Source organism: Narcine bancroftii, chromosome 8 (genome assembly GCF_036971445.1).
Source record: "Narcine bancroftii isolate sNarBan1 chromosome 8, sNarBan1.hap1, whole genome shotgun sequence".
NCBI lineage: Eukaryota > Metazoa > Chordata > Chondrichthyes > Torpediniformes > Narcinidae > Narcine > Narcine bancroftii.
This window is the reverse complement of record NC_091476.1, coordinates 55,756,294-55,828,382: the sequence shown is the minus strand read 5'-3', so window position 1 is coordinate 55,828,382 and position 72,089 is coordinate 55,756,294. Positions and strand designations below refer to the sequence as shown.

Here is a 72,089-nt window from a genome sequence, read left to right as displayed (position 1 = left end):
GCTCCTTTGGGCCAATTACACTCAATTAGCCTACCAACCCCATACATTTTGGAGAGTGGGAGGAAACCGGAGCACCCAGGGAAAAGCCTCGTAAATCACAGAGAGAAAATGTACAAAGTCCTTACAGACAGTGTTGGATTTGGACCTGGGTCGCTGGCTCTGAAACTAATTGCAATGCTAACTCTACTGCCTCTTGTTCCTTTACTGTCCAATATCTTTCATCGGTGGGATGTCCCTGCTAGTCCAGGGCTTTACTCTTGTATATTCCAGCATTGAGAACCAGTGTATCCCAGTATGGGCAAGGTCCTTACACGACAGGCTTACTCCAGCGTAGGTAACCATCTTGCACAATCCCTGTGTGCCTTTAGAGTTGGGATGGGCTGGGACCTCTGGAGGTAATCCCAGAACAGGAGGACAGATAGAGATTTCCTTTTCCCTCAGTTCCTACTTAAAAAAGTCCATGTCTTGTTTTCCACATCTGTCAAAGCAATGGAGTTCCCCCTCCCCTGCCTCTGCCTCCACTTGCAGCATTCTTCAACTTATTCCTGCTTGTGGTTCCTGCTTGACAAAGTTTTCTTACAGACTCAAGGTTTCTTACAGAAGACTACTTTTAGAAACAATTCATTAAGTCCGTCCCTGGACAGGTGGCTGGAAAGGGACTTTGAGTCACAGTCTAAATTTTACCTTAAGCTAGGAAATCCTTTACTGTTGGAGATAATTATCCTTTTCTCTTCTAATGCCAAGAAGGCTTTTATGAAGAACTCGTCTTACCGATATTCCCACTTTCTGGGATAACTATGATTTGTCCATAAACATTGAGAACGTTTAGCCTAAAATAACTTGAAAGATGACAAAAGCCAAATAAATGGAAAACAGGCAATAACCGCAAAAAATATATACATATCCTAGAAGTGTAAATGTAAAAGGACCTTGTTTACTGATTTGATTCCACTGCCCAAATTCAAGTTGTTATTCCTTCTCACAGGCACCTTGAAATATAACTATTTATCAGCCTATTAGAATTTTATAATTAATATAGGAAATTTCATCAACTTTGTCATAAACTACTTTCTAAAATGGGCTCTAACATTAAAACTCATCGCTTTCGATTACGTTGTACCCCATATTTTGTAAGTGGAGTATAATCATTTTTTTTCTCTTTACCAAGAAAGCTGTGCGTGTCCTGAATCAGGCACAAAAGATTTGAGCAAGAAAACATAATCATTATGCAGATAAATAAGACTTTCATAAGTTTATCCAGCTCGGGGGTCTCTCTTTGTAGTAATGGAGGACGATACGTGACTTCATGAAGGTGTATAAAATTATGAGTTGCATAGGGTAGACTTTTTCCCAGGGTGACAATAGGAAATACTAGAGGATATCCATTTAAGGTGAGGGGAGGAAAGTTCAGGAGAGATTTCGGGGCAAGTGTTTTTTACACAGAGGCTGCCTGGAGTGATGCCTGGAATGCATTACGAAGAGTGGTGGTGGAGGCTGGTACAATACATTTAAAAGAGTCTTAGACAGGCACATGGATACAAGAAAAGTAGAGGGTTATACAGGTTGGCACAACATTGTGTGCTGAAGGGCCGTTACTGTGCTGTTCCATGTAACCTTCCTTCAATTCTCAATAGCTGACCATGATTAATCATGAGTTCATTCACAGTCCTTTATTTGTTTACATGTATACACTGTGTACAGCTTTTTTTTATATTACCAATTCTGCCTCACTCACAGGAAGAACATTCTCAGGGTTGGATGAGATGTAATGTATATACTCTGACAATAAATCTGAATCTGAACCATTTGATGTTTCTGAGACTCATTTTCATCTTTTACATCAAGGCATTGTGGACAAGTCGATCAGGTATTTTGCATGAAAGATCAGTTCAAGAATGTATATGAAGGTTAACAGCATGTTCAGCATTCAAATAAGGTTGACACCATCTAAATGAATGGTTAAACCAATGAATGGTTAAAGCCCATCTTTACCACATCTTTTCTGAAGCTTTTATGAACCCTAAAGGGCTCGCTGTGGTTGGAGGTTCTCTTGTAACAAAGGGAATACTTGCTAGGAGATTTGGAAAGATGGCCAGAAAAGCTGCAAGGAAAACGATATCTTACCGCAAATTGATCTAAACAATTTTAAACTCAGAAAGAATCCTAAATAATTCTTGAGCACGTGGCAAACAAATACCATTACTGCCCCCCACAGGTGAATTGGCTTAGTTCCATGGAAAATAGCCCAGCTTAGAAAAAACATTAAGTCATTCAATGTAGTAATTCGTAAAAGAAAATCATACCTTTAAATGTAAGAGTGAGCCGGATGGAGCGGGCAGACTTTGTAAGATCACTGTTAAAAGTAACACTTAGCTCAATGCTACTACAACGCCACACTCCTGTTCGGCTCCGAATCATGGGTCCTCTACCGGCATCACCTACGGCTCCTAGAACGCTTCCACCAGCGTTGTCTCCGTTCCATCCTCAAAATTCATTGGAGCGACTTCATCCCTAACATCGAAGTACTCGAGATGGCAGAGGCCGACAGCATCGAGTCCACGCTGCTGAAGATCCAGCTGCGCTGGGTGGGTCACGTCTCCAGAATGGAGGACCATCGCCTTCCCAAGATCGTGTTATATGGCGAGCTCTCCACTGGCCACCGTGACAGAGGTGCACCAAAGAAGAGGTACAAGGACTGCCTAAAGAAATCTCTTGGTGCCTGCCACATTGACCACCGCCAGTGGGCTGATATCGCCTCAAACCGTGCATCTTGGCGCCTCACAGTTCGGCGGGCAGCAACATCCTTTGAAGAAGACCGCAGAGCCCACCTCACTGACAAAAGGCAAAGGAGGAAAAACCCAACACCCAACCCCAACCAACCAATTTTCCCCTGCAACCGCTGCAACCGTGTCTGCCTGTCCCGCATCGGACTTGTCAGCCACAATCGAGCCTGCAGCTGACGAGGACTTTTACCCCCTCCATAAATCTTCGTCCGCGAAGCCAAGCCAAAAGGAAAAGGACTACAACGCCAGTGAATCTGTTGGTGATCTCATGGTCATAGAGCTTGACAGCACCAGGGGTTACAGATGGGAAGCAGTGAGAGAGAATCCCAGAGAAACGGGTTTGAATCCGCCACTGCTCTTCCATGCAGGGGATTTCTCCAGGTGCCCCGGATTCCTCCCAACATCCGAAAGGAGTGGGGATTGGTAGGTTAATTGAGTGTTAATGGCCAGAAAAAATGAGACAGCACGGCCTTTAATAAGGCAGTAAAGGTACAATAATTAAAATCTAAATTTAAAATAAACATTAGAGTTTTACGAGGAAATTTACACTTCGATTTTGATGTAGTTTTGAAGCTTTGAAAGATTAAGTAAATATATTTCAGAAACAGTGGAGAAGCTGCTTCTTCCAGTCATCTGGTGAACATATTCTCAGGGAGTATAGGAAAAAGATTAGAGCTGCCATTTAATCGTCAGCCTCAGGATGTGGATTATGTCTTGCATAGAAATGAAAGGCTTTATTTATTGCTGGCCTATCATCTCCTAATGCTCACACAAACAGGAACCTCCAATGCAGCACTAGGGACTGCTGCATTGATGTTGATGAGCAATTGTCTCAAGATGTTAGAAACTATCAAATGTGGCAGGGTGGTGGAGAAAGGGGAAGCCTTGAGCCCAAAATAACGTGGCAATTTAGTGTGTGTGTGTGTGTGTGTGTGTGTGTGTGTGTGTGTGTGTGTGTGTGTGTTCAATTTTGTAAAGTGGTCTAATTATTCAAATGAGTCTTTTCAATTTGCAAAAGAAATAGGGACTTTCTTGCATTCAGTGTGGTCTTGTGAAAAAGTGCAAAGTTTTTGGAAAGAACTGAGTTTATTTATTATTAGGGCAAATTATGAAGATAAAGATACCAAAGGATCCAAGAATATTTTTACTTGGAGATATTTATGAAAAGGATATCAAATTGAAATTGGACAAATACCAAGAAAAATTTTAACTATTGCAATAGCAACTGCAAAAGGATGTATAGGGATATCATGGAAAGATGAGAGAGAAGAGTTATTAAGTAGATGGTATAGTGAGATGCGAAATTGTGTAACTTTGGAAAAATTTACATATAGTTTAAGGAATGGAGTTGAAGATTTTTATAGTATTTGGAACCATAAATGGATTTTATGGATAATTTTCCGTCCACCTCTTCTTCCTTATTCACTCCTCTTAATTAGTCATTTTTAATAACAATTAATGATTGTCTATGATAATATTATTGTATATTATATGGTAGGTGTTTCTTTCTTTTCTTTCCTTTTCTTATTTTTGGGTGGGGGGGAAGAGAGAAAAATATAAAAGTTTTTTTTGTATCATTGGTTATGGATATTTGATTAAAGTTTTATTCATTTTTTTCCTGCAGTGATGCAAACAATTAAATAACATTATAAAAAATTGTAAAGTGGTTTTCTTCCTTCATTGAAAACTTTGCTAACGAAGACCAGCTTCTAAAAGACGTCAGCTCAATGTGCAGGTCTACGGTTGAGAAGTACCTGAAGGATTTCCTGCTTTACATCACTATTTGAAGATGGGATTTATCTTGGGACATTTTTTCAAATCCTCCTGTTTAGCACATCATCTGCAAAACTAAAGTCATCACTCTGTTACGATAGGTGTAAACTTCAATGGAATATTATGGGCTAAATGAGATAGCTGAAAAGCAACACAAAAAAACTTAATTTGGCAATAATACCTGTTGTAACTTTTAAACCTTAAATCAGAGATTCAGAAGTGTAATTGATGAATAGTATAGTAAGAGCAGACATGAGGTTGCAATTCTCCAAGTGATAGTAAACAAGGGTTTTAGTTAGACCACATACAAAGATTAAAATGAGAGTGCATTTTGCATTATGTCTAAGCTTTTACACGCCCACATAAATAAAATCAGCTAATCTATTTCAGGGCAGTAAATTAATCCCAAAACTCAGATGACTTAAATCCTTTGCTCTTTATTATTCTGGTTCCTGAATTTGTTAGATGTCTTGGTTGAGATACTGATTTACAGTCTCTTAAAATCCATCCCTGCAAATATTTCCCAAACAATATCCCATTCCACAGCAAAAGTGGAATATACATTATTTCACAGGTAACCCAGATTAATGAGGGGCAGCTCTCATGGCAGTATTCTTTGTGGGCATTGGCCGAAAATGTCAATCTTGCACACATAATCCGAGGCGGTTTGAGATGGAGGAAATCTGGACCGCTCTGGGATTGGGATGGCCTGGGTATTTGGATTTTCCAGATTTAAGTTCAAATTTAAAGAGGAATAAAGAAGAGATGATCAGGTAATTGTTGATATTTATTCATCAGCAAATACAGCTTGTTTCATTCATCAAAATGAGCAGTTGTAAAGAAAAACTTCATGGTCGCTTGTTGCCACTGTGCATCTGTGGCACTTAAGCATGCACAAGAAAGTCCACTAAATTAAAAAAAAGTTTGTGAATTTTCAATGTTCAGATTCTCGGGTGGTCCAGATATCTGGACTTCTACGGTAAATTCGTAAGGAGTTGCTAATCTTCTCAGGCATGCGGGTGTCAAGAAGGTGATGGGGTTGAGTCAGTTGTAAGTGAAGGTGGATAAATCCCCAGAGCCTGACGGAGGCAAGGGGAGATTGCTGGAGAACATTGAATCCTTGATAGCCACAGGTGAGGGCCCAGAGGAATGAAGAGCTACCAATTTGTTTCTTTAAAAATGATGATAACGAAAAGCCAACACCTTATAGGCTGGTGAGAATCAGAATCAGGATTTATTGTCACAGACAAGTCATGAAATTCGGTGTTTTGCAGCTGCGTCAAAGTGCAAACATTCATATTATAACCATCTTACAACATTATCATAAAAATTAAAATAACAATAACAGTCCATGAAAAGTAAGGCAGGGTCTTTGGTTCGTTGATCATTCAGGAATCTGACGGCAGCGGGGAAGAAGTTGACCTTGTGCCGCTGTGTGCTCATCTTTAGGCCTTATCCCTGATGGTAGCAGAGCAAAGAGACCCTGACCATGGTGGTTGGGGTCTTTGAGGATAGAGGCTGCTTTTTTAAGACACTGCTTCATGTACATGTCCTCGATGGAGTGCCTGTGATGTCACAGGCTGAGTTAACAACCCTCTGGAGTTTATTCTTGTCCTGAGACTTGGCACCTCCATACGAGGCAGTGATGCAACCAGCCAAAATGCTCCCCATGGTTCACCTGTAGAAGTTTACAAGAGTCTTCGGTGACATACTGAATCTCCTCAGGCACCTCACAAAATTTAGCCACTAGCGACCCTTCTTTGTGATTGCATCAAGGTGGAGACTCCACGACAGATCCTCGGAGATGTTGACACCCAGGAATTTGAAATTCTTGACCCTCTCCACTACTGAGCCCTCGATGAGGACAGGGTCACATTCCCCTGACTTCCTCCTGAAGTCCCCAATCATCTCCTTGGTTTTGCTGATGTTGAGCGCAAGGTTGTTGTCATTACACCATTCAACATGCTGATCTATCTCCGTCCTGTGTGCTTCCTCATTGCTGTTTGCGATTTGCCAATAACTGTGGTGTCATTGGCAAACTTGTAGATAGCATTGGAATTGTGCCTGTCCACATAGACATGGGTGTATAATGAGTAGAGCAGTGGGCTAAGCACACTTAAGCAACATTGAGGTACACCTGTGTTAATGATCAGTGAGGAGAAGACATTTCCAATTCATGCTGACTGTGGTTTTCCGATGAGAAAGTCGAAGATCCAGTTGCAGAAGGCTGTACAGAGGCATAGACCAGCATTGAGGGAATAATGGTATTGAAGGCCAAGCTGTAGTATATATGAATTCCTGTTTTCAAGATGATCCAGAACTGAGTAGAGAACCAGCGATATTGCATCTGTCGTGGAGTGATTGTAACGATAAGTGAATTGCAGTGGGTCCAGATCTTTGCTTAGGTGCGTGTTAACTCTGGCCATGACCAGCCTCTCAGAGCATTACATCACAGCAGATGTTAGTGCTACTGGGTGATAGTCATTGAGGCAGCTCACGCTACTCTTTTTGGGCACCAGGATGATTGATGCCCTTTTGAAACAGGTGGGAACCTTTGAATGCAGCAGTAGGGGTTGAAAATATTTATGAACACTCCGGCTAGTTGGTTGCACAGATTTTCAGTATCCTGCCAGATATGCCATCAGGGCCTGATGCCTTGTGAGGGTTCACCCTCTTGAATAATGTTCTGACGTCGTCAGAGACAGATATCACAGGGTCCTCCACTTTATCAGGGATTCTGTTTGGTTCTTCTTCTTGAAGTGGGCATAGAAGGTGTTCAGTTCATCAGCCAATGAAGCATCCCAGCCATCTAGTGTTCATCCTCGCTTTGTAGGTTGTAATGGCCTGCACTCTCTGTCATAGCTGGTGTGTACCTGTCTCTAGTTTCCTCTGGAATTGCCACTTTGCTTCAGAGATGACCTTCCACAGGACATACCTAGATTTCTTGCAATGATCTCAATCCCAGGCCTTAAACACTTTTGTTCTTGCCCTCAGCAGATTGTGGATCCAGGGCTTCTGCTTGGGGAACACCCAGTATGTGCGTGTGGACACACACTCATCCATGTAGGTCTTAATGAAGCTGGTGACACCTGTTGAATATTCATTCACGTCTATGGATCAGTTCTTGAATATGTTCCAGTCCACTGATTCAAAGCAGTCCTGCAGATGCTTCTCCACCTCCCTCGACCACACCTTTATCATCTTCAGCACTGGTCCTCAGTCTCTGCTTGTACACCAAGAGAAGAAGTTCGGCCAGGGATCTGTTTTGGGAACCTGACTCTTGGTGACTTTTTTTTAAAATCACCTGGAAGAAGTAGAGGGATGGGTCAGTCAGTGTGCAGATGGTAAGGAAGGTTGGAGCTGTTGTGGATATTTTGAAGGCTGTTGTAGATTACAGCAGGATGGACAGAAAAGTGGTGGATAGAGTTCAATCCAGATAAGTGTGAGGTGATGCCTTCTGGTAGGTCAAACCTGAAGGCAGAATACATGGTTAATGGTAGGCTATTTAACAGTGTTGAAGAACTGGGGGATCTTGTGACCAAATCCATAGATCTCTCAAGGTTGCTGCACAGGTTGGACAGTTAAGAAGGCCTGTGTATGCTAGGGGGATTGGGTTCAGTAGTTGTGAGGTAATGTTGCAGACCTATAAATTTCTGGAAAACACTCCTAAAATATCGTGTTCAGTTCTGGTCGCCTCAAAACAGGAAAGATGTGGAAGCTATGAAAAGGGTTCAGAGATGTACCAGAATGTTGCATGAATTGGAAAATGTCTTATGAGACAAGGTTACCAGAACTGGAGCCTTTCTCTTTGGAGTGAAAAAGAATGAGGGGTGACGTAGATGACGTACAGCCAGCACCTCTTTCCCAGGATGTAAGTAGCAACTACCAGATGACATCTGTACAAACTGAGGAAGGAAAGTTTAGGGGAGACATTAGGGGCAAGTTTCTTTTTTTGAACACAGAGGGGTGTGGTGCCTGGAATGCATTCCAAGTAGTGGTAGTGGAGGCTGGAATAATAAGGGGATTTTAGAGACTCTTAGACAGGCACATGGATTAACTGAAAACATGGTTACGAGGTAGGGAGGTCTTGTTTATTTTTTGGTAGGTGTGGGTTGGTAGAACTTTGTGGACTGAAGAGTCTGTGCTGTAATGTTCCATGATGATTTGATATTGGTCTCTGAGGCCAACGTCAGAACATCATTCAAGAGTGATCCTTGCATTTGGCCCTTACAGAGCATTGAAAATCTGCCAACTAGCCAGGGTGTTCACGGATATTTTCAAACTCTCATTGCTGCAGTCAGATGTTCCCACCTGCTTCAATAAGGTAATCATCCTGGTGTCCAAGAAGAGCAGGTGAGCTGCCTCATTGACTATCATCCAGGACCACTCACATCCTCTATGATGAATGGAATCAGACATTTTGGTGAAAAAAATTTAATTTTAAATTGCATTTAATTTATTATAATTTGAATTTATCATAATGGAATAACAGCACCGTTATCCCCTCTCCCTGCGATGAAATCCAGCTAACTTAGCACCAAAATGTCCAGCACCAAATTGTGGACACCAAACTGTGGAGGCCAAAATGACCTGAGGCTATGATGAAATGCTTTGAGAGGCTGGTCATGGCCAGAATTAACTCACTCCTAATTAAAGATCTGGACCCACTGCAGTGCGTCTACCATCACAACTGCTCCACGGCAGATGCAATATCTCTGGCTCTGGATCACCAAGACAACAGCAACATGTACATCAGGCTACTCTTCATCGACTACAGCTCTGCTTTCAACACCACTTAGTGCTGGTCAACAAGCTCCAAACCCTAGGTCCTTGAGTTCCTCATCGGAAGACCACAGTTTGTAGGAATCTGAAACCACTGACTGACGATCGGCACAAGCGCACCTCAAGGATGCATGCTTAGCTCTCTGCTCGACTCACAATACACCCATGACTGAGTCTCAGGACAATTCAAATGCCATCTACAAATTTTCCAATTACACCTTGGTCATCAGCAGAATCACAAATAGCAATGAGGAAGTGTACAGGAGGGTGATGGATCAGCCAGTTGAATGGTGCAACAACATCAATCTTTCACTCAATGTTAGCAAAACCAAGGAGCTGATTGTGGACTTCAGGAGAACACAATCCAGTCTTCATTGAGGGGTCAGCAGTGGAAAGGGTTAAGAATGTCAAGTTCCTCAGTCAACGCCTCTGGGGATCTGTCCTTGGGGCCTCTACGTCGATGTAATCAAGAAAGCTTGCCCGCAGCTCTACTCTGTGCAAAATTTGGGACTTGGTATGTCACCAAAGACTCTTGCAAATTTCTGCAGGTGTATTGTAGAGAACATTCTGATTGGTTGCATTAATGACTGGTATGGAGCTGGCAATGCACGGGACAAGAAAAAACTAGAAAGCTGTGAACTTGGCCAGCACCATCATGGGCATCAGTCTACAAGAGGCAGTGTCTTAAGAAAGCAGTCCCTATTCTCAAGGACCCACCACCACCCAGACCATGCTCTCTTCATATGGCTACCATCCGGAAGGAGGAACAGGAGCCTTTAGATGAACATCTACAAAGACAATTTCTTCCACACTGCCATCAGATTTCTGAATGGACAATGAAGCACAGACAATACCTCACTTTCTCTTCACACTAATTTATCTATTTATCTATTTTTAAATGTAATTTTGTCATAATATTTGCACTGTAATGCTGCCACAAAGCAACAAATTTCGGTTCAACTCCATCAGAATCTTGAAGTTTGTGGTATCATTGAAAACAATGATGGAATTGGTTGACAGAGGAGGTTGATGGACTCTTGAACAGTGGAGCCAGAGCAACAACCTGAGCCTCAACGTAGATAAGACACAGGAGTTGATTGTGGCTTCCAGGAAGATACAGGACCACTCCCTATTACATATCATAGAGGGTGTTGATCATGAAGTTCCTTGCATCCATTTAAAACATAAACCTATCCTTCACCCACACACCTCCTCATTCGTCAGGAAGGTGCAGCAGTGCCTACACTACCCGAGGAGGGCAAGGCTGCAGTCCTAACATTCTGCCGGAGCATAATGGCATGTCCCGCCTGCAACATAGCATGGTTATAGCAGCTGCAAAGCATCAGATGGGAGCTCAATATAGTAGCTGCAAAGCATCAGATGGGAGCTCAATAGAGCATAGTAGCTGTAAAGCATCAGATGGGAGCTCAATATAGTAGCTGCAAAGCATCAGATGGGAGCTCAATATAGTAGCTGCAAAGCACCAGATGGGAGCTCAATAGAGGGTAGTTAAAACTGCTGAGAAGTTCACTGGGGCCTCCCTTCCCTCTATTGACAGCAAATTTGCTGACAATACCATGGTGGTTAGTTGTATAAAAACTCCCCAGGAGTTGTTCCACTTCATAATGGCAGTCTGAGTAAAAGTTGTTCAGTAAAATCTGGTATCTGGGATATTTTAAATTATTAATTTATGGTGATAAACTTCATATTTCAGGCCTGCTTAAAGGAATGAAGCAGAAAAGTGGGGTTTAAATTACAGCAGATAAATCTCTCCGGAAAATACAGCGGGTTTGATTACAATGGTATTACTCAGAGATTCATCTCAATCAAAGAATCACTTCAGTGAATTTACATTGATCTGTACGTTGTTTAAAAGTGAGAATTGGGAAGAGTTGGTTCCTTGTGCAAATCATAATTGGTAACACATGCTGTGGAAACTGCATAGAAGTGATGACATAAGTGCATGCCCAATAACCAGGAAATAATCCCAGACGTTCAGAAACAGATCCACATCTCAAATAGAGGATATGATCCCCCTTCAATGGCTTTGAATAGACATCCTGTATGGAAGAGGTTGCTGTAGCATGATCAGAGTCAAATTGGATTCCTTATTTGAAGTCATTCATCCTCCCTGAGCCTAAAAGTATTGGTCGTAGCCCAGGACATCACAGGCAAACCCCTTCTCACCATCAAGAACATCTATGTGGAATGCAGGCATCAGACAGCAGCAGCAGTCAAGGAGCCACACCACCCAGCTCATGCTCTGTTCTTGATGATGCCATCAGGGAAGAGGTGCTCATAAGACTTATATCACCTGGTTCGGTAACAGCTGCTCCCCTTCCTCCATAAGACTCCCCCAGAACAAACTCAATCAGGGACTCATTTAAGGACCATGACTTGTGCACTTTATTGACTTTTTACCCCTCTCTGTATTGCAGGTGTTTATATTTGTTTATGTATACATTGAAGTTTTTTATTCCCACTACCAATAAGTAGAAATTCTGCCTGGCCCGCAGAACAAAGAATCCAGGATTGTATGTGATGTCATGTTGTACACTGACAATAAATCGGAGGCGAGGTAGTGAATGGTCTGAAGTAATTGGTTTCATTCCACTAGACTGCGAGGATGTAAAAAAAATAGGAATACTGCAATACACACAGGACATAGATATCCGTCAAGGACAGTGCTTCCATTCACTCTTGCCTGTCAAGGCAGTTTGCTTGCACATCTATTTTTTTTTCCAGTTAAAAACAATAGAAAATGATTCAGTGGGTCAAGATTTGCAAAGGAAAATGTATTATAAAATAGGCAAGTGTACTCAGAAAACCACTCTTAAACCCTCCAGTTAAATAAGAGACCCTGCAGAGACTAAGGGTGTGCAATGCACAAATGTGCTGGAGCAACTCAGCAGGTCACTCAGCATCCAGGAGTAAAGGGGAACCAACGTTTCGGGCCTGAGCCCCTCAGTCAGGTATTGGCCTTGTACCCTTCAAGTTGGTGAAGAAAGAGAAGGCTGGGCAAATTACTGTATTCAGAACTACCAAGCCTGCCACTGAAGATTTAAAGAATCTTTAAATCACTGACACCAAGAATCAGACCCCCCCCCACCCGACCCGAGTCTGACACCACAAAAAGCAAGATAAATTCAACTTCAGTTTGCTATAAAAGTTTGTGGACTCACAATGTAGAAAGGAACTAAAAGAAAATTATGTGGATAACAGTCAAGTTGTTATTTCCATTCATTCTTTTGATCTTTAAGTTTACTGCACTGCTTTTTTTTTAAAGAAAGTAGGCCAGTGGCCCTTGGGTTAAGAAAATTAGGCCTGTAATTTGAATGAATGACTTTTGTCAATGGAGGATTCAGAACGGGCAGGACTGTTTTAATTCAGAGTAACGCACGCATTTTAGTTTAATGGACCTTTAATTGTAAGGTCACAATACAGCGGAAGAAATACAAAATAAAAATCATACTAACATGAAAATCTAATACAGACACACCAGCCCTGCAATCATCAGGAGATTTAGTACAATAGCCTTATTTTATACTCTTTTGTCTCTCAAAAAAAATGCTTTGTTCAAACTCCTTCAATAGATGAAATTTTATGAGGACATTTTCAACAGAGTAATTATCTGTCCCTAAAATTAAATTAAAAGGAGATTAAAATAAGACTTTTCGGAGTGTGATGAAAATAGGATATCATAGAACAAAAAAAATTCAATGTTCTTTTAATCTGAACATTTTTCCATGTAATGCAATCTGAATAATTAAGGTATAATTTTTTATAGCAAAATTGTGATACAAGGGGACACTGTCTCACCACAGAGATTGTAAATTACCGTCCACGTAGAAAAGTGCATCTGAAATTCCCCCCTCCCCCACCTAGTTTATACCAGGTAGAGAGACCACTGTAGCAAAGATAAATGGAATGGGGGGGGGGGGTGCGTGGAAAGCTGTGTGGATTACTTAATTATCTATTTGCTTCTCATCTGAACACGGATTTTCCTGGTGACAGAATAATATGATTTAACTCCAAAAGAATATCAATATATTATAGCCAAACCACCCCCCCCCTTCCAAATAGATGATTATGCACGATTCCCAAAGTATTAAGGCCAAAAATGTTCTCATCTTCACACTTGATCTCGAAGCCTCGACAGCCTTTGAGAAAGCTCATCCTGTAAAAACAGCAAGCACAATAAATTAGTTAATAATGTTAGAACATAATTTATTAAAATACTTTAAGCCATCATGATGGCGCAAATTTCAGTGGATGAAAAAGAGGAAACTAGTTAAATTTAGAGATTCAGCTCAGGAACAGGGCCTTTTAGCCCAGGAGCTGGCACTGTTCAAATACACCCATGTGACTAATTAACCTTTGGTGGTGGAAACCCACATGGTCATGGGGAAAACGTACAAACACCTTTCAGACAGCAGCAGATTCGAGCCTGGGTCACTGGCACTGTAATCGTAATGTGCTAACCACTACACTAACTGTACCACCCTATGGTGGAGTTTATTTATGGTGGAGTTTATTTATGGTGGAGTAATTTGGAGGTTTGACTATTGATCCAGAGAACATCCATCCAGTCATACCAAGTGTCTGAAGTTACATTTTCTAAAATGTCAGAAGGTGTGTTTGAACTATTGCCAAAATGACCCCAGGAAGGACCCCATGTGGTTGGGCCTTCGTGTTACTCCACTTGCACACTAATCTGGTAGGGCTCACTGCAGTTCTGATATAGATCAGGCAGCCCATTATATTCCCAGCTAACAATTATTCCCTGCTCAACAATGCCTCCCCACCCCCCCCCCCCCACACATACCACTGACCCACTATGACCTTTGCAATCATTTAAATCCACTCCCCTCTGAACTCTCCACCTTGTATCGTTCAATCACATTTTCTCGCCATCTTTCCTACAAGAAGAACATGCCCACCTTGTAGTCTAAATGCTTTCTCCCTGAAATCATTCAGTAAATTTTGTTGCAACCTTTCCAAGACCTTCGATCAACAATGCAGCCAGAATTAGAAGCAGTGAGTATAAAGTTACAACATAACCTAAATGCTTATATTCTCAGATAATAATTTTTTTTAGTTTTAGATGTACAGGCCATTTCAGCCCACAAGCCCATGCTGCCCAATTTACACTCCATTAACCTACACCACCCCCAAGTGTGTGTTTTAAACAGTGGAAGGAAACCGGGACTCCTGGAGAAAACACACGCAGACAAGGGGAGAACGTACAAACTTCTTACAGGCAGGGCGGGATTCGAACCCGATTGCTGGCGCTGTGAAGGTGTTGTGCTAACCACGACGCCAACCGTGTCACCATTTGTTTGTCAGCATTCCTTGCTGATCTACCCTTGTGTTCCAATGCTGATCATTTCCAAAATGCAACCTTATCAATTCCTGGGTTTGAATTTCAATCACAGCATTTCCACTCTGACTTGCCACCTGGTGGCTTTTCACAGCAAAACAATACTTTTCACTCTCACAGATGAGGCCGAGAAATATTGCACATTTTTACAACCACAATAGACCGCAAAATTTAAAAAAAAAGAATTTTTGCATTAAACAAAACACCATTCTACTTGTGCATAATTACTGAGGTGCAGGAAATGGGAGAGCAGAAGATAATGCCTTCAGCAGTTTAAAGTGAAAATGACTGAGGAGTAAATGATATTGCAATGGTGGAGGTGATGGAGCAAAGGGGTTTTACAACTGAGATCACTGACCCAGGAGTTGCATCGTCCAGCCTGCTTCGCCATTCCTCAACATCGTGGCTGACCTGGCTGTGAACTCAGCACCACTTACCCATATATTCCCATTATTCTTCAAAAAACCCATTTGTAATGCAAGTACATTTTCCTTTGGCAGCGAATTCCACAGATTCACCCACACTCTGGGAGAAGCAGTTCCTCCTCAGAGCCATCCTAAATCTAGAAACAAGACTCTGTGTTCCCAATTTCCAGTCTCACCTGCCAGTGGAAACAACCTCTCTGCTTCTATCTTATCTATTCCTTTCAGAATGTCATGATTTTATAAGATTCACCACATTCCAGTGAGTATAGTTCCAGGTGACTCACTCTCTCCTCCTTAGCTAACTCTCTAACCTCCAGAACCAACTGGCTCTGCCTCCAAAGCCACTACATCCTCTCTTAAGTATGGAGATCAGAACTGCACACAGTTCTCCAGGCACGGCCTCACCAGTACCCTGTACAGTTACAGCCACAGGCAATATTATCAGTACAATTCAAATACCAACCCTGGTACATTCGAACTGTACTAGGGGTTGTAGGTCAATTGGGCAGCATGAGCTCTTGGGCCAAAAAGGACTGTAACAGTGTTGTACATCTAAATTTAAAAAAAAATGATGCAATGAAACATGACTGTAGGATTCTGTTACACATGGCACAGTTACGTCACCGCTGATACTCAGCATTCTAGGATGGATCACTGGTCTGTAGTGCAGGTGAATAAACACCACTCAGTTTTTACCCCGTTTCCTACTAATTCTGTACCATGGCCACAATAATCGGGTACACTGCTCTCCAATTTTAAAATAGAAAACAAATGCTAAGAAGTACTCCAAAGAGGTCAATATTCCACATCAATTTTGTTCTGTTAATTATGCAAGTAGTTGGGATTTACTTGCGCACTTACATACTAAATGTAAAGCCATAATAAGGTGAATCACGAAGAGGTACAGGCATCCAACACAGACTGCGGCAGGGAACAGATTGGAAGGTTGTAGGACACAGGAACAATTTTCAGACCTGGAACGTTGACTGCTCTTTTTTTTTTAGACATAGCTGCCTACGAGCCTGTGCCTGCTCAAATCCACGTGACAAATTAAGCTACCAACCCTGCACGACTTTGGAGGGTGGGAGAAAACTGGATCACCCAAAGGAAACCCACATGGAAACAGGGAGAACGTACAAACTCTTTACAAACAGTGGTGGATTTGAACCTGTTTCACTGGCCCTGTAATAGAGTTGCACTAACTGCTCCATTATCTAACCAGGGATGCTCTCCGACCTGCTGAGTTCCTCCAGCAGTGCTTTGTCTGCTCTGGATTGTCTCTCTTCATCCTATGCTGCACTGATTGCACAAACATTGCCTGAATTTACCCATACCTTCAGCTTGATGCCAGGGTCTTTCTGATACAGATCGCTCAATGCAGATAAAGTTTTCACAGTGCTGTGATGATCTACCATGCAAGAAACAGCTGACATTTGGAAAAAGCACCATGTACTGCTTGGACCATAAGTGCTCACTTATTCTGCAAAGCAGCACTTACACTTCCCAAGGAGGCTGAGGAGGGCAAGGCTTGTTGACAACATTTTACAGGAACACAATTAAGAGTGCCCTGTCTGGCTGTCATTGCGTGGTATGGTAGCTGCAAAACACTGAACTGAAAGTCAACACAGAGAATCCTCAAAATGGCCGAGAACTGGGGTCTCCCTTTCCTCTACAGACAATTCACCAGGAACAGTGCTCAACTAGAGCCCAAAGAATTATTGAGGACCCTTTCTATCTTTCACACAGTGTCTTTGATCCACTACCATCAGAAAGAAGGTACAGGAGCATCAAAATCAGGACAGCCAAGCTGGGAAACAGCTTCTTCCCACAGGCTGTGAGATCAATGAATTGTACCTGTAACTGAGTAAATCATCCCAAAATATATACAGATATTTATTTTAAATGATATCTTTCTTTATGGTCATTATGTGTGTGTGTGTGTGTGTGTGTGTGTGTGTGTGTGTGTGTGTGTGTGTGTGTGTGTGTGTGTGTGTGTGTGTGTGTGTGTGTGTGTGTGTGGTACACATACTGTGATCCACAGAAACATTGTTTTGTCTGGTGTCCATCTACAGTCACTTTGATGACAGACTTGCACTTGGATCAGCTTGTTTTTAGACTGTGATGAAATCAAGAAATGAAACCAAAAAACCTCAGCATTTGCTCCAAGGATTTTCCACTGTCTTAAAGAGAGGCCAGATTGAAACCGCACAGAAAGAGGCTCTTTTGCCCAAATCATCCATGTATCAACATCACCTATCAGCTGTAATCCTCTATTGGTTTCACACCTGACCTGCCCAAAGCCCTTTAATATATTACAAACATATCTGTCTCTACCACTGTCACTAGCTGCTCCTTCCAATAACCGAGATGCGAGGAAGTGCTGAGGGTGCTGGAGGTTCGGATCTGGAGCTCATGTCGCCAATGATTTGGACTGGACTCTGTCTGGCTGTGAGGGCTGCGGAAGTGAATCTACGGACACTCTGTGACCCTGGGGAGGGGAACTCTCTTTTGCTTCTCTCAATGTCTGTGAGAGGCGCTGAGGCAATTCCTGCCGGTGCCGAATCTGTCTGCCTTGCAGCAGGCAAAAAGGGATTTCGTGTATTATGACACTGTTTTATTATTATGACAATAAATTGAATCTTGATCTTCTGTGTTGGGAAACCTGTCTCTCAGCTGTCATTTTATCCCCACTGCATTGAATTTCAGCTCAAAAGCCAAAATATCAACTCTCTGCATCACTTTTTCGCGAGATGCTGTTCACACCTGATTTAACACCAAGGTTCAATATTTATTGGCCTGTACCCAAAGAACATAATCCCTTATTTTCACTGTGAAGGAACTTAAATTACAAGAGTACCTCCTACAGCGTATTCACAAACCCACCAACACTGCAGAGGATGATATATAAAAAGATTCCAACTCAAAAGGCATGATATCAACTCCAAATCGGAAATAGCTCGTCACAGTCACATAACTACCTGGGCCTGGCGCTGTGAGTTGTTCATTCAGAATGTCATGCGGGAGGTGGTTCACATGTGCAAGCTGGCTGCCGTTGGTCACGTGCAGCCGGCTGCTGTTGATAACACGATCAGAGTGAGGAGTTGCAATGACGCATGGGCTGGTGGGGGGGGGGGTGAAGCGAGGGACGTGCTGGGACGTGCGGGATACCGCTGAGAACGATTGGAGAGCAGACGCCCATTTTCTGGATGTTAAAACCTGTGAATGTTTGCTTTAGTTTTGGATTTAATATTTAAATTACACTCCTACAAGCTCTTTGGCTCCAACTTTTTTGCTACAAAATTAAAGATTTTACCTGTTCTGCAGACGCCACACTGCTACTAACAGTACCCATTTGGCCTTCAGGAAGTTGCATATTCAAATCAAGACTGAAAAAAAGAACACAACTCACATGAGGACTGTCCCTTCCTTATCTTCCCAGCACGCAAAGATACTACACATTTGAATAAGAATCAGAATTTATTGTCATGAACAAATCATGAAATTCGGCATTTGAGAATATTTAGACAACATTTTGCAGAAGGATATTTCAACAGTTTCAGGTTAACTGCATCTCCTTCTGTAGATGCTGCCCAATCTGCTGAGTATTTTCAGTCAGATTTATAGCATCTGCAGAATTTTGATGGAGGTTATTGCATATTTATTTTAAAAATACACTTCAAGCTTGGACTTTTCAAATTACATCAAAAGTATTTTTGATGACAGGAAGGATATAGATGGTTTGGAGAGGATGCAGGAGGTTGCCCAGATTGGAATACATGTCTGATGAAGGAAGGCTGACAGAGCTTTTCTCTTTGGAATGATGGAGGAAGAGAGGTGACTTAAAAGAGGTATACAAGATTATGAGAGGCTTTGATAGGGTGGACAGCCAGCATCTTATTCCCCCGGAAAATGCAGCAAATACTGGAGAATAGGTGAGTGGAGGAAAGTTTAGGGGAGATGAGGTTAAAAAAAAATTAAACTTAGAGACTGGTGGGTGCCTGGAAAGCATTGCTGGGAATGGTGGTGGAGGCTGATACAAATAGAGACATTCAAAAGAGTCTTAGATTGGGCCATGGATGGAAGAAAAATAGAGGATTATCAGTGTGAGGTAGGAAATAATTAGATTGCCGTGGTGTAGGTTTACATAGGTCAGCAAACATCATGTGCTGTAATGTTTGATGTTCCATGTAACCAACACCGGTGAACTTGGAATCATTATCAGATGTGGCTTTGTTGCAGCTGTGATTCCAGTAACCTTTTCCATAACATTTGCATAAAATACTATGGCACTTTGAAACTGCCCCAACACATGATCTACTCCACATATTTGAAAAATGTTTCCAACATTAATCAATTCATTAAAAAATGGACAATTGCAATTATTTTACAGTATATGGGAAATGCATTGGTTTACAGAAGTTAAACACTATTCCACACAGTAACAGGACATGATGCTCTTAATGGAAGGTGGAAAGGCAGCCCAGTCCATCGATGTTTCATGACAGTCAATGCTAGGTGCAGAATACAAGCTCATACAGTACAGTCCAAACCATTTATAATCAACCATTTGTTTGTATATACAAAGAACAAAATGGTTGAAAAAACTGCTCAAGAAACTAACTAAATTCTTAGATCTTTCCTGCCTCAAACAGCAATAAGTTATTTTTCAAACCACAAGTTGCTTCCACAATTAAATGATCATCCACAGAGCTAAACCAACAATGACAAAAAGCAGTTTGCCCAATAATAAACACAGTTTCTGGTACCTACATAAAAGCAGAAGTTAGAAATATTACCAATGGTACACCCAAATTAATACATTGTCTACCATAACAACATCCTTGAAAACAGAATAGACTTGAAATGCTTTTAAATAATTTTCAATTACCAGAACAAGTCAGTGATAATAAATCAGTCACTAAGCCACAACTGTACTAAAACAACCATTGGTCGTCTCTAGACAAGTGTCTTGATATTTGATTACTACACATCAACCATGGCTGCAGTGATTGATTTTCTCTGCCTCACTAGAACATTCAGTGATTAATCTTAAGCAGAAGACTGATATATTGCACTGATCTTGAAACGTTACCCCACTGAACAGGAGCTGGAAGCATTGGGACCCAAAAACATCCCAATTATATTAGTTCAGGAACAAGCAGTTGTCAGGCTGTGACCAAATTCTCTGGATAAACAATGGATTGAAGAAGATTTGTATTCCAGCCAAGGACATTAATGAGCTCACCCAGAAGTAACAAGAATGCTTTGCACAATTTACAAAATATGCTCCAAGTTGAAAAGAATTTTACTGACATCAAGTGTTAGTCCAAGCCCAACTCATCTGCCTCTCGCTCCACTTTTACTTCTTACGATGTTTACAATTTCAAGCACCAAACCAAGATATTCCTCCAGTCTTCAACAGTTTGCTCCAGAACATAGAATGTTACACAGGCCCTTCAGCCCACAATGTTGTGTTGACCCGATATAAAGTGACAACAACAATCCAATTTTTCCCTCTCTTCCCCCTAATTTTCTTACACCCATGGGCCTATCTAAGAGGTTTTTTTTTCTAAGTATCCCAATTGTATCAGCCTCCAAACTCACTCCTAGCAGTGCATTCATTCCAGGCACCCAACACTCTCTGCATTAAAAAAAACTTACTTCTAGTATCTCCCTCAAACCTTCTTCCACTCACTTCAAACAGATGTCCTCTGGTATTTGCTATGGTCACCCTGGAAAAGGGGCTGGCTGTCCACCCAATCTAAGCCCCTCATAATCTTATATACTTCTATTAAGTCATCTCTCATTCTGCCGCTCCAAAGAGAAAAGCGCAAGCTCTGTTAACCTTGATAGGGTGTTCCCCAATCCAGGCAATTTCCTGATAAATTGCACTACCTTCAAAGCATCTACATCCTTCCTGTAATGAGGCAAGCAGAATTGTACACAATATTCCAAGGGTGGTCAAACCATCGTTTATTGAGATTGTAACATTAGCTCATAGCTCTTGAACTGAATGCCCTTACTAAGGAATGCTAATATAGCAAACACCTTCTTAATCACCCTTTAAACGTGTGTGGCAATCTGTGGACCTGGATCCCAAGATTTGGGATCACACTATTGGACCACACTATTAAGAATACAGGTAGACACTGACTTATGATGGGGTTCTGTTCTGGGACTCGCAATGTAAGCTGAAATTATCCTCAGTTAAGATTTACCTGTTCAGGCAGTATTCTGCCTTGACCACACTGGGACCATGACGTCCCCGCTCCTGTCAGGAGCCTGAAGTGATGCTTGGTAACAAGGGGGAGCGGTGTCACCTCGCAACCTATGTTGTGATTTGGAACGCACATACAGAGTGCTGTCGCACTCTCTCCCTCTCCCTCTTCAATCACTCTCTCCCTTCCCAGCAATGGCAATCTTCGCATGTGTTCCAAATCACCTTTTTATAAAAAAAACAGCACTGGGTCGTCAAAGCATGATTCCTCGACGTCATACAAGAGGAGCACCTAAATGATGACGTTTGGGGAGTGGTGGCGGTGGAAAGTGATCTGGACAGAAGCATTTCCTTCAGAGAAGGAAAAGCAACCGCATTGATACAGGTTGACCCCAACTTACCTTTATTCAAAACAGATTCTGATCATCGTAACTTCGAAATAACATGTCGGAACATTATAAGTTTTGGGGTCTATCTGTACTGTCATTAACTGCATACTCTGCCTTCAAGTTCGACTTTCCAAAGTTCATCACTTCACAATGTTCAGATTGAACTTCATCTGCTACTTCTCCACCCAACTCTGCATCTATATCCTATTGTAACCTCCGACAACCTTCTATGCTATCCACAACACCTCCAACCGCTATCGTGAGGTGAAAGATATTGCAATTGCATGTGTAATTAAACAAGGCATCAGTTTGTGTGTTAATGACATTCTGCTCAAAAAAATCAAGACTACTTCCAAACGTGAAGAATATCCATGGACAGACCTTTTGTCAAATTATAGCAGCAACCTATGCAATCTGCAGTAATTATCATTTATTTGATGCATTAATTAAAAAAGGTTCCAATTAAATTCTTGCAACAATAAAAATGGCCATAGAATGCAGGAAATGAGAAACAAATCAAATCTGTTCTTTGCCAAAATTCATCTTGATTAAGCTGGACTGTACTCTGAATGAACTGAGCTAGAGGCAGGTCTGATCAAACAATGCTTAACTGTTGCATACATTACATAAAACCATCAAAGTGACCCAGAGCTCATGCAGGACATGATAGAATGGACAGAGAAGGTTTCAAGTGAAAAACACAAAAACTGCAGGAAGTTACGTGAATGTGGCTTAGTCCATCTTCCCTTCCTTCAATCTGTAACTCTTGCTACCTTTAAAAGGCTCATCCCACCCTGGCCACACTCTCTTCACCCTCCCTCCCATCAAGAAGATTCAGAAGTGCAAGATCACACACCACCATATTCAGGGACTATTTAATTCCTTCATGATCAGACTCCTGAATGAACAATGCGACAGCCTTTCCTCAATCCCAATATCTTCCTCGGTAATTTGTCACTTTAGTACTCTGGTACCACGTCTTACTTGTTCCACTATTCATGGTTTGCTCAAACAACTTCTCATTTGATAAATCAGACCATAAGCTTGAATTGGAGCTGCGAGAAGGACTTGAGTGGCTCAGGCAGCATCCATGTGTGGAAATGGTCAATCAACATTTTAGATCCCCCTTTATCGAGTTCCTCCAGCAGCTCGATGTTAGGTTTCAGTTTGATTCAGATCTGACTCCTCAACAGAAGTACAGAGTGGCACCAGATAAAATGTAGTGTCTGGGGCGACTCTTAGAGTCTAGACCCTCGAGGACCAAAACAGTCTGAGAGAGGATTGAAGAGCAAAGAGCAAAGTCACCATGATGGCAGTACTGTACAACAAAACTCTGGAACAAAAATATTTTTTCATACTAACCCTGCTTCATCAGCCATTTCCTGCAGCAATGAATCCACTTGATGCTGAGGAGAAATAGACATGTTGTTTGATGAACAACACAATCAATATTGGTTCAATCTGTACTTAATATCCTCAGGCGATCCCAAAATATCATGTTGCTTCTGGAAAAATTTCTAATGTTTCACCACTTGTGTAATTATAGATACAACAACGTCTGATGAGCAGGAAAAAAAATTGAGAGACGCGTCTCAGAGTTACCCAAGAGTGAGATTTCTGTTAGAGGAAAGCATTTTATTAATGGATTTGACCTGAAAAGAGCCACTGGATCCTGTATCCACTTTAATGAGGTGATTGTATTTGTTCTTATAGACTATTTTATGAAATAGGGAACGACTTTCATGACCTGCTGCAGCACACCCAATTAAAAATATCGCTTTAGTGTGGATATGCACAAGTTTCCAGGATTTTGTCCCAACAATGAAGGAACGATGATCAAAAAGTCAAGTCAGGATGGTGTGCACCTGTGAGAGAAACTTCCATGCGACTAGAATCCTTGCTCTACCTGCCCCTGTCCAAAGTGACCACGATTGTAGATCAAAGGAGCTGGGTTCTATGAAACCAGGTGAGTGGCTCCAGCACCTGATATGGATGGACAAACTGTCAAAACACTTCAGGGCGGCAGTCTAGGCTTAAAGATCTCTGGCTGAGTCATGAATATTCTCTCCAATACATACCAGAAGGGGTACATTTACTAACTGAATAATAATCAACACTTATTAATTTGTATTGATCATTGCATAGTCGTCTTCATGCGGCAAGACCCAGAAGAAGATCAGGCTTGCGTGACAACTTCATCTCCATTGGATTGGAGGCCTGTGACCATTGATTAGTGTGCTGCAGGGATCTGAGGTGCGTTCACTGGTACTTGCCGTCTACAGTAATGATTTGGATTATAATGTCGTTAACGTAGTTAGTGAATTTCCAGATGATACCATAGTTGGTGGTGGACTGAACAGCGAAGAAGGAGTGCCCAAATTTACAACAGGAGGTAGATCAATTCAGGCAAAGAATTGGCAGAAAGAATTTTACTCTGATATGTCTGAGGTCGTATATTTTGACAAATTAAATCAGGACTTGCACAGTAAATCATAAAGCCATGGTGAGCACTGTGGAAAAGAGCACTGGGGTATAGGTACATAATTCCCTGAAAGTTTATTTGTCATGTTATGCCCAGTATAATGAGAAGGATCATCTGCGAGCAGTCTCACAAGTTATCTCTAACATTCATAATGTAGCTGTGTAAAGAACACAATTTACAAATTTACAGAGAATAGTTACAATGAAAAGAAAAATCAATTGGCTCCAGTTAAAGGCAGCACTGTAGCACTGTTATCGGGGGTCATTCAGGAGCCTGATGGCTGCAGGGAAGAAACAAGTCTTCAAGCCTGTTGCGGCTCAATATTACACTCTTTAACCTTCTCCCTAATGGAAGCAGGGAGAAGTGAGTGTGTCCAGTATATGCTGGGCAGCAGGACAGTCTGGACTTTGAGCACAGTAGTTGGGATATTGCTGAGACTACCTTTGAAGTATTGTGTGCAGTTCTGGTTGCCCAATAATAACAAAAGGTATCATTAAACTGGAAAAGGTATTGAAAAGATTCATGAGGATTTTGTCAGGACGGGAGGAGTTCAGTTATAAGGAGAGGTTGCTTTCGCTGGGAATTCTCTCCCTGAAATGAAGAAAACTGAGGGCATCTCATAGATGGATACAAAAATCATGTGGAGCAGAGATGAGGTGGAGAGTCAGTCATTTCCCACGGTAGGCATCTAAAACTAGGGGCATTGATTTAAGGTGAGAGGGGAAAGATTTAAAAGGGACCTGTGGTGTAACTTTTTCCACAGACGGTGGTGGCTAGGTGGAATGAGCTGACAGAGGAGATGGTAGAGGTAGGTACAATATTCTAAACCATTTAGGGCATGTACATAGACAAGTAAGGTTTAGAGAGAGGGGGGTCAAATGTAGACAAATAAGATGAGCTTAGGCAGACAACTTGGCTGCATGGACCAGTTAAGCTGAAGAGCCTGGGTGTTTAGTGCTGTAAATCTCAACACCCTCAGCATTAATGATGCAGTCTTGAGTGGAGACAAGTGTTGAAATTACAGTGACTTTCCTGGACACGAGGAACTAACTCAAAATGCCCCTTTCACCAAGGGTTCTAGTAATCCTGAAGCACCCATCACCCCCTGGACACTCCCTTACTCATCAGGGACAAGCCTTAAAAGTGCGAGGGTACACATCAACAAACTTACAGATGGTTTCTTTCTCCTCAGCCATCAGTCTCCTGAATTATCCCATTTACAGTGCCACCCTTGCTTGGTAGTAACTGATCTTACTTTCATCGTAAACTATGCTCTTTACACAGCAGTATGAAATTTAGAGATAACTCGTAAGACTGCTCACAGAAGACCCTTCTCATTGTCCAATAGGACAATAAGTTAGTTTGAAACAGACATGATAAAAAAATTTACATGACGACAAGCAACATTGGTGTGTGTGTGTGTGTGTGTGTGTGTGTATGTGTGTGTGTGTGTGAGAGAAAGAGAGAGAGAGAGAGTCTGTGTAAGAATGTGAGTGCGAGTGAGAAAGAGTGTGAGAGAAAGTAAGTGAGTGGAATGTGAATGTGTGTGAGAGAGAGAAACAGCAATGTAGAAAAAAGATGCTTCCACTAGATGGCAGATAGCCCCCACTTTCCAAGCCATTCTCAGCAAGATTTTTCAACACTGATTTTATCAATTATTGGTGATTTCAATGAAATTATTTTCAGAAGCATGGAAGGAGACAGCATTTGTATTGCATGAATACCAAGGTTCCAGTGGAAATATTACAATCTAAATAATGCATCCATTTAGTCAAATGACTCCCTTAAATTCACATAAACAAAAGTACAGAATATTCCTGCAGATACAGTACAATGCTTGCAGAGTTTGCAAAAAGAACATTTTGATCAAATTTGTAAATGGATAATCAAATACAACAAGGATACTGGTCACAAATTGAACATCCTCTAAATGTTGGAGTGTGTGTGTGTGTGTGTGTGTGTGTGTGTGTGTGTGTGTGTGTGTGTGTGTGTGTGTGTGAGACATGATAAAATGCATGTGTGATGGTAGCACATGCTATAGCATATGTGATGATAGCGTGTGTGTGATGATAGCGTGTGTGTGATGATAGCGTGTGTGTGATGATAGCGTGTGTGTGATGATAGCGTGTGTGTGATGATAGTGTGTGTGTGATGATAGCGTGTGTGTGATGATAGCGTGTGTGTGATGATAGCGTGTGTGTGATGATAGCGTGTGTGTGATGATAGCGTGTGTGTGATGATAGCGTGTGTGATGATAGCGTGTGTGATAGCGTGTGTGATGATAGCATGTGTGATAGCGTGTGTGGGTGATGATAGCGTGTGTGGGTGATGATAGCGTGTGGGTGATGATAGCGTGTGGGTGATGATAGCGTGTGGGTGATGATAGCGTGTGGGTGATGATAGCGTGTGGGTGATGATAGCGTGTGGGTGACGATAGCGTGTGGGTGACGATAGCGTGTGGGTGACGATAGCGTGTGGGTGACGATAGCGTGTGGGTGACGATAGCGTGTGGGTGACGATAGCGTGTGGGTGACGATAGCGTGTGGGTGACGATAGCGTGTGGGTGACGATAGCGTGTGGGTGACGATAGCGTGTGGGTGACGATAGCGTGTGGGTGACGATAGCGTGTGGGTGACGATAGCGTGTGGGTGACGATAGCGTGTGGGTGACGATAGCGTGTGGGTGACGATAGCGTGTGGGTGACGATAGCGTGTGGGTGACGATAGCGTGTGGGTGACGATAGCGTGTGGGTGACGATAGCGTGTGGGTGACGATAGCGTGTGGGTGACGATAGCGTGTGGGTGACGATAGCGTGTGGGTGACGATAGCGTGTGGGTGACGATAGCGTGTGGGTGACGATAGCGTGTGGGTGATGATAGCGTGTGGGTGATGATAGCGTGTGGGTGATGATAGCGTGTGTGTGATGATAGCGTGTGTGTGATGATAGCGTGTGTGTGATGATAGCGTGTGTGTGATGATAGCGTGTGTGTGATGATAGCGTGTGTGTGATGATAGCGTGTGTGATGATAGCGCGTGTGTGATGATAGCGCGTGTGTGATGATAGCGCGTGTGTGATGATAGCGCGTGTGTGATGAAAGCGCGTGTGTGATGATAGCACGTGTGTGATGATAGCACATGTGTGATGATAGCGTGTGTGTGTGATGATAGCGTGTGTTGTGATGATAGGGTGTGTTGTGATGATAGCGTGTGTTGTGATGATAGCGTGTGTTGTGACGATAGCGTGTGTTGTGACGATAGCGTGTGTTGTGACGTTAGCGTGTTTGTGATGATAGCGTGTGTTTGTGACGATAGCGTGTGTGTGATGATAGCATGTGTGTGATGATAGCGCGTGTGTGATGATAACGCGTGTGTGATGATAGCGTGTGTGTGATGATAGCGTGTGTGTGATGATAGCGTGTGTGATGATAGCGTGTGTGTGATGATAGCGTGTGTGTGATGATAGCGTGTGTGTGATAGCGTGTGTGTGATGATAGCGTGTGTGATAGCATGTGTGTGTGTGATGATAGCATGTGTGTGATGATAGCGTGTATGATGATAGCGTGTGTGTGATGATAGCATGTGTGTGATGATAGCGTGTGTGTGATGATAGCGTGCGTGTGATGATAGCGTGCGTGTGATGATAGCGTGCGTGTGATGATAGCGTGCGTGTGATGATAGCGTGCGTGTGATGATAGCGTGCGTGTGTGTGTAAAAATAACCATTTGGTGTAAATAGTACTTCCATAATCTCATTTTCTTTGATAATTCCATCACTGTAATGCAATTGGTATCAGAGTCACTCACCTGTGGTGTGGTTAGAGTGGTGGTGCTGCTCATTGTGTCCTCCATTTGTTGTGTCTGTACATCTAATGTCTCAAATTGATGTTCAAACTTGTCCATTAGAGCAGAAATCTGAAAATAAGAGTAATGACATTGCTATACACGTGGTCTGGGCCTCCAATAATGGACTCTGTTAAGGCTGCACACAAATTACTGTCCATGCACTTGCATCTTGTTTTCTGGAATTGTGCAGATGCTTTCGCAACAATGTTCTGCTTTGTTGATCGGTCAATGGAGGATCATCAAAATGGCCGAGAAGATCACTGGGGTCTCCCTTCCCTCTACACAATTCTCTTCAAAAGTAATGATTAAAACAAAACTGCAAGATTATATCTGAAGCTCATCATTGTCAAGACCTATTTCAGGAAGACTAAATCCATAATTTTGAACTAGATCCCTTCTTTGTACTCTGTACCGGTTATGAAAGAACAGAGCTGTCAGTTTTAGTAGAAAATTTCCCGTTTTTCTCAATCTCCCATTGCAACACAACTAACCAACTGTGGAACATCATGGACAAGTTCATCATCTGACTGTACATATACAACTAGACAAAACAATATTTCTCTGGACCATGAACACACAATGCACAGCATATACAAAATAAAATTTCTAAAAAAAAATATAAAATAAAATAAAGGTTAGCAAAGTAGTTCATGCAATGATAAGGACAGCAGCAGAAAACCAAGTTAGAATCCAGCGCTGCCTTTAAGGAGTTTGTATGTTCTTTCATGTCTGTGTGGGTTTCCCATGTGCTCTGGTTTCCTTCACCCTTCAAAAATGTACAGGGTTTGTAGATTAATCGGCGCATTTGGGTCCCTTGGGCTTGTTGGCCAGAAGGGCCTGTTATCATGCTGCAACTCTAAATTAAAATAAATTAAAATATAATTATATATTTTTGAATAATTTAATCGGTTGCAGGATTCCATTCATCAATCTCAGTCTGCCAGAAGAAGCTATTTCCCAGCATGGCAGTTCAGATTCTAATGCTCCTGTACCTCCATCTTGACGATAATAGGTCAAAGCACACAGAGCATATAATATTACCCGAATTTGTCTCGCCTTTAAGATTTAAACAGCCTTCCACTCCAGGTCAGAGTACAAAAATGTTCCATCAGCTACTTCAATTCGTGTTCCCCTGGAATGAACTGGAAGGTCACTGGAAGGTCACTGTCACCAAATTGTCCTCCCCAAAGTCTACGTAATGTACATTCGGGAATTGGTAACGCAAGGCGAGCTGATGCATCTCACCCCGTTGCATGAAGCAAATCTGTGTGTTCACCAATAAAAACAGTAAAAATGAAACATGCTGGAAATATTCAAATTTACATTTATTTTTCTAAAGAATGCAACACAAATATTGTTTTACTTTATACCTTTTCACTGAGTCATTAATGATCATTAAAAATTTTGAAAATTCTATTTGTGATTGCCTTCCATACAAGTAATATTGAACAACTGCTCTTTTGACCAAATCCATTGGGCTGATGGATCCACACTGGGACTGAATGGATAGAAACATAGAAGATAGGAGCATTCGGCCCTTCAAGCCTGCTCCGCCATTCAATGAGATCATGGCTGATCTTAAAGTTCAGTACCCCGTCCCCGCCTTCTCTCCGTAACCCCTAATTCCCTTATACTGAAGAAATATATCTAATTCCCTCTTAAATGAACCTACCTCTACTGCTCTCTGTGACAGTGGATTGACATCCTCCGCTCTCCTAATCAGTTACACAGAGCTATGAAGATTATGTAAATACAGAAGCAACAAAAGTTATAAACTTCTTTTTCTTGGAATACTATCTTACTAAATTAATTATCATCATCATGGCCCATCCCTTCACGAGCGTAGCTCTTCTGTCCTCACAGAACTTTTGTTCTGTTTTCCATGGAGCTTTAGGCACCGTGTGCCAGGGCAACGACTTGGAGACGAGTGTTTGCCCAGGACAAACGCCTCCCTCTGGGTTCCACGCCACTGAGCCTGGCGAAGTGCGAGGCATGACAGCCAGAGTGACGCGGGATTGCCCCGCAGTGGTCTGTTCCAAGACTGTGCTCGCTGGCCATTGTCCTTACAGATCCTTCGCCTACCGAGTTTGCTGCTGCAGACCGCTAGGGAAACTGTTTCCTGCGCTCTGTCACAGCTGCCAGCCCCTGCTGCCAGACTGATATGTGCATTTTGCCCATAGCTGAGGCCCTTTTCAAGTACTGACGGCTGGGCTAGCCAAGCCCGGGGATTTGAAGTCAGAGTTACCTTCTCCTAGCCTTTGCCTGAAGAGGCAAACCCTGCAAGGCAGGTTTTTGCTAAATTAATAGCAACACACAAATTGCTGGAGTAGTTCAGCAGGGTCAAGCAGTATACATGAAAGGAATACATAGCCAACACTTGAGGGAAGGAAGATAGGCTGACAAGTGATAGGTGAATACAGGAGGAAAGGAGATGGGGGAGAAAAAAATCTAAAAAAGCTTGGAAATGAATGGAGAAAGAGGTCGAGGGAGATGTACTCTGTTAGGAGGAAGAAAGGTAAGAGGGTGGGAATTATTTGGGGGAAGGGCAGAAGACAAGAATGAGAAGGAAAAGAGAAAGAAGAATGGGGGCAGAGAGATAACAATGGCAAAATAATAGCTTAATTTGAAACACTCAACTACAATGTCCAAATAATTCTGATCTAAGGTAATTTATATTCAGGGATACCTTTTCAAGGTTCATACTTTTTAAGGTGATGTCCATGGATTTGACAACTCCTGCCATAGATTTGGTTACCTAAAATAAAAGATCATAATGTGTTAAATGCAGAAAGTAACTCATTGTTAAGATCAAAAAAAATAATTCCTTGTCACTGTCACATACTCTTCAAATCAAGACAACATTACTCAGAGTTCGAAGTTAAGGAGAGATGTACTGCAAGAGAAGCCTAGGTTCTTATTCTAGCTATCTTACTACCGACAAGCATGTTCTACCAGCCAATTTGTTTGGTTAAATAGAATTAAAGAACATGTGGACACAACTAATTTTGTAAAACAGCAAAGTGTGCAGATGCTGGGATTGCAGTGCAATAAACAAAAGTGCTGGAGAAATTCAGCACGTACAGGAAGCTTGTTGAAGGGTTCAGGTGCAAAATGTTGGTCATCCTTTGTGACTTTTTTTTAAAACCTTATTATTTATAAGATATAAACTACAAATAAAAAATAAAACTAATACTTTACATGATAGATAATATTTCCCCTACTACCCCCTCCCCACTATATCCCACCCAAACTATCTCTACAAAAAGAGCCAAAAACATGTATCGGTTAAACCTCTAACATCTTCAAAAAAAAGACCTTTAAGATATATCCAAGCCCATATATTTCAAATATGGAGTCCACATTTTAACAAAAAAGGAAAAGTTATTACGTCAATTATATGTTATCTTTTCCAAATAAATACAAGATCTCAATTCATTATGCCATCTATGTATATTCAATTCAATATCGTTCTTCCATGTAATTGCAATACCTTTGCTTCTTACAGATGCTGTGTGACCTGGTCAGTTTCTCCAGCACTTTTGTGTATTGCACTAATAATCTTGATTCTACTTGAGGACAGTGCAGCTTCTATTCTCCATGCTCAACACTGAACATTACAGCACAGAAACAAGCCTCCTCAGCCCTTCTAGTCTGTGCCGAACTTCTTTTTTCACCTAGTCCCACAGACCTGCACCGCACCCGGCACCTCTCCCATCCATGGACCTGTTCAAATTCTTAAAGGTTAAAACTGAGCCCACTTTAAGGTGAGAGGAGGAAAGATTACAGGAGTTTTATGAAGCAAGAGTTATTTTTCCTACACAAAGTGCAATGGGTGCCTGGAGCACATCGCCAGAACAGATGGTGGACGCAGATATGACGGCAATCTTTAAATGATATTTAGACAGGCTCATGACAGACAGGGAATGGAGGGAAGGAGACATGTGCAGGCAGGTGGGATTGGTTGAACTTGGGCTCATGAGGAGGGCAGACCTTGTCGGCTGCTGTACCTTTGTGCATTGCTATAATGCACTGTGTTCCAATTTTGCTTGGGTAGTCCAGAATAAAATGCAAAAACCTTTAGGTTGAAGTATGATTATAATGGAAAGAAGAAAAGTGCATGAAGAGATGAGATCCAGGGTAGCAGAACAGATGACAAGAGTAGATAAGATGAATTTGCAGTCTAGGTGAGAGAACGAAGAGCTTAAGTAATGCAGTTGGACTGCAAGCAGTTTCGAAAATAAGGATGCTGAAGGATCAAATATAAAGATGGAAAATTAAATCGGAAAAATTAAAATGGGACAAGAGGAAAAGATGAGAAGTGATGGGTGAGCAAATCCAGATAGAGCATTGAGGTGTTTTACATGATTCAGAAGGTGATGAGCAGAACCTGATAGGACATATTATAATAGAAAAATCTGGAAGGCAGGAGAGTAGACAATGCTCTAAAGCAGCCATTCTCAAACTTTTTTTTTAAGGCTATGGCCCCCTGCTCAAGTTTATGGGTCTCCTTCCCTGTGAATCGGTTTCTTCTGTGTGATAGAATATGAGATAGATGTATTTGGGAGATAAATTGGTAAAATTAGAGTAGGTTACATACATTCACACACTTTAAAACAGATTTCATTTGAAATACTGAAGAATTCAATGACTTTACAGAAACTATGGAGAATGCAGTGCACATTTCACAAGGAGGTGCTAATTGAAATGACATCATTAAAGAACAAGCAGGAGACACTCTGGCTGTTGAAAGCTCTATGCAAGGGTTTTGACAGTGCACAGGAAAGTCACTTCTGGGTTTTAATTTACCTAAAAACAGATGGGAGCAGGAGATTAACTCCTATTGTTTGCTGGAGAAGGTGGGGGTTTTGCAAGTGTGAGAGAGAAAGAAGGACATGTGGCTAGCAGTTGGTATCTCAGATGAGAGAGAGAGAGAGAGAGAGAGATAGAGAGAGAGAGACAGACAGACAGACAGAAAGAGAGAGAGAGAGAGAGAGAAAGAGAGAAAGAGAGAGAGAGAGAAAGAGAGAGAGAAAGAGAGAGAGAAAGAGAGAGAGAGAAGAGAGAGAGAAAGAGAGAGAGAAAGAGAGAGAGAAAGAGAGAGAGAAAGACGAGAGAGAAAGAGAGAGAGAGAAAGAGAGAGAAAGAGAGAGAGAAAAAGAGAGAGAGAAAGAGAGAGAGAAAGAAGAGAGAGAGAGAGAGAGAGAGAAAGTGAGAGAGAGAGAGAGAGAGAGAAAGTGAGAGAGAGAGAGAGAGAGAGAGAGAGAGAGAGAGAGAGAGAGAGAGAGAGATGAACAGGAAGCTTGTTGGAACTGAAACAGAAAACTCCAGAGTTACGGATGGCTGGAAGTGCTATCTGTCTGATGTTTCTCTTGGAATAAGAGGAACTGAAAGGAACTCTGTGGGTTAGCCTGAAAGAAAGAGGTTATTATCTGGAGAACCCTGATGGGGCAAGTTTCGTTAGCAAGACATATGAGCTCACTAATGGTGGTACGTCAGCTGTGGAAATTCCTGGAACCACAAATCTCTTTCTGCAAACCCTACGAGAACCTTCCTGAGCAGTAAACATCTACCTTTCGAGCAACAAAGCCTAGTGAACTTCATACATGTTAAATTCTATGCACAGTATAAGAATTGCCTGCAACCAGAGAACTTGGAGGAATGATAAGTGAGATTGACTGTGAACCAAAGAACTTTCTTAAATGGACACACACCTCACATACACGTGCTTAGAATTAGAAGGTGATTAAGTTGGGTTAGTTAAGTTACTAGAGATGTTAAAGTTTGATTCTGTTTTCATGTTTAAAGATCAATAAAAACAACTTTTGTTTAAGTAACCCTATGTCGCAGTGAATATCTATTGCTGCTGGGTTTTGGGGTCCTTTGGGCTCATAACATCTGTACTTCTCTCCTATCGACTACATTTTAAAAAACTATAATTCTATAATTTCAGTCTGTGGCCCCATGAAATGTGCTGTGGACCTCAAAGGTAGGGGGAGGTGGCCCTTTGGAGAATGGCTGCTCATGAGGAAGGCAGTGAAAGTGATGGGGAGGAAATTCAGACAAAAGAATCATTCTGGCAAAGTATAAAGGGGGACAGGATGAGGAAAAGAAGCCAACCAAGGCAGCATGGTTAACGTAGCAGTCAGTACAACACTATTACAGCGCTGGCGGCCCAGGTTCAAATCCCGCGCTGTCTGTAAGGAGTTTGTACGTTCTCTGAGTGCTCGGATTTCCTCCCACCCTTCAAAATACATACTGGGGTTGTGGGCTATTTGGGAGACATGAGCTTGTGGTCTGGAAGGGCCTGTTACCCTGCTGTATGATTAAATTAAAAAAATTTTTTTTTAAAAGTTGCAGATACTGTAAATCTGAAATAAAAGTGAAAATATATACTTAGTATAGCAGTTCAGGTATCTGGAAAGAAAGAGTTAACTTTTTATATTTAACTACCTTTAAGATTTTTAAATTTAAATTTAAGACATACAGTATGGTAATAGACCATTTTGGCCCAAGAGTCCGTGCTGCCCAATGATATCCAATTGACCTAACATCCCGGTAACTTGCTGGAAAAGAGAGCAGTAGAGAATGAACAAAAGCAAAGAAATTGGCATGTAAGCTCGGACAATGCAGGTGTCACATATGGTAGGTAATCAGAATTTATCCTAAGGGATAGTATAAATCTATATTTTAAAAGTCAAAGATTAATCAAGGACAATTAATGTGGATTTGACCAATTTGAGTGAATTCCTTGAGGTGGTATTGAGGAGAATCAATGAGAGCAGTATGCTCATGGAATTTAGAAATCTTTCGACAAAGCCGTAGGCTTCCTTTACTTTTTTGACAATCCTCGTATACTGCTGGCAGGTGCTTATGTGACTGAAAATAGTTTCAAAGCCTCAGTACTTGGCCATTTCTATGACGTACTTAAGACATGGATCCCAATAACAAAGATTGGGAATGATACCAAAATTGGCTGTTTGATTTACAGTGAGGAGAAAAGCTGTAGGATCTTTCTGAGTAATTAGGTAGGAAAGGCAAATGGAATTTAATTCAGAGAAATAAGAAATGTTCTTAAGGGAATGCCATAATGGAATGGAATGTACAAAACATGGGAGGAATACAGTATCAAGATCTGAGTTACAGGAAAAGCTAAACAGGTTAGGACTTTATTGCCTGGAGCATAGTAGAAGAATGAGGGAAGATTTGATATTTAAAATTATGAGGGGTGTAGATGGAGTAAATGCAAGCAGGGTTTTTTTCCACTGAGGTTGGGAGAGATAAAAACTAGTGGACATGGGTTAAGGGTGAAAGGCGAAAACTTAAACTTAACATTAGGAGGAACTTCTTCAGAGAGCAAAGGGAGTGTGGAACGAGCTGCCAGCTAAGGTGCTGAATGCAGGGTCAATTTTGGCATCTAAAAAAAAATTGGCTAGGTACATGTGAAGGGTATGGAGGCCTATGGTCTGGGTGCAGGTCAACGTGACTATGCAGAATAACAGTTCACACAGACCAGGTGAGCCGAAGGGCATTTTTTTGTGCTGTGGTGCTCTATGGAGATTAGAGCAGGCCAATAATGCAGTAAGCTTTCCATTATTAGCCAAGCCAAAGAATACAAAGATTAATCAAGGACAATTAATGTGGATTTTGCTGGAAATGTTCACAACACAAGTTAGGCTACAACTCGAGTGTGTTCTGGTCATTACAGTACATGATGAATGTTTGGACTGGAGAGAGTGCAGACAAGATTTAGAAAGGTTCCACCAGGTCTTTTGGAACAGAGAGATGGCAGATGTAATTGCTGAAATAATTGAAGTGACGAGAAAACACAAATAAAATGGATTTATTTCAACAATATGGAGGCATTAATTAAAGGCAACCTTGAAGAAAGGTGAAAAATGGTAGACATCTGGAAATTTCTGCCTAGGGACAAATTCATTGTTAATAAATTTTTGTTTGTAATATATACAAGGGAATTGGAAGGCAGTGCAAGTGGTCTAATTTGCAATTTTGCAGATGACATGACAATCATGGAGTTATGGATAACAAAGTTGTGGTTGTGACTGGATGCAGATGTCATCTATCAGCTGGAAAGTTGGATATAATCTTAATCCAGACAGTGTGAGGTGATGCACTGTGATTAGTCAAATTCTGTTGGGGCATGTAATTGCTAGTTCCTTAGGAGTACTAATTTACACACAGACATTGGGTTGGAAGTCCATAGCTCACTGACAGTTAGTGAGCAGTGACAAAGGGAGTTGGTTTGCTTGACTTCACACCGCTGAATCATTGACTGTTAAGATGCACATTGCAGGCATATAAACATTGGTTCGACTGCTTATGGGGTCTTGTGTACAATTGTGGTTGTCACACAAATAGAAGAATAGAGAGGATGCACAAGAGATGCACCAGGAAGTTGCCTGGATCAAAGGGGCTACTGTTATATGGAGACACTGGATAGCCTGAAGTGTGACTTTCATAAAATTATCTGTGGCATAGATAGGTCAGAATATTTTTTTCCAAACCAAGGGAGTCTTGAACTAGAGCAGTGGTTCTCAACCTTTTTCTTTCCACTCACATACCACTTTAAGTCATCCCTATGCCATGGGTGCTCTGTGATTAGTAAGGGATTGCTTAAGGTGGTATGTGAGTGGAAAGAAAAAGTTTGAAACCTACTGTTTTAATGGACTCGTTATGTGCATGGTTTCATAACTCCAAAGGAAATGGGCCAGTGACAATTTTTCTCAAACAAAATATTTCAGTAACAATTGGGTCTAGAGCAGTGGTTCTCAACCTTCCCTTCCCATCCACATCCCACCTTAAGCAATCCCTTACTCATCACAGAGCACCGACGGCATGGGGATTACTTAAGGTGATGAGTGGAAAGAAAAAGTTTGAAAATCGCTGCATAGACGAGGTTATCTGTCACTAATCAGTCTGACCAAAAGTACTGTCAGCCACAAAAAAAAACCTCTCGTACTGAGGTTCAGAAATGTAACTTTGGTCAAGTTAAATGCAGCACTTCTAACACTATGACTTTTATTTCTGCTGACTCAGATCTAGACGCAACTTGGATGTAAATACCTTGCCCATCGTTACTGCACTCTGAACTCGTGCTGCCACTGCATCCACTCTGGCACTCATTCGCAAGAAGTTGATGGACTGATTCTTTTGCCGGATTGCATTTTCTGCATGTATTCTTGCTACCTCTGTGTTACCTTTTTGAATTGCCTGTAAACACAATGAAAGAGATGCATGAAAGCAGATCAATTCAGCTTTGACCTTTGGAGTAAGAAAGGGATAAATACAACCATTAGTTTCATTGCAGTTTATATCGACAGAGCATTCTTTCGAAGTCATCGATGTATTGGTTTTGTTTCTATTGCAGGACATTTGGAAGCCTCTCTGATGGGAAAAGTATTGATTATTTTCCCTGCAAAATACAATAAATGACTACATTTACTGTTCTGTTGTCTTGAAAATACAAATATAACCAATGTATAATTCTGGTCTATAAAAACTATTGCTTCACGCATCAACTTTGCTGAAAGATTTGGCCTTTTTTAAACAAACTACAGCCGCATCACAAATTTGTACATTGTACAATAAACTCATTATCAATTTTCTCCTTTTCCTGCATTCATCAGTTGCAACTATGGAACAATTTAAAAAAAAATGAAGCACGTACAACAAAATATATTGAAAAATATACGACCAAATTTAAATGGGTTCACTTTGTACAAAGATGCCACCAACCATTGCCACGTTGATGACTTTAGTGAAATAATGCTGTAATTTTTAGTTTGCCTTGGAGGAAGGTAGTGTAACTAAACCAAACTGAAAGATATCAAAGACAAATTCCTGTCATAAATATGAGCAAAGGTTTACCTCAACTACTTCCACAGGAAGTTGTTGCACTCTTTAAGTTTATTCTTATTAATATTAGTTATTATAAATTGATATTAATTATCAATTACAGGTGCTTAATCTCTGATCTGAAACCCTTGGGAGCAGACACTTCTGGAATTCAGAATTTTTCGGATAATAGAATAATAATAGTAACAGTGGAACTTTTAAGTAATTACACTGTTTCAAGACTCGCGCAAAACAATGTTACACTCAAACCTGCAACCAACAAAGAAATGCTCCAGAGCTGGGAGCAAGGCAAGGTACATGCTGAACCTCACCCCTTCATCATCACTAGATTTAACAATCACACACACAAAAAAAGTTCCTTTTCATTTAACAATCAAGCAGCGTGTGATTGAAAGTCATCATGGGAGAGGGATTTCACAAATCAGTTCTAGTTAAAATGTCCTGCTATAAAGTCGACTGATTCTTTTGTTCGGTGTTTATTGAACTGGAATCACGTGCCCGGGGGTGGGGAAGCTGAAGAGAAATACCCCCAGGGCCCAAGTATTTGCTCCTCTGCACAGTTGGAATCTGGCTTGGACTTGATGCATTGGAAATAAGCTTCCATTATTTTAAAGTTTGAATAAGGGATATTCAAGTGTGAGTTGAGTGTCGGTCACGTTGGGCGCCAAACGCGAGCTTTAATGAGCCAATGGCATTCATAGAAATGATGCTCTGTTTTTGGAATTAAACACCTGTATTTTTTATTATAAAACTTCCAAAGTTTGTTGTTGCACTTGGTCTGCATTCATTTATAAAATTATGATTTTTTTTTAATCACAGGGATTAACAGAGCAATTACCTAATTTAATGTTGAATAAAAACAATAGAAGCTAACTGCAATTCTGACGTAGTTTAAAACCACCAACTTACATTTATGCACATTTAATTTAATTTTTAAATTTAGACATAAAGCATGGTAACTGGCCCTTCCAGACAACAAGCCGGAGCCACCCAAATACCCCAATTAACCTAAAGCCCCCGTCCATTTTTGAAGGAGGAGGAAACCACAGACAGAGAGAGAATGCACAAGCTCCTTGCAGACAGCACCAAATTCAAACCTAGGTCACTGGTGCTGTAAAAGCATTGCTACACTAACTGCACCTCCTTAAATGTGGAAATGCAACTTACAAATTGGACCAGCGTCTCCTAATACACCACTGGCTGTGAAATACACTTCCCTTTTCAATGGCTCAACTGTTAGCAACTGAGATTAAGAGAAGTTATTTCAAGCAGAAGGTCATGAAATGAAGGGATGTGGTTAGCTATATTTTTAATGATCAGGAGCTAAGATTGACAGGTCTCTGGATACAAAGAATTAGAGGATATCGATGAGAAGGTGTTGGTTAAAGAAGGAAACAAGAAAAATAAACTTGGAAGTGAACCAGAAGCACAAGGTGTGTCATGATCTTACTAACGAGTGCAGAGAGTGGATGGCCATTTTCTGCAAAATACACCCTACACAATGCCACATTAATGAATATGTTAAGAACAGGAAATTATAGTCTGCTGAACAATTAACTGCCACTTTTAAATCCTTACGCTCACAAACCACAAATCTCTACAAAACATTAGTCAATATTTGGTAATATAACCTGCTCGAGATAACTGGAAAACATCATTGCAATGTTGTTTAGTATTAATTCTCTCATTTTAGTATTACGCTCTCATTTTTGAGCCCAATAGAAAAATAAACATTTAATTCAAACTATAGATGAGATTCAGTCAAAGATCAAACGGTGGTATACAGCAACAGAGCCTTGTGAAACATATATATAAAAGTGAATTAATGCTCTTCCTATCTATTGTCCTGGCTTTGTTTATATTATTACAACTTTTTTGAACATTTGATTATTGGAACCACAAGAGAACTCGTGCAACATGTTCCTTGGAACAAATTGGGTAAACTGGTGCCAGAAATCATTAGGGACATTAGCTTAGTTGCTTTTAAGAACATACAAGGCATTAATGATACTTCTATTTAACATATCAATATAACATACTAAAATGTGTTAAATAAAAACAATGCCCCCCCCCCCACCAAGAGGAGTTAGAACACTTTATACTGTAATCCAATTTGATCGTGCTTCATGGCAATCTTTTTATGTCAAAACGTTACAACAGATATTTTTAAAATAGATTGACGATCAGTAATGGCTTCTGGCTGTCCTGCAAGCTTGGGAAGTTTATAATCATAACAAAAATACTCTTTGTTCTTTAATCCATGTGGTGCTACTGACTGAGATTCAACTAATTAATTGGTTTATTTAGTTGGATCATTACAAATGTTTTTATTGGGTATAATTAGGGAATCAGTTCAAACTTCCAAAATACTGTATTAAAAAGAATTTTGCAGTTTCTGTAAGTGATTCAGTAGGTCCCAATATATACCGTAAATATTTGTGTATCATGCAACCCCCCCCCCCATTTTTGAGGGGAAAAGGGGGAAAAAAATTTTACCCCTGTGAATAATATGACCCCCCCCCACCCACCCGAGTCGCGCGCTGTCTCTCCTCCCTCGCCCGCCTGATTTATGCTGGCATCTCTCTCCCCACCTGCCTGATTCACGCTGCCATCTCTCTCCCTGCCCGCCCGAATCACATTGCCGTCTCTCCCACCTCGCCCACCCGATTCGCACTGGCGTCTCTCTACCTCCTCGTCTGCCTGAATCACACTGCTGTCTCTCCCCCCTCGCCCGTCCGATTCAGACTGGCGTCTCTCTCCCCACTCGCCTGCCCAATTCCCACTGCCATCTCTCCCCCCCGCACCCCCCCCCACCCCAGTCATGCTGTCGCCAATGTAGGCAGCCACTGATAATCTTACTTATCATTAAACCTGGCAGAAAAAAAAAAAAAATTATAATCTTGTGTATAATGTGACCCCCCCCACCCCCCCCACTATGGGCTCAAATTTTGGTACAAAATTTTTCGCATTATACTCAATTATTTACAGTAGATTCTAAAAACTGTAGGTCATTAGTTCTATATTTTAAACATCTTTTTATCAAGTTGTTAAGCATATCTGTGGATGACTATGTTCCATAATACTATGATTACAAATTTCTATATTTTACACATTATGTACCACAAAATGAAGATGATCTAATGAAGTCTGGAAAATGTTCACCCTTGATAATCCAGAAATACAAGAAAACTAGGACATAACATGTAAATTGAGTAAAACTATGCCTGAGGTAACGAGGAAGGTGCTGGGATAAAAAAGTAATACATATAATGTGGTAAGACTTTTAGTAGTTTTCCACTTCTGCCAGATACTCGTTAACTCCTCCTCATTAGTCAGGGGGGCAAACCAGTGTCTACACTTCCTCAGGAAGTTGAGGAAGGCAAAGATACCCTTCTTGACCACATCTTACGGAACCACAATTGAGAGTGTCCTATCTGGCTGCATCATTGTGTAGCTGCAAAGCATCAGACTATAAGTCAATATAGAGGATCACCAAAATGGCCAAGATCACTGGGGTCTCTTTCCTCCATTGTCAACATTTGCTGGTAACTTTGCTAAAATAGGGCTCATAGAATGATTTTAAATTTTTGAATTGAGACATATTCTTTTTGGGGAGAAGGCATGGAGTGGGGGTGAGTGGGAGACTGAATCAACTCATGATCGAATAGAGAAGACTCAATGGGCTCCTATATCTTATGGTCTAATAGAGAACAGTAACAGGCCCACCTGACCCACAAGCCCATGCCCCCAAAATACACCAATCCCTGTACATTTTTGAGGATCCTTTCCATCCTGACCCACTACCATCAGGAACAGGATTGAAAGGCTGGGAAATAGCTTCTTCCCGCAGGCTGAGAGAGTGATGTACAGTATCTTGCAGCTGAGTAAATCATTCCACAATATCTATCTTTATTCTTCCACAATTAATTCACAAACCAGACAAGGGTTTTTGTAATTATGATGTGCTGTCTATTGTTTGTGTACCAAGGTCTGGAAAAATGCTTTTTCATCTGGTTATGGATATAAAGTCAGGTGATAACAAAATTAAACTTGAAATAGATCATTAATTACCTTTTTGATTTTGGCTTTTTCTGTTTTCTCTTCTTTATCACATTTTTTGGCACTTCTGGAAAGTTCCTTTGCAGCAAACTTGAGATTAAACAAGTGTTCTGAAGAAATTGTTAAGGATGCAATGTCCTCAATGGTAACTACTATCCAGAGCATGCTCCAGGTGAAGATTGGGAAGATAAATGCCATGACCTTATCTGTGCAACGTCATGCAAGAACCACCAAGATTAAAGCAGTAACAGTCATCTTAGACTTTGCTTGACCAGCCGAGTTCCTCTAGCAGATCGTTTAGGTTCAGATTCTAGCATCTAGTCTCCTGCCGGCATCTCCATTCAATATGATTTGTGTGTGTTTGAACTAAGAATATATGTTCAACCAGATGGATATCGTAACCTGTCGGCCAGACTATGTGTTATTGAAGATGTGTTAAGGACATGATAGGATGAGCTGGTTGACATAACTTTGGTTTCATTTTTAGATAAACAGTAACATCTATCTTGCCAATAATGATCACAGCATACTGAAATATTCCAAAACACAAAATTACGTACAGTCAATTACTCATGAAATTTCAGGCTAACAGGACTGGATAAGACAAAATAATAATGGTTTAGGTCTTTAAAAATGTTGAAATTTTGCAAAAATCTTTTTAATAATAGAACATCTCCTTTAAATGTAGAGCTTTCATAAGAAGTTAATATTATTACTGGAGTGAACACAATTTACAACAGTAACCCAGCATTTCAGTCATAGAATTCTACACCTCAGTATGGGCTTTTGGAGCCCCTGCTCATTTTTATGTCCACCTACATTAATCCAATCTGCCTGCACCATGACTTTCCTTCTATGCCTGGCCTTTTTCAGAGCCCATCTGAATGACCCATAAATAACGTGAGTGCATCGGATTTCATTGCCTCCTTTGGCAGCGACTTGCAGATATCAAACACGTGTAATCTAATGGATTTATGTTAATCTTTAATTTTATGTTAAACTATATTTCTTTTATAAAAATGTATTAGTAAAGTAAATTATAGAGTTAACATATTGTATCTGTATTCTTAGTAAGTTACTAAGAAACAGGGTCACACACAGGTCACAGCACATTTATAGAGAACCATTAATTTCAGCTAAGAGAGTACATTCTCCTGGTGGAAGTGTCTTGAACAGACAGAGCTATTGGTTTTCAAGTGGATCTTAATTATTCAAGAACTGCTGAGGAAGCCATCTGTTTTTAATCAAAACCACTTAAGCCTCTTGAACAGTTATGGATATGGAATGGTTTTGAAAAAGGAACAGAATTTTGGTTAAAATAAACCTGATGGTCATGTGGTTTCCAAGAATTGGGACTCACCTCAGTGATGATGTAATGGTCACATGATTTGGAGAAATATATTATGAAATTCAGACATTTTGTTTTCAGTTTTTGGAACAGTTCAGATTGGAGTTCAGAGAAGTGAAAGATAGGGTTGAGTAACAGTAATCAGAACAGGTCCTGTTTGTTACTCCTGGAAGAAAGAGTACTCAGAATCTGTGGCTTTTGAATTAATGAAGACCACTTTGTTGTCTCATTGGAAAAGAGGACAGAATTCTACTGGGTCTATTTTTGTGTTTAGTCACTTCGTTTAACCCTTGTCTAGTTTGTGACTTCATCATGGAAAAAGATAACCACATTTGTTTAACCCTTGTCTGGTTTATGAATTAATTGTGGAAGAAAATAGCCACATTTGCTGTCTTTGAGGAGGGTGGATTCTTCTTATGAGTAAAAGAGGCCTGAAGATATAATGTTTAAAAGCACTTTATAATTATTTCTAAACTGAGAATTTAAGACCTTCAAGTAAGACTAAAATGATGCTGAACTTTTAAAGAGTGACTTTTCAGAATGGGACTCTATGCACAGATATATATATACACACACACACACACACACACACACACACACACACACACACACTTACATTTGCACATTGTGGGGTTAAGTTTAGAGTTAAATAAGAAATGTTATGTTATTAATAGTTTAATAAAAACAATTATTATAAATTTCCCTTTGTCTGGTGAATTTTCCATTACTGTTCCTGTGTTCGTGCTGGCAAAAACCCTTTAGTCCTAAACATAATTCAAAGGGTTGTTAGTGCATAACAGTATTAAAATAAACCTTCCTGCTCAATTCCTCTTCCAACGGTCTTCCTCTCAGTTTAAACAGGTGCTTCATACCTGCACCATGAAATAAAGATTCAAGCAATATGGCCAGTTATGTTTCTTATAAACTTATTTACCTCTATCAGGCTACCCCCTTAACCTCCTTACTTCAAGGGAATCTCTCCTCATGATTAAAGTCATTCATTTCAGTCAAGATGCTGATAAATCTCCTCTGCATTTGCTCCACATATTCTTCCTATAACATGGTGACCAGAACTGCATACAATATTCTAAAAGCAGTTAATCAATGTTTTGTAAGTTGCAACAGAATTTTTCAAATACACAAAAGTGCTGGAGAAACTCAACAGGTCCCACAGCATCCATTGGAGGCAAAGATATATCACCAATGTTTCGGGCCCGAGGTGTGAGCAAATGCAGACAGGTGCCCAAATAAAATGTTTGGGGTAGAAGGGAAGAAGAGGCAGGGGGACGTGCACATGCCAATAGCCAAAGGGTTGTAGATGGACATGGATAGGAGGGGAGTAGGGAAAACCTGAGAATTGATCATGGGAAGTGAATAGTTCTCTGGATGAAGTGCTGGAGAAAAGGAGGGATGGGGAAAGAGAGACATATGCACAAGAGGTGGGGAGCTAGACATAAGGAGACAGGGAAAAGGAGGAGTGTGAGAGATGGACCGAGTTGGGTGGGGGAGGTTAAATTGGAAAATGGAGAAGGTTTATGCCATCTGGTTGAAGGGTGCCCAGACAGAATAAGAGGTGATGTTCTTCCAATTTGCAGGTGGTCTCAGTAGGAAAGTGCATGAATCCATGAACAGACATATTGGCATGGGAATGGGAATGGGAATGGGAATGGGGTGGGAATGGTAATGGGGTGGGAGATTGAAATGGGTTGTCAATGAAAATCCCCACTATTACAGAAGACAGAGTAAATGTACTCAGTGACCAGTCTCTCTGATATAGAGGAGGCCACAGTGTGAATACTGGATGCTGACTGTTTCAACTTTTGTATTTAATCCCATGATTTATGAAGGCAAGTGAGTCATATTCTTTGCATGGACACTGCCTTGACTTGCTCAGTCCCTCAGCTTTTCTTTGTTTGCCCCTACCTCATGCCTCCTTCATGCCGATTTCGAACTTTCAGAGAACTATGCACTTTAACCTCAGGGGTTCTCTGTATTTGTCAACATTTCTTAATGTCCTACCATCTATCCCTACTGGACTTCTCACTTGTTGGGATTAAGTTTAATCTCCCATTGCAACAACTTGCCATCTGATCTAAATCCTGTGTGGCCTTGGACAACCTTTCATGCAATCCATGACACTACCTTTTTACTTCATCTGCTAGCTTACTAAACATTTCTCCCCCATACATGTAAGTCAATAATATATCGCAAATAACCAGGTTATCATTACCAACCCATGGTACACTGCAGATCGCAGACTTCCAATGAAACATCCTTCCACCACCACTCTTGCCATTGATCACCAGCCAAGTTTTAGATCCAATTAGCCACTCGTCTTCCACACAGGATCTTATCAAATGCTCAACAAAAGTACATGGAAACCAGGTCTACCACAATGCCTCCCATCAAATCTCTTTGTTACTTCCTAAAAAGCTCAATTAGAATCAGAATCAGGTATGCCATGAAATTTGTTGTTTTGTGGTAGCCCTATTGTGCAACTTATGTAAATATCTCTCTTCTTCTTTGGCTTGGCTTCGCGGACAAAGATTTATGGAGGGGGTAAATGTCCACGTCAGCTGCAGGCTCGTTTGTGGCTGACAAGTCCGATGCGGACAGGCAGACACGGTTGCAGCTATACTATTTAAATACTAAATACACTATTTAAATAAATACATTATTGCAAAAGGAGGAAAAAAGTGACGGAGTGTCTGTGGTTCATTGTCTGTTTAAAAATCTGATGTTAAAGAGGAAGAAGTTGTTTTTGTAACATTGAGTGTGTGACTTTCTGCTTCTGGACCTCCTCCCTGATGGTATCAAGGGCATGGCCTAGGTCAGTCAGGGGTCAGCAACCTTCAGCATTAAGAGCCATTTGGGCCTGTTTCCCATCAAATAAAACCCATCTGGAGCTGCAAAACCAGTTTGATCTCTAAAATGAAGAAAACACCGCATTTACAGTTTCATTACAATTATGCTATGTATATAAGGACTATAATTTGTTACATTTATGAAATAAAGAACTACAAACAGAAAACAAAGCAAAACAACAAATTCTTCTGAACTCTAACACTGAACACTGGCATGTATAAGTTTCAAATAAAATACACAATGTGGGCCTACTTGAGTGTGAATTTTTTTTAAAAGAAATATTTGTTTAATTAAAAAGAGCAAACAAAAAAAATGCCAGTTTGTATTTTATTCTGAAGGTTGCCGTCATGCATTGATTTCCTCAGTAGCGTAGCTACAGCAGTCAACCGCCAACCTAAATATAAAACACAACTACACCAGTTCAGGGTCCAATATAAAATATATTTTCAAAATAATAACTTATTCAATGATTTCTTTCACCTGATTAATGTGACTTCTGCTCCTGAACCTCACTGCACAGTTGATCAATATCAGGGCTGTAAGATGTCACTTCAATCTTCACGCAGGATTGAATGCTGTCATCCGTGAGGAGCGAGAGATGTTTGCTTTTTATGTACTTCATGCTGGAAAAAACCTGCTCACATAAGTATGTGGATCCAAAGATCGACAGAACTCCAAATGCATATTTTTTCATGTTCATGTAAGTGTCGGGAATTGAATTCCATGTTTCGAACACAAGTTTGTCCGGTTTGGGGAGGTTTTCAATTTCACTCCATTTGTGCTTCTGAGCAAGAATGGCCTTCTGATCAGCAACATCTTCAAGATCATCTGTCAAGCTTCTGAACTTAGACACCCATAAGTCTTTGTCAGCTATATCGGCCAGTTCGATCTCAAGATCGGGTTGACTTGCGTCTGTAGATGCAGTTATACTCAACATGGATAAATCGATGTTTAGGGGAGTAACAGAATCTTTCCCCAAACGCAGTTTGCCTTGCAACGATTGCACGCTATAAATACTTGTAATTGATCGGATTGTGTGCTTCTTTGAACTCTCTCAAAGAAGCGAAGTGAGACAGAGTGCCTCTCTGTACATTTCTAGCAAACAACTGTCATCTTGCGCTTAAACACCAAAACCTCCTCCAGCATCTGCAGGGATGTACCTCCTTTCCCCTGATGATTTTGTTCAGCATGTTAAGGTGCACTGTCATATCTATCATGAAGTGCAGCTTTTCCAGCCCATCTGGCTATTTGAGCTCCAGAAAGATGAGCCCTTTGCTTTCCAGGAAAGTTTTTACAAGCTCCAGACACACAGCAAACTGCTTAAGCACCTCCCCTTTGGACAGTGTCCGGACTTCGTTGTGCAGCAGAGTGTGTGCTTTCAACTTCTTCCATTAATGAACGGAACTGGCAGTGGTTTAATCCTTTTGCCATTATTTTAAACATAGAAGATAGGAGCAGGAGTAGGTCATTCGACCCTTCGAGCCTGCTCCGCCATTCAACGAGATCATGGCTGACCTTAAAGTTCAGTACCCCGTCCCCGCCTTCTCTCCTTAACCTTTAATACCCTTATACTGAAGAAATAGATCTAATTCCCTCTTAAATATATTTAATGAACCTGCCTCTACTGCCCTCTGTGGCAATGAATTCCACAGATTCACCACCCTCTGGGTAAAGAAATTCCTCCTCATCTCGGTCCTAAATGGTTTGCCTATTATCCTCAACCATGGCCCTGGGTTCTGGATTTTCCCATCATTGGAACCATCCCATCTGCATCCATTCTGTCCAGTCCTGCCAGAATTTTATATGTCTCTATGAGATCCCCTCTCAATCTTCTAAACTCCAGCGAGTACAATCCCAATTTGCGCAATCTTTCCTCATAAGTCATTCCTGCCATTCCAGGTATCAGCCTGGTGAATCACCTCTGCACTCCCTCCATTGCAAGAACATCCTTCCTTAGATAAGGTGACCAAAACTGCACACAATACTCCAGGTGTGGTCTCACCAAGGCCCTGTACAGCTGTAGTAAGGTATCCTTGTTCCTAGACTCAAACCCTCTTGATATGAAAGCCACATACCATTTGCCTTTTTAACCACCTGCTGTACCTGCATGCTCCTCTTCAGAGACTGGTGTACAAGTACCCCTAGGTCTCTCTGCACTTCCCCATCTCTTAATCTATTGCCATTCAAATAGTAATCTGCCCTTCGGTTTGTATTACCAAAGTGGATAACCTCACATTTATCCACATTGTAGTGCATTTGCCATGTTTCTGCCCAGTCCCTCAATTTATCGAAATCACACTGGAGCTTCCTGACCCCCTCTTCCGTGCACACAACCCCTTCTAGCTTAGTGTCATCTGCAAATTTGGAGATATTACATCCAATCCCCTCATCCAGGTCATTAACGTAAATTATGAACAGCTGGGGTCCCAGTACAGATCCCTGTGGTACCCCACTGGTCACCGCCTGCCACTCAGAAAACGAGCCATTTATCCCAAATCTCTGTCTTCTACCTGCCAGCCAGTTCTAAATCTACATCAATACTTTGCCCCCAATCCCATGAGCCTTGATTTTGGAAGCCAGTCATTTATGCGGGACCTTATCGAAGGCCTTTTGGAAGTCCAGGTACACCACATCCACTGGCTCTCCCCCATCTATTTTACCTGTCACCATCTCAAAGAATTCCAATAGATTTGTCAAGCACGATTTACCTTTTGTAAATCCATGTTGACTCCGTCCGATCCCTTCTCTGCTAGCCATATGCTCCGCTATTACATCCTTAATAATGGATTCCATCATTTTGCCCACTACTGATGTAAGGCTCACCGGCCTATAATTCCCTGATTTTTCTCTACCCCCCTTTTTAAATAGTGGGGAAACGTTAGCTACCCTCCAATCCATGGGTACTGATTCTGAGTCTATCGAGTTCTGGAAAATAATTCTTAAAGCATCTGCTATCTGAATGGCCACTTCCTTGAGTACCCTAGGATGTAGATTATGAGTCCCTTGGGATTTATCTACCTTCAATCCCATAAATTTCCCCAAGACCATGTCCTTAGACATACTGATTTCTTTCAGTTCCTCCCTTGCATTAGTCTCTATGTTTCCCAACATCCTTGGGAGGTTATTTGTATCCTCTCTTGTAAAAACAGAACTAAAGTAAGAATTTAATTGGTCTGCCATTTCCTTATTCCCCATTATATATTCCCCTGATTCCGACTGCAAAGGACCTACTCTGGATTTCACCAATCTTTTCCTCTTGACATATTTATAAAAGCTTTTGCAGTCGGTTTTTATATTTGCCGCAAGCTTACATTCGTAATTTATTTTTGCTCTCTTGATTAATCCCTTTGTCCTCCTTTGCTGCATCTTGAACTGCTCCCAGTCTTCGGTTGTGATACTTTTTTTGGCCAATTGATATGCTCTTTCTTTGGACCCAATGCTGTCTCTAATTTCCCTTGTTATCCACGGTTGAGTCACCTTCTTTGGTTTATTTTTATGCCAAACCGGTATAAACGATTTTTGCAATTTGTCCATTAGATCTGTGAATGCTTTCCATTGTCTATCCACAGTCAACTCCCCCATAAACACCACCAAATCAATCTTACTCAACTCCCGTCTCATACCATCATAATTCCCTTTATTTAAATTCAGGACCTTAGTCTCGGTTTTAATTTCTTCACTCTCCATGTCGAGTGAGAATTCGATCATATTGTGATCGCTCCTACCCAAAGGGCCTTGTACAACAAGATTGCTGATTAGCCCCTTATCATTGCATAATACCCAATCTAAAATGGCCTGCTCCCGAGTTGGTTCCTCAACATATTGGTCTAGATAACCGATCCATAAACATTCAAGGAATTCCTCCTCCTCAGTATTTTTACCAATTTGACTAGTCCAATCTATATGCAAATTAAAGTCTCCCATGATGACAGCTGTTCCCTTATTGCACGCTTTTCTAATTTCTCTTTTAATGCCTTCCCTCATCTCTACACTACTATTTGGAGGCCTATATACCACCCCACTAACATTTTTCCGCCCCTTGCTATTCCTCAGTTCTACCCATATAGATTCCGCATCTTCTGAGTTAATATCCTTCCTGTCAATCGTGTCGGTCCCTTCTCTCACCATCAATACTACCCCACCCCCTTTTCTTTCTTGTTCACTATCTGTATGAATCGTGGGTCCTCTACCGGCATCACCTACGGCTCCTAGAATGCTTCCACCAGCGTTGTCTCCACTCCATCCTCAACATTCATTGGAGCGACTTCATCTCCAACATCGAAGTATTCGAGATGGCAGAGGCCGACAGCATCGAATCCACGCTGCTGAAGATCAAACTGCGCTGGGTAGATCACGTCTCCAGAATGGAGGACCATCGCCTTCCCAAGATCGTCTTATATGGCGATCTCTCCACTGGCCACCGTGACAGAGGTGCACCAAAGAAGAGGTACAAGGACTGCCTAAAGAAATCTCTTAGTGCCTGCCACATTGACCATCGCCAGTGGGCTGATATCGCCTCAAACTGTGCATCTTGGCGCCTCACAGCAGGCAGCAACCTCCTTTGAAGAAGACCGCAGAGCCCACCTCACTGACAAAAGACAAAGGAGGAAAAACCCAACACCCAACCCCAACTCACCAATTTACCCTTGCAACCGCTGCAACCGTGTCTGCCTGTCCCGCATCGGACTTGTCAGCCACCAACGAGCCTGCAGCTGACGTGGACATTACCCCTCCATAAATCTTCGTCCGCGAAGCCAAGCCAAAGAAGAAAAAGAAGATCTGTATGACAAGATTCATCACTTCTGTGCATTCCAGAGGAAACGTTTTGAGAGCACAATGCCTCCTGATGCAGAATGCAGTGAAACGTCAGTAGTTTTCTATCTAGCGAGTTCTGAATTCACAAATCCCTTCTGTGCTCCTGTCATACTCGGTGCCCCATCAGTAGCCACTGACACCAAGTGGGTGGTGCTTATTTCTTTGGACTTTAAACAATCTAACACAACCTCACAGATGTTCTCCCCCAGTGTTTGGCATTTAAGTGGTATCGACTCAATGATTTCTTTCTGTGGCCCAGCAGACTACACGTAACTGCATAACAGCGCTATTTGCTGAATATCACTTTTATCTTTTGATTTGTCAAAGGCGATTGAGTATGCTGGAGCCGAATTAATGTCCCTAATTAGTTGACTGATGATATTTGCTGGCTTTTTTATAGTCCTTTCCTTGACAGAGTGGCATATCTCTGATTTTCTGAACAATTTTACTCTTGTTTTTGAAGTCTGAGAATAGATGTCCTGATATCTTGATGAATGATTCTTTTATATATTCCCCATGTGTGAACAGCTTCCGGTGCCTGGCTACCTCCCGAGCTGCCACAAAACTAGCAGTACTTAAATTGGTAGATTTCATCCACTTCTTCAAAGTATTTTTACTCTGCTCAGCTCTCCGCAGCTGTTCCAAAACCGCTCTTTTTCTTTCATCTCCAGATGGAAAAGCTGTGTGTTCATTTGGAAATGTCTTTCAACATTTGATTTTTTGTTGTTTGCTAATTTCTCACCACATATTAAGCAGACAGGTAAACCAGCTTTGTCAGCAGTGAAAGCAAATGAATCTGTCCATGAAGCATTAAATGTTCTATTTTCATCAGAAACTTTTCTTTTTTTGGATTTATCCATGGTTAGCTTACTGGGGGTCAAAAGTTCAAATCAAGTCACTTGCCAGGTGGCGACAGGTGACACATACAGTAGTATAAACCTCTTCAGTGCTGTGACGCAAATTTTGATCGACAAAATATTACAACACGTTTTATTTTAATGTTACAAGATCACCTTAATGTCTGAGATAATAATTATTACATTGATAAAACTAACTAAATAAAAAATAATTTAAATAGCCATTCACTGTATTCATATTATTTTTTCAAAGCCACAGAGAGCCATGGCAGAGGGATGAAAGAGCTGCATGTGACTCTGGAGCCGCGGGTTGCAGACCCCTGGTCTAGATGGTGAGGGTCCTTGAGGATAGAGGCTGCTTTCTTGAGACACCACCTCATATAGATGTCCTTAATGGGGGCCAAGGTCATTTTTGCATTGGACATTTTGCTGCCCAGTTTGGCGCTGGACATTTTGGTACTAACAGTTAGGAGATGTCACCACGGGGAGAAGGGAGTGCAGAGATGTCACTGCGGGGAGAAGGGAGTGCGTTTGCAGTATTGCTGTCACTTTATTTCATTCATTATATTTAATTAAACATATAATAAATTAAATGCCACGTCCGCCGCCAAATGTGAGCACCAAAATATCCAGTTACCATTATTAAAGAAAATAAGATGATTTAAAAAGATGGAATATGTTACCTATTACTTTAATAGGTAAATTGTATTAAGATCAATGTGTTTCTTAGAATTCAATATCTTTTTCAATCAATTCCAATTTCAATTCCTCAAAAGTCTAAGGAATTAAAGGCTTGTGTTCAGAAATTTTTCTGGAAAGGGAAAATGGCAAGGGTTTCTTTGTAAAAATTAACACGGTGGAGCGGTTTGGGGGTCTGCAGCTCACCAATTATTATGAACTATTATAAAGCAGCCCAGTTGCAACTTATTAATGTAATGTAGGACTTGCACAAAATTCAAGCTTGGGTGAATATAGAACTAAGTAAAATAGGGGAAGCAAATCCTCAAGACTTTATTTATAAATGGAATTCAAGATTGTTAATGGTGAATAGAAAAACTTCTATGTGCTTTGGAATAAGGTTGAAAAAGAAATTGAAGGAGGAGGAGAAGACGACCTTATTTCAAAATAGATTTATTCCTTTTTCTATGGGAAATCAATTTTTAAAGATTTGGCAATGTCATGGTATTAAGTGGGGAAATTTATTAATTTTAGAATGAAGGAGAAGTTGAAGGTATCTGAGAACACTAGACTTTGATATTAACAAATTATGAATTTGTTATGTGAAAATTTTGGTCAAGATTTGTTATTGCCAACAGAGACAGAAGTGGAGTCATTGTTAATTAATAGTGATACCAATAAATTATTTCTGTAATGTATAGGTTGTTACAAAAGAAAGCTTGGAAAATAGGGGTACATAAATCAAGACAAAAATATGAAGTGTGCAATTGGATGGAGTTATGTAGAGAAAGAATGAAATGTACAATAAATGTGAGGTATAGGCTATTACAATGTAATTTTATTCATCAGTTATATTTGACACCACAGAAGTTAAATAAATTGAATTATATTCTTTTGGATTTATGTTATAGATGTGAACAGGAAGTTGGTACATTTCTGCATTCTACTTGGAAGTGTCCCAAGATTAAACCTTTTTGGTTGGAAATAGGTAACTTATTAGAATGAATAAACAGGGGTTACATTCTCACAGGATCCAATGTTATTTTTACTAGGATATTAAGGGGATTAATCTAATTTAAAATTGAACATGTATCAAGTGAAGTTTGTTTAAATTGCTTTAGTAATAGCTAGAAAATGTATTGCTATAACTTGGAAACCTGATATAGATTTGTGTATGGGATGATAGCATGCTGAAGTTTTGAGTTGTATACCACCTGAGAATATTACTTCTAATTTAAGAAATATACATATAGTTTGGAAAATATGGTGCCCATATTTACAAAGTGTTGGTATGAATATTTAAATGAAACTCAAACATTATCTTTCTCCTAAAAAATTCTCTATACATTAGAAGTTTTATTGTAAGGAGTACTCCCGTTGAAATCTCTCATCCTATATTTTTCTTCTTTCTTTTTTTTGTCTTTGTAGGGGATTGGGGGGAGAGGGAGTTAAATGAGGGGGGGGGGGAGTCCTTTCTCTCTTTTTTTTCTTTCTTTTTCTTATATATACCTCATTTGTAATGGATTTGTAAAATTGTAAAATAAGTGAAATTTTTTGTTGTTTTAAATATTTTTTTTTATATAAGAGGCCATCTATTTTCCTGTCCTGTGCACTTGTAACTCCAGCAATCAATCAGGATGCTCTCCACGGTACACCTGTAGAAATTTGCAAGAGTCTTTGGTGACGTACCAAACCTCCTCAAACTCCTCACAAAATATATCTGCTGGCGAGCCTTCTTTAAATTTTAAAAATGTAGACATACAGCACAGTAACAGGACATTTTGGCCCACAAGTCCATGCCACCCAATTTACACCCCATTAACCTACACTTCTGGTACATTTCAAACAGAGGGAGGAAACCAGAGCCCCACAGAGAAAACCCACTTGCAGACTCGGGAAGAATGTACAAACTCCTTACAGACAGCACGGGATTCAAACTGCGGTCCTGATAACTGGCGCTGTAAAGGCGTTGCACTAAACACAATGCCAACAGTGCCATCTTCAAGGATGCATCAAAATGAAGGGCCCAGGACCGGTCTTCAGAGATGTGACATCCAGGAATTTGAAGTTCTTAACCCTCAATAAGGACTGGTTTGTGTTCTCCTGCTTTTCCCTCCCTAAAGTTCACAATCAATCCCTTAGTTTTGCGAAATAAATTTGTAGATTTGCATGACAAGATTCCTCCTGCAAAAATTCAGGGTGAAAACTCATTATTGAACCAGGAATTTTCCACCCCCACCCACCATACAAAACCATGCTCAGCTCCTGCCTTTCCAAATGCACATAAATCTCCAAACTCTTCTTCAATAATTCTCTCTTCCACCATCAACTTGGCCCTCAACCAAATATCCTCCATTACCTGCACATTTCTCAATGTCTTCATCAGCCTTCAGATACCTGGGTTAATCCTGTTGCCCTCATTAAATAAAAGAATAACAGCTGTGAGAGGTGCACTAAAATCTGCCAAGGATCCAGCCATTTCCTCCCTTGGTTCCCATAGCATCCAGGTACAGATAGATCTCATCCAATCCTGGGGATAGACATGTAATACCTTTCCCTTCTTAATAGACTTTCTCCAGACTATCAATGAAATTTCTTCCCCTGGTGAATACCAGGAGTATTCATTTAGGTCCTCACCCATATCCTTAGGCTCCACACATGGGTAACCATTTTAGTTCCTAAAGGGCCTCACTCTTTCTCTAGCTACTCCCTTGGTTCTTATCTATACTTACAGATTGTCTGAGGACTCTCCTTAATTTCGTAGCTCCCTTATGCCCTCCTAATTTCATGTTACAGACCCAGTGACACTCTTGTGATTGTTTATTGCACTCTTACTCGAGCTTCATCACGTTCTTCCTAAAGAAAGGTGAAGAGCCATACACACAGTACTCCAAGTGATGTTTCATCATTATCTTGTACAAATGTAACACAATGTCCTAATTCCTATAGTCAATCCCCCAAGCAATGAAGGTAAGCCATGCCAGATGGCATTTGTTTTTTGGCCACTCTATCCAATTATGTTGCTATTTTTCATGAACGATACAATTGTTTGGTTAATGGCAGGATTCTTAGCAGTGCAGAGGAACAAAACAATCTCAAGGCCCATAGATCTCTCCAGTTTGCCACTCAAGTTGACATGGTAGTTAAGAAGGTGTACGGCATACTGGCTTTTCATTAGTCAGGGATTGAAGAGCTTTAAGCTAACTTTGAAGCTCTCTAAAACACTGCTTAGACCTCACATGTTCAGTTCTGGTCATCTCATTACAGGAAGGCTGTAGGTGCAGAGATTTACCAGAATATAGCCTGGAGAGGAGACCATGTCATAGGAAGCAAGGTTAACAAAGCTAGGGCAATGAAGGACGTGAGGTGACTTTATAGAAGTATAAAATGTTGAGTTGCTAAGATAAAGTGGACAGCCAGAATCTTTTCTCTCTGGGGTGACAGCAAATACCAGAGGGCATCATTTTAAAGTGAGCCAAGGTCAGATTAGGGGAGATGTCAGAGATACGTTTTTTTTTAATTCAGAGAGTGGTGGATGCATGGAATTCATTGCTGGGGGCTGGTAAAAATAGGCACATTCAAAAGACTCTTAGACAGGCACATGGATGTATGAAAAATAAAGGGTTAGAGGTGAGAGGTTGGGAACGATTAGATTGTTGTAGAGTAGGTGGAATCTTGTGCGCATGGGGGTGGAGTGGACTAGGGCAGATGTGCAGGTAATGGAGGATATTTGGTTGAGGGCCAAGTTGATGGTGGAAGACAGAAAGCCATGTTGTTTGAAGTAGGACATCTCTGATGATCTGGCATGGAAGATCTCACCCTGGGAGCAGATACAGTAGACATGGAATTGAAAGAAATCCTTTACAGGAGACAGGGTGTGAAGAGGTGTAGTCAAAGTAGCAGTGGGAGTTGGTGGGTTTGTAGAAGATGCCTGCTGAGAGTTTATCTCCCAAGATGGAGACAGAGAGACTGAGAAAAGGGAGAGCGTTGCTAGAGATGGACAATAAATTTGAGGTGAGGGTGGAAGCTGGCAAAGTTGATGAGCTCATTATGGGTGCATGAGGCAGCACCAAAGATGTAGAAGAGGGAGAATTGAGGGCCCTTGCATGTGTAGGCTTGTAGCATGGATTGTTCCACACAGTCAACAAAAAGGTAGGCATAGCTGAAACCCATGTGGGTACTCATGACTACACATCTGACTTGGAGAAAAGTGGATGAGTCAATAAAGTTATTGAGGGCGAGGACAAGTTCTGCCACCCGAAGGTGGTGGTTGAGAGGGACTGGTTGGGTCTATTATTCAGAAAGAAACAAAGGGATTTGAGGTCTTCGATATGGGGGATGGATGTGATTAGATGCCCATGATAAACATGAGGTGGTCAAATTCAGGGAACTAGAAGTTGTGACAATGTCATCCGCTCTTCCCCTCTTACAAAAAATAAATGCTTTGTGTATTAGTATACAGGCAGTACTATTACTAATCTACAATAACTACATTGTGCCCATAGACTAAGGGCACCTCTCTCTCTTTTTCACTGCCGTATAAAAACTGAGCTGGGTTGCAGCTATTAATCTTTGCAAACTGTAGATCTTCTCCGACCATTAAAATGGTTTCATACTTTAATATGCGAGAATCAGTCAGCCATCGATGGGCAGTTTGTGTTAATAAAACACTCACAGAATGGGAGGTGTACACAGTCATCTTTCCTCCAAAAGTAAGTTTACGTGCTTCCTCTACCAACAGAGCAGCAGCCGCTACTCTCTGGATACACGTCGGCCATCCGCGAGACACTGGGTCCATCATTTTGGAAAGGAAAGCTACTGGGTGTCGCTGACCGCCTTTTTCCTGTGTTAAAACTCCCACAGCTGTTCCTTGGTTATGAGTGACAAATAGCTGGAAGGGCTGTTTTAAAGAGGGCAGAGTGAGTACTGGGGCTCGTGTCAGGCGATGCTTCAAGTCCTCAAACCATCCCTCCTCCTCCTGGGTCCATTTCAATGGATATTCATTTTCATTTGTCAGCTTTTCATACATAAACTTCACCAAAGCTGCGTAGTCCTCTATCCATAACCTACAGTAACCTAAGAGTCCCAGGAATTGTCTTATTTCCTTCTTATTACGGGGTAACGGCATTCTAGTGATTCCCGCAATCCGTTCAGGGGTAATCCGTTTCTGTCCTTTACTTATCTGGTGTCCCAGATATACCACAGTTCTCTCAACAAACTGTAACTTGTTCCTGGACACCCGTAGACCCTTTTTCCCCAGATAATTCAAGAGTCTAATTGTATCTCCCCTCATTTCTTGTTCCTTGGGTCCTGATAATAGTAAATCGTCCACATACTGCATTAGTTGGGAATCATCAGATTGTGGATAGTCCACCAGGATTTGTTCTAGCATTTGTCCAAACAGGTTCGGAGATTCAGTGAACCCTTGGGGCAATACAGTCCACCGAAGCTGTCTCCGTCTACCTGTCCATGGATTTTCCCATTCAAACGCAAACATATCTCTACTTTCCTCTTCTAATGGACATGTCCAGAAGGCATCCTTCAAGTCGATAACACTAAACCACTCATGGTCTGGGGGAATCCGACTCATAATAGTATAGGGATTAGGCACCACTGGGTGGCGGGTCTGAACAATAGCATTCAAACTTCTTAGATCCTGAACTAGGCGATAGGATCCATCTGACTTTTTCACTGGGAGTATAGGGGTGTTATAAGGTGACATGCATTCTTCTAATAGTCCGTCTCGTATTAGAGTCTCAATTACCGGCTGTAGCCCTTTTCTCCCTTCCAAAGAAATAGGATACTGACGTTTCCTTACCGGCTGATGACCTGGTATTAATGTGACATGTAAAGGTGGGATGTCCAGACCTCCTCGATTTCCCTCCTTATACCAGACTCTCTCGTCAAACTGCCGTTCATCCTCTTCCTTTAAAGCGCAGAGGTGGACTCGCACTTCTCCGTCCACAGGGAGAGCACCCAAACCTAGGAGAGCCTGTAAGTCCCTTCCTAGGAGGTTAAATCCAGCCGACGGTAACAACAAGAGGTCTTGTACCCCTTCTCTTTCTTCCAGTTTCACTGTTACTTGGGGAATTATTGATACCATTCTGGGAGCCCCTTCTATCCCAGAAATTGTCAAATTACTTTTTACAGGCTCAGTTCCGATTGGCACAGTTATTACACTACTTCGTTCCGCTCCTGTGTCCACCATAAACACCACCTCTTCTCCCTTGGGACCAATTTTTAGTTTTATCAGGGGTTCCCTCTTATACTTGGTCCCCAACATTTGGAACCCCTGACCCCCCTAATCTTCTTCCATAAGTTCGAGGGCACGCAATTCCCTCTTGTATCGGGGGCATTCCCTCTTAAAGTGTCCTTCCTCATTGCAGTAATAGCACTTAACGAACCTCCGGGGTCTTCCCTCTCTTGGATATCTTGGATTGTTTAGAGGAAGGTTTTGTTTTCTTTCCCCTCTGGATTCGGCATTCATCTGTCGGATAGTCTGTACCATAACCTTTGTCGCCCTCTTTTGATCTTCTTTTCTCTGCACATATACTTTTTGCGCCTTTTTTAACAGGTCACTTAGGGGTTTTTCGCTCCAGTCCTCCTCCTTTTCTAGTTTCTTTCTAATGTCCTGCCATGATTTAGAAACAAATTCAATTCGAATAAGCTGTTCACCCATTGGTGTACTAGGGTCCACGCCCGCATACTGTTGGACATTCTTTCTCACCCTCTCCAAGAAATCAGTAGGGGACTCGTCTTTCCCCTGGTGGTTCCCAAATGCCTTGGTGAAATTGTGACCCTTTGGCACAGCCTCCCGTATCCCTTTAATTGTCCACTCTCTATATTGTCTCATACTTGCCAATCCCTCGGGTGTTCGTTTGTCCCACCTGGGTTCATTTAAGGGATATTTTTGTTCATGGGGTCTGGGGTCCCCAGGTTGTTCATATTCCCACATGAGGAGGGCAGCCCGTCGAATCATCTGCCTCTCCTGGGGTGAGAATAATGTTCCCATTATTGCCTGCATCTCTTCCCATGTATGTGTTTGGTCCCAGGAATTGGTCGAGCTGTTCGGCCAGTCCTATAGGATCTTCCAATAACTTTTTCATTTCTTTCTTAAATCCCCGCAGCTCTGTACTAGTTAGGGGAACTTTCACATATCCCGTTCCCCCTCCCGGTCCTCCCATAGGAACTTCCCTCAGGGGATTTAGGCTTATTGAAAACTTTGATGGTCCTGGACCAGTCTGGGATCTTGTCCAGGGTCGGTTTACCAGTGGAAGTTTAGGGTCCGACTCCCTTAATTCATCCTTTTTTTCCCAGCCCCTTTCGGGGCAATCAGATTCATCACCTTTCCCCTCCGGTAATAAGCTTTCCTCGGGCGCAGTAGGCACCGGGGGAATATAAGGAGGGGGAAGGTTGTCCAGAGGTTCCCATTTCTTTTCTCCCGCTACCCTCAATTTAAAACATTTTGTTAAGGATCCTGGCCAGGGAACCCAACAAAATGCATATGCTGACTCTTCTTGATTCACCTTTGGTCTCGAATTTACATATATGTTTAATGCTTGTCTAACCCAATCCTCATCAGATCCAAATTTCGGCCACCAGACCGAGGAACCTTTAATAGGTTGTTTCGACCAAAGGAGACAATATTGGACCATCTTTTTCTTGTTTTTGTCTCGATATCTTTTACTATCCCAATTTTCAAACATTCTCCCCAAAGGGCTGTCAAGGGGAACTCCCAGGAATTGTCCTGAATTTTCAGATGAGCCCTTAGATTTTGATCCTCCCATTTTCCCACTTAGATCTGTTTATCGTTGCTGAGGACCCTCTCGTTTTGGACCCTACTCCCTTCTTCTCAGACGCCTCGTCGGAGGTGCTGTCCCTCCTTCGGTTACCGCTGAGGTTTCCCTGGGGTTGACCCCTCTCTTCTCGGCACTTCGTCGGAGGTGCTGTCCCTCCTTCGGTTACCGCCGAGGTTTCCCTGGGGTCTATCCTAGAGTCCCACGACAGGGTCCTCACGCCATGACAAAAGCTCTATACCTGATCTATTACGTTAGGTTTTTTATCCAAACAGGTGTATCCCGTTACACCTGTTACCCAATCCCCACACCACAATCGTAAGTCGTCACTTACCGGTGTCTTCCCGGGGATTGAACCGTCACCCTTCTCCTCTCCGTCTTGTCGTGTCACCTTGTCCGGATACCACTCGCTCAAGCCGCCCGAAGCGACGAGCAAGGGACTAGGAGCCGCTGAACTCAGCGGGGTGCACCGCCTCCGATGTCCCTCTTCTCGCCTCCCCTCACGGCCGGAGTGTAGATCCCGGACGAGCCCCCATTTGTCAGAAATAAAACTTCTCACACATGAGTCTCTTTAAAACTGATGACACGACAAGCTTTATTTACAAGTCTGCAGAGTTGGACTCAACTGGCTTCTCACCAGTTAAGCCCCGATACATACAGTGCATTGATTTTTATACCCTTGTTGTTTGCCCTTCCCCTTCTTATTAATACTGTTTTAATTGGTTAGAATTGCAAAAGCATTCTAAGTACAACTGCATTTTTAATTATCACGTTCGTTACGTACGCTGCGAACTCTACATACACTAAATTCTGTTTCTCACCCTTCTTATCAATCTTTTGTCTCCTGCATGTCTCTCACTATGACCATGAAAAGATATGTTTAAAAAAAAACATATCCAGCTGAACTTTTTGTCCTTGGCTGCTAGTAAGCTCCCTGTCCGTTCTGGCTTCCCTTTTTATGATTAATCATCACATTTTAACTTAAGCCATTTTAACCTAAATTCTCTATCTCTAACAGGGTCTACAATTCTGAGATGGTCAGAGAGAAAAATTTCACCCAGAATGACTAAAAGACTATGTCAATGACTTGGCGCTCCAACACATCATACTTCTTTTATAATTACTCATAACCTTTGCCCTTAGTCTATGGGCACAATGTAGTTATTGTAGATTAGTAATAGTACTGCCTGTATACTAATACACAAAGCATTTATTTTTTGTAAGAGGGGAAGAGCGGATGACATTGTCACTCTTATACTGTGCCTCGCGGGGAACTATTTTAGTTCTGTAGTAAAGAATGTGTGAAGCACCACGTCTCAAGTGTGCAGGGTTTGTCCTTGAAACATCAACGACATCGCACCAGGTATCGGAACCGGGACGCGAGAGGGGGCCAAGGGCACTGATCGTTTCGGAGGTTCGGACCCGGAGCTCGGGTTGCCGATGGTTCGGACTGGACCCTGTGTGGCTGGGGAAGGAGAATAAATGGACTCTTGGATCCGTCCACTGTGGTTCAATGCCCTGAAGCAAGTGCCACCTGAGCCCAAGCCTCAAACTCACACGAGTAAAAGTCCCCTTGAAGTCCAGCAACGATCGTGCCTTAAACCCGGCCGGGCTCAGCCCACCGAGGCTGCGAGTGATTAAAGGGCCAGGTACTTCCTTGTAAGGCGGGACCAGGCCATCAGGGCCCTCCCGGAGGGCGGCTCAGGGACGGGAGACTCGGCCTTGCCGGCAGCCCGAGGACCCTCCGGAGAGCGGCCCGGTCCCGCATCAGCGCCCCCCGGCTGCAGGAGGCATTTACCCGACTTACCGCGGCAGCCCCTCCTGCCCAGGCCTCAGGGGGGCCGCCCCCCCCACTGACGCCCAAAGGATACTCTCCAGACTCGACGACATCACTCGACGCTCCGGCTCCCCCCACTACCGATCGCAACACTTCCGGTGACAGCGTTCCGCGTCACCGACGTCTGACGTCACGGGCCACACCTGTCAATCATCAGCACAGCCCTTGCCACAGTCACACCTCCCCCAACTCCTGGAACAGAAAGACTTGTTGAAAGTTCTTATTAACCCTGTCCTTGCCACCTGCATCAAAACCAAACGGCCGAGGAGACCACCCTTTCCTCTATTGACCGCATTCACCAGGAGCGTGGCTTAAATGGGGCTCAAAGAATTATTGAGGACCCTTTCCATCGAGCACAGAGTATCTTTGACACACTACAGTCTTTCTCAATTTTGTTCTTTCCACTAACATCCAACGTTAAATATTCCCGAAGCCAGAGGTGTTCTGTGATTAGTAAGGGATTGCTTAAGGTGGAAGGTGGATGGAAAGAAAAAGTTTGAAACCCACAGTTTTAATCATACATCATTGACTCGTTATATGCATGGTTTCATAACTCCAAAGGAAATGGGCAATGGCAATTTTTCTCAAGCAAAATATTTCAGTATCAATTGGGTCTAAAGCAGCGATTCTTACTCAACCATCCCTTCTCACTCGTACACCACCTTAAGCAATCCCTTATTAATCACAGAGCACCGATGGCATAGGGATTACTTAAAGTGGTCTGTGAGTGGAAAGAAAAAGTTTGGGAATCACTACTACCATCAAGAAAGAGGTACAGGAACATAAAATCAGGACAGCTTGTGTAATGATAGTGATTGTGGTTGCAATGCAACTAGCAAAATCTTATTGTTTGATTAGACTTGATCTGTAATGGAGACTTGCAGCCTCATGGCCTGCCTTATGGTGCTGTTTACAACAACTTTAAAGTTTTTCCCTCATCCATGTGTTGTCTAAGAACTCACACATATGAATACAAGATGAAACATGGTGTCATATGTGGGATGAATGAAATTAGAAGGAAATACTTTAAAAGGTAAAAATCTAAAGTCAACAACTGATCAGTGAAGAGAAGCTAACACAGTGAAAAATGGAAGGATTACACCCACCGGTGAAACTTCAGTTGACAGGAAACGTGGCTGAATATTGGAACCGATTTAAACAGCATTTTGGAATGTATTTAGTAGCAGTTGGAGCTGACGAGAAAAATGATAAAGTGAAAGTGTCAGTTTACTTACATGTCATGGGTGATGAAGCCCTGGACATGTATAATAACTTCACATTTGCTGCTGGAGGAAACAAAATGAAACTTGAAAAAATTATGGAACAGCTTGAGGCATACTGCATACCTAAACATAACATGACTTTTGAGAGGCACTGATTTTTCACATGTGCACAGAAAATGGAAGAAAGTATTGATCAGTATGTGACTGAATTGAGAAACTGAAGCAAAATGTGTGAATTTGGTGGATTTGACCGACTCATTGATAAAAGACAGACTTGTGTGTGGTATTCCAGATAATAGTCTAAGGGAAAGACTGCTAAGAGAGCAACATCTTGACCTGGAAAAAGCCATAGCACACTGTGGAGCTGTAGAAACTGTAGAAACGCAGGCAAAAGCCAATGTACACAGCAGATATGTCTAGAGCAGTTAACATGAGAGTCACGGGCCTGCAAACACCAAAATAGATGAAGTCGTGAATGCCTTCCTGGACATGATCACAAGTGCACTGCCCATATCAGATGCAAAAATGGAGACAAACAAAGATGAAACACTGACACAACTGAGAAAAAATATCTTGGATGGAGGGCCGAACATGAAGCAGGACTGCTCACCTGATGTTTCAGAGTACTGGAACTGTAGGGCGGAACTATCAGTGGGCGAAGACATCATCTGCAAAGGAAGTAACATCTTTATCCCAAAGATTCTAAGTAAAGAGATGCTAAAAAGGATCCATGGAGGACATCTCGGAATTGAAAAGTGAAGGAAAAGAGCACGAGAGGTGATATACTGGCCAAGAATCTACAATGATATAACAAATGCAGTGTCAAACTGTGCAATATGCTGGAAATATCAAGCAAGCAATCCTGCAGAACCACTAAAGCTACACCCAGACAGACCTTACCAGAAGATAGGCGCTGACCTATTCGAATGTCAAGGGAAGGACTATCTTATAGTCACAAACTATTACTCCCTATATCCCGAGGTGTGTAAACTGAACAACACCACTGCAGATGCTGTAATAACAGTTATGAAAGCCATATTCTCCAGACATGATGTGGCAAGCGAGGTATTCACAGACAATGGACCCCAGTTTTGCAATTTAAAGTTCAGACAGTTTGCCAAAGTGTGGGACTTTGTACACACCACGTCGAGTTTACATTTTTCAATCATCTAGTAGAAAAATCAGTACGGACAGTGAAAAGACTGATTAACAAGGCAAAAGACAGTGGACAGACTTCTACCAGAACACGCTAGTATCCTGCACAACGCCGCTCGAGTGTGGTATGTCACCAGCACAACTCATTATGGGACGTAGGCTAAGATCAAACCTACCCATTCAGGAGAACCTCCTAAAAACAAAAGAGGGGAGAAAGTGAGGGAGTTCAAAGAATAACAGAAAGAAAAGCAAAAGTATTACTTTGACAGAGGAACAAAAAACCTATCGGAACTCTATACTGGTGACTAAGTAAGGCTAAAAGAGAAAACAAACTTATGGACTCAGAAGGGAACTGTCCTTAGTGAAGTTCAACCAAGATCATGCACCATTGAGACAAACGCGGATCACAGGGAGAACGTACAAACTCCCTACACTAGTGGCAGTTTCAAACTCAGGCCACTGTGGATGTGAGAGCGTGGCGCTGACTGCTTCACTAACCTCGTCGCCACATTACAGAATTGAATGACTTCTTCTCAAGAAATGCTGAACGAGTAGGTCACCTTTTCTCCAGAAAGGTAACAGCTCTAAGGTGAACTGAAAAAGTTGCTTAAGAATTCAATGGGGGAAAATAAAAAATAAAAGGCCATGAATGTAGACACTGCTAATTCCAAAGTCATCATTGTTTATTCTGCAGCACGCAAAGGGAAGAATCATTTAGAGTAGTATTGAGTGGATCATACAGAAAGCCTGCTTCAAATTAATAAACTCAGCTTCATTATGAGAGGTCTTGTGTTGTTCTCGGTCTTTTACAACCTAAATGCATTCCCTCTTAATCATCTGGAGCCATTGGCAGCAGCTGGTTTCCTCATATCATATTTTGGTGTATAAAAAATCAAATTGATTCAAGACAAACTCCCAGTGAAATGAGCTGCTGTGAAGTAGAGTTGGGACAAATGCCTATATGACATTTATGACACAGATAAACAAGAACGTGTGAGGAGGGACAGGTGGATGAAAATGGGGAGAATGTTGTGCTGACCTCTACATAGTTAGTTGAATCACCGCAAAGTACCAGAAGAAGGCCTCAGATGGGTGATGAATGTCATTTTTTGGACATAATTAAAATCACTGCCAATGCAAACCACATCTGCTCCCAGGATTAAGCTTTATCCCCCCCAGCCTACCCCCCCCCCTCCCCCACCGACATCCCATTCTGGCCTCCTGCCAGCTCTGGACCTTTTGATTTCCAACAGTCAACGAGACATCAACTGCCTCTCACTGTCAACAGACATCACCACTCCCCTCGCATGAACTGTCTGTGCATGGTTCAGATGGCTGGCTCCTCCCTTGGCTCTACCCTTACCTTGCTTCCTGTGGGTCTGCACCAGCGGCTCCGTCAGAGCCAACCTACCATTCATTGCATTTTCCTTTTTGGTTGCCCTGAAGTTCATTACTTGGTGATATCAGGATAAATTCCATCTGCCAATTCTTCGCCCACTTGACCAACAAATCAATATTATCCTGTTACCTGCAATCATCCTGTTTATGAATTTCTCTGCCTCAAGAAGGCTGCCATAATCACAATTTTAAAAAAATGTTTAAACTTAGAACACAGTAACGGGCTCTTTCAGCCAATGAGACTATGCCGCCCAAATTCCCCAATCCCCGTACGTTTTGAAGGATGGAAGGATATCAGATCGCCCAGAGGAAACCCACACGGACATGAAGGGAACATACAGACTGCACCAGATTTGAACCCAGGTCACTGACAATGTTATAGCATTGCACTAACCTCCACACTAAAGCCTTCGACATCGTGAGCAGGAATGGGCTTTGGCAAATACTAGAGTGCCTCGGATGCCCCCCAAAGTTCCTCAACATGGTTATCCAACTGCACGAAAACCAACAAGGTCGGGTCAGATACAGCAATGAGCTCTCTGAACCCTTCTCCATTAACAATGGCATGAAGCAAGGCTGCGTTCTTGCACCAACCCTCTTTTCAATCTTCTTCAGCATGATGCTGAACCAAGCCATGAAAGACGTCAACAATGAAGACGTTGTTTACATCCGGTACCGCACGGATGGCAGTCTCTTCAATCTGAGGCGCCTGCAAGCTCACACCAAGACACAAGAGAAACTTGTCCGTGAACTACTCTTTGCAGACGATGCCGCTTTAGTTGCCCATTCAGAGCCAGCTCTTCAGCGCTTGACGTCCTGCTTTGCGGAAACTGCCAAAATGTTTGGCCTGGAAGTCAGCCTGAAGAAAACTGAGGTCCTCCATCAGCCAGCTCCCTACCATGACTACCAGCCCCCCCACATCTCCATCGGGCACACAAAACTCAAAACGGTCAACCAGTTTACCTATCTCGGCTGCACCATTTCATCAGATGCAAGGATCGACAATGAGATAGACAACAGACTCGCCAAGGCAAATAGCGCCTTTGGAAGACTACACAAAAGAGTCTGGAAAAACAACCAACTGAAAAACCTCACAAAGATAAGCGTATACAGAGCCGTTGTCATACCCACACTCCTGTTCGGCTCCGAATCATGGGTCCTCTACCGGCACCACCTACGGCTCCTAGAACGCTTCCACCAGCGTTGTCTCCGCTCCATCCTCAACATCCATTGGAGCGCTTACACCCCTAACGTCGAAGTACTCGAGATGGCAGAGGTCGACAGCATCGAGTCCACACTGCTGAAGATCCAGCTGCGCTGGATGGGTCACGTCTCCAGAATGGAGGACCATCGCCTTCCCAAGATCGTGTTATATGGCGAGCTCTCCACTGGCCACCGTGACAGAGGTGCACCAAAGAAAAGGTTCAAGGACTGCCTAAAGAAATCTCTTGGTGCCTGCCACATTGACCACCGCCAGTGGGCTGATAACGCCTCAAACTGTGCATCTTGGCGCCTCACAGTTTGGCGGGCAGCAACCTCCTTTGAAGAAGACCGCAGAGCCCACCTCACTGACAAAAGGCAAAGGAGGAAAAACCCAACACCCAACCCCAACCAACCAATTTTCCCTTGCAACCGCTGCAATCGTGTCTGCCTGTCCTGCATCGGACTTGTCAGCCACAAACGAGCCTGCAGCTGACGTGGACTTTTTACCCCTCCATAAATCTTCGTCCGCGAAGCCAAGCCAAAGAAAGACCCTTCATAACTTGGCCAAATCTCCCCTCATGCTCCAGGGAATAAAGACCTCATCTGTTTAACCTTTTCCTGCAACTTAGTTCATTAAGTCCTGGCAACATCCTTGCAAATTGTCTCTGCACTCTTTCAAACATTGATACTTTTCTGCACAAAATACTCTAAATTTAGCCTCACCAGTGTCTTGTATGACTTCACTATAAAATCACAACTCCTATATTCAGTACTTTGATTTATGAGGACCAATCTGCCATTAGGTATCTTTACAACCCTGTCCACCTGGGACACCACTTTCAAGGAATTATGTATCTGTATTCCAAGATCCCTTTATTCTATTACCTTCTTCAGTGCCCTCCTATTTACCACACATGTCTGACCTTAGTAAGTCCTCCCAAACTGCAGCATCTCACACTTGTCCACATTAAATACCATCTGCCTTTTTGCAGCCCATTATTCCAGATGGTCCAGATGCCACTGCAAGCGTTAAAAACCTTCCTTGCTGTCCATGACACCTCCAAACATGTCCCTGGTGACTAGATACCAACTATGAAGAGAAAACAACATTGAAAAGTGAAAATTCTTATCCTTAAAAGCTAGTCAGTCAGGTCTCCTTGTGAGGTATCAATATTTATAACAGGTTTTCAGTTTCCTAAAACAATCAGAGCGAGATTGAAGGATGTCCACTTAGAACAGAGATGAGGAGGAATTTCTTTAGCCACAGGGTGCTAATTTCTTGCCACAGGCAGTTGTGGAGGCCAGGTCATTGAGTATATTTAAGTGAGAGATTGATTAGTTGTGGTATCAAATGTTATGGGGAGAAGGTCGGGCAGTGGGGCTGAGTAGGAAAATTGATCAGCCTATAATTAAATCGCAGGGCAGACTCAATGGGCTGAATAACCTATTTCTGCTCCTATGTCTTGTGTTCTTATGGGGGGGGGAGAGAGAGAGAGATGGAAGGAGAGTTGGAAGGAGAGCGAAAGAGAGAAAGTATTAACAGAATCAACAAAGATGAGAAGAGAAGCATAGTTGAATGGAGAGATGGTGAACTGGAAGAACCTATTTCCTTTGGCAAGTTGATGGTGGTAGTGGGAAAGCCACATTATTTGAAGAGGAGGGGCATATATTCTGGCATGGAAGACCTCATCCTGGAGCAGATGAGATGGAGATGGATGAATTGAGAGGAAGGAATGGAATATTTATCGGGGGGGGGTAGTTAGGGTCAGTGCCAAGGGGAGGGGGGTTTTTGAGGGCATTACCTCCTCCCCCCAAGTGAGGTATTGTGATGCTTCACCCAATCACAGCCACTACCCCCTCCAAATGAGGCTTTGTGACCCGCAGCCTAAGGTCACTAGCATCACTATACGGCACGTTTGGTACGTCGGAGGGAGGGGGAAGGCACGGAGGAGGTTCAAGGTAGGCAGGTCGTCAGCTCAACTCCCATCCCCCCTCCCCAAGCTGAATGAGATTTCAAAGATCAGATTTTGTCTCCCATGGTTACCCTAATGTCCCCTGCTAAGACGGACCCTGGGGGTAGTCAAGATAGCTGTGGGTTTGTCGAGTGTCTGTCGAGAGTTTGTGTCAAGAGAGACCGAGAAAAGGGAGAGTGTTGCTAGAGAGGGACCAAGTGAATTTGAGGTCAGGGTGGAAGTTGGCAGCACAGTGGATAAAATCGATGAGGTCATCATGGATGTAAGAAGCAGCAGGAAAGTAGCCATCCATGGAGCGGAGGGCCCCTGCCTGGGTCGGCTTGTAGTATAGATTGCTCCACGTAGTCAACAATAAGGCAAGCATAGCTGTGGCCCATGCGGGTACCCCTGGTGATGCCTTTCTACTTGGAGAGAGTGGGATGTGTCAAAAGTGAAGGTATTGAGGGTGAGGACAAGTTCTACAAACCAGAGTAGGATAATGGTGGAGGGGGACTGGTTGGTCCTGTTGTGAATAAGGAGATGTCCTCCTTCTTCAAACAATGTGGGTTCCCTTCTACCACCATCAACTCAGCCCTCACTCGCATGTCCTCCATTACTCATGCATCTGCCCTCGCTCCCTCTGCCCCAACATGCAACAAAAGCAGGTTTCCCCTTATCCTCACCTACCACCCCACCTTCCTCCACAGCCAATGCATCGCCATTTCTGCCACCAATTCCATGATCCCTCCACCAGGCACATCTTCCCCTCTCCTCCCCTTTTCACCTCCGCAGGAACTGCTCCTGACCCAACTCTCTTGTTCACTCCACCCTTCCCATCAATTGCCCCTTTTGCACCTAACCTTATGACCGCAGAAGGTGTTCCACTTATGCCAACATCTCTCTCACCATCATTCAGGGCCCCAAACAGTCCTTTTGAGTGAAGCAACATTTCACCAGTGAACCTGAAGGGGTTAGCCATTGGATTCAGCTCCTTTTACAGTGCCCAAAGCTGCCCCCACCCCAATTAATTCTCACCCCTCCTCTCTCCTACCCTCTTACCATATTCAATTAACAGCTTTTGTTCGTAGGTCTGTACTCCTTCCCCTCCCATCTCCTCAATCTTTTTAATACAGACACCAGTCGTTTTTCACTTATACCTTCAGGAAGGGCTCAAGCTCGAAATGTCAGTAATATTTCTTTACTTCCTATTGATGCTGCAAGACCTGCTGATTTCCTCCAGCGTTTCTGTGTGTTTACTAATTGAGGTCAGATTCGTTGATTCAGGTCATTGCCCTCTCTCTCTTTCTCCCTTTCTCTCTCTCTCTCTCTCTCTCTCTCTCTCTCTCTCTCCCTCTCTCTCTCTCCCTCTCTCTCTCTCCATCTCTTTCTCCCTTTCTTTTTCTCTCCATCTCCCTCTCTCTCTTTTTCTCTCTCCCTCTCTCTCTCTCTTTCCCTCCCTCTCTCTCTCTCTCTCTCTCTCTCTCTCTCTCTCTCTTCCCCCCCCCCTCTCTCTCTCTCTCTCTCCCTCTCAGCCCTGATCTGATGGGCAAAATGGTCTTTTTCAGTGGCATTCATGTTTATGCATTTTTAACTGTTCTTCATCCATACCAGAAGTGTAAAGCAATCATAGACATTAACAACACCTTAAGAATTTAAAATGCTAATGTATGTTAACAATTAGATGTTTATGATGTTGAAGTTCATTAACTCACAAATATAATTATGGCTAATTTGGATTTTTATAATATATCCCAGTATTCAAAAGAAAATTTTACTTCACAAGCATATGATATTACACTATGATCTTTGAATATATTATCCAATGCTGACAATTCTCCGATTGCTGTAACAAGATATGCTGAAGGAAAGATCAATATTTTGTTTTGATCTTTATTTCCAAATCTAGTCCTTGATAGGCTGCAAGTTCTTCCGAATAAAAAGGGTGGAAGAACAATGTTAAGCATGGAAGTCTGCAGACACAGCGATGATAGTGCAGGGCACACGGCACGCACAGGAAGTAAAGACTAACCAACATTTCAAACTCACCACAAATTCCATTCCCCAGAATGGAGACAAGAGAGTGCAGATTCTGTGACCTGGACCTGTAAACAAACTGAATTCCTCCAGAAGTGTTTCATCTTCCATTCTTAATTTCCAGTACCTGTTTCATCCTCTTCATTGGCTACTATCTGGCACACTACAATCTCAGGATCCTCCTTTGATTATGAACTCAGCTTCCAAACACACAAACGTTGGATGGTGTGTGACCTGCTGAGTTTCTCCAGCACATTTATGTATTGCATTCAACTCCAGTGTCTGCAGACTTTCTGGTTTATGTAATTTTCCACTTCTAAATTATGGCCATTCTTCTAGCCTATTACAAAGGAAAACTTCAACCTCACTTTTGCTTTCATATTCAATTTGAATATTCTCCTCACTGAGGAGCATCAAAAAGGACATGGAAATTGCAAGCAACTTGCAGCTAATACCAATTCTGTAATTCATCCTCGAATCAGTACTTCTAAGCATTCTATTACAGCGGCGGCAGATTGTGCTCCACATTTTTTAGTTTCCACCAAAACCCATAAATATATTGTGCATTAGATCAGTTTCAATTTCTCTTCCAGGCACTTTATACTGTCAAAATCTGCACATTTGTGGGACGAAACCCAGACGAAAATGACATGGTTATAAGGAAACTTCGCAAACACCACACCGTCAGCACCATTGACTCCATCTGTGTGAGGAACTGTTTCAAGAAGGAAACCAACACTATAAAGAACTTCCTGGAACACAACCTCTTCTCACTCCTCCTTTGGGAAGAAGATACTGATGCCTGAACACCAGCAACATTAGGTTCAAGAACAGTTTATTTCCAACAGCCATTAGGCTCTTGAACCTTCCCTTGTTACACTGATCAGGGACTGATCAGACCCACAGGACTTTCTTCATGATTG

At 42.0% G+C, this 72,089-nt stretch overlaps 1 protein-coding gene and 1 long non-coding RNA gene across 2 annotated transcripts in view; one reads left to right on the top strand and one right to left on the bottom strand.

Moving 5' to 3' along the window:
• Positions 1–12,698: 12,698 nt before the first annotated feature.
• Positions 12,699–62,341, bottom strand: chmp1b (charged multivesicular body protein 1B). The gene is made up of 8 exons (XM_069893764.1): positions 62,236–62,341; positions 42,018–42,115; positions 37,155–37,301; positions 30,760–30,828; positions 28,035–28,142; positions 23,112–23,155; positions 18,457–18,529; positions 12,699–13,515 (listed from the first exon to the last, which is right to left on the bottom strand). Exons 1-8 carry the CDS (start codon positions 62,252–62,254, stop codon positions 13,471–13,473), a joined length of 603 nt encoding a protein of 200 aa, XP_069749865.1. The 5' UTR covers positions 62,255–62,341; the 3' UTR covers positions 12,699–13,470.
• A 6,724-nt stretch (positions 62,342–69,065) lies between these two features.
• Positions 69,066–72,089, top strand: part of LOC138741757 (uncharacterized) — a 3,118-nt gene continuing 94 nt past the window's right edge. Inside the window, exons 1-2 of the long non-coding RNA XR_011343744.1 lie at positions 69,066–69,139; positions 71,760–72,089. The exon at positions 71,760–72,089 is cut by the window's right edge and continues 94 nt beyond it. This is a non-coding gene — a long non-coding RNA (uncharacterized lncRNA). The remainder of the gene's footprint in view (positions 69,140–71,759) is intronic.

Bases quoted from the DNA above. Each gene is read 5' to 3' on its own strand.
- chmp1b (XM_069893764.1), bottom strand. The intron at 37,302-42,017 runs GTAATTAATGAT...TTGTGTTTACAG, and splicing joins AAAAAGCCAAAATCAAAAAG to GCAATTCAAAAAGGTAACAC. The intron at 18,530-23,111 runs GTTAGTATGAAA...TCTTTTTTTCAG, and splicing joins GAAATGGCTGATGAAGCAGG to TCTTGATTTGAATATGCAAC.